Here is a 51,111-nt window from a genome sequence, read left to right on the forward strand (position 1 = left end):
ACCGTGAGTTTCCAGCGCCAATTCCGGCCACTTGCCATCCGAATTGAACTTGGCTGTAGTTGAATAAAATGCTCCACTCATCGAGTAGAACCTGTAGCCAGGAGGGTGGCTTGAAATTTTGAGATTTTCCGACGAACGATATTGCTTTGGACACCCACGCGCTGCAGACGTGTGTGGCGGCTCGTAGGCACTATTGAATTAGGGCATTCTGTCCTTGTAATCCTTGTGTTGTCACGAGCGCGTAGGTGTGCTCGGATTTCGATTCGGACGTAGTTTGACTATGGAACAGATTTCGCATATTGTGCGTTATCCAGGTTCGATGGGTTTTGACCGTTGGATTGTTTCCAAATTAAGATATGTTAATCTAGGCACTCTTAGGATCTTGTAGGATTTCACGGATCGTGAATCGGAGCGCCGGATGTTCCGATTCAATAATTCAAAGTTTGTGGTTTTCGATAACCGTCCAATTGTGAGCGATTCGACCGTCCTTTTCGGATCACATCTGCAAGACGTAATTCCTAACATGTAGCTGGACTTTAGGATATCTTGTCCTACGTATACGCACCGGGAACTTAGGGATTTAAGTATTTAATTTGTGATTTTCCTTTTCGAAATGATTTTATATTAATTAAGGGTGCGTATCTCGAAATAGGTTCTCCGATCGATCGTACACAGTAGGGGACCCTCTCAGGGTCGGGCAGCTTGGGAGTATTTGTGAGTGGACTTTGTTTTCAATCATGCTCATGGTTTTATTGATGAAAGATTTATGCTTATGTTTTAAATGGTATATGGGATATAATATATATTCGGTTGTTGAATTTGATGTTCTTATACGCTTTGGCAATATGTTTCAGGTTTTAACATATTTGAGTATCGTGAGTATGTTTATATGGATTTTGGGAAATTCTATCTATATTGTCTATGTATGGAGTATTTGGGTTGTTGATGTGAGATTGTGGCAGGATGTGAGTATGAGGGGTTGTTGAGAGATGTATGATTGCACTATGTAAGTACCATCCCCTTGTTACTAGGCTTCCCACACGTGGCGTTGGTAGTTCCGGCGTGTGAGACACTTCCCATACGTGGTGTTGGTAGTTCCGGCGTATGGGAAGAGTATGTATATTGCTCGAAATCATCACACATGGCGTTGGTAGTTCCGGTGTGTGATGATGTAGTCTGTGCACGTAGGACTTAGTATTGGAGCTACACGTGGCGTTGGTATTTCCAGCTTGTGAGCTATGGAGTTTCATCCCCTAGTTGGACCGCTCATCCCTAGACGCAGGATAGCACCTGGAAATCTTGCGAACTAGCTAAACAATCCCCAGGTTGGATTGTTTTCCCGGTACCTAGGTAGTGTGAGAGAAGTATATGATATATTCATATATATAGATATATATATATATGTGTGTGTGTGTGTGTGTGTGTGTGTGTGTGTGTGAGTGTAAAGCAATTAGAGTATATGTAGTGGATTGGTAAGAGCAGTATAAATATTGGGGATAAAGTTTATGGTTTGAGTGACTTTTGGGTTCTATGGGTTTCAAAGAATGATGTTTTTTAGTATTGATTATGAATTATGAACCTGCATGTCTTGAGCAATATTTTTACACTGTGGGGTTATTATGTTGTTTTAAATGCAAACTTTGTTTTTGTCCAATCACATGTTTTCTATTTTGCTCCCTCCCAGACAGTAGTCGCTCTAGGAAGGTTGCAAGCTGTGTTCGAGGCTGAACCATTTCCATCCGTAGATTAGGATTTGAGTAATTTCTTTCTATTCAACTGTTGTTGTAAACTAAATCTGTTAAATGCTCTGTTATTGCCCATGTTAGGTTTTACTTGAGGTCGGAGGCCATTTTATAATGTATTGTTATATGTTGAAAGCATGCTATTGGTTGGGATCATTTTTTGTATATTATGCAGGTTGAAGTTTTGTTGGGTTTGTGCATTTTACAGGAGAGACTTTGCCAAAATTTTGATAGAAAGTCTCAGTTTTTAGTAAGTGAGCCGGGCATCGGGGAGATGTCGGTAATAAGACGGGATCCGCCCCATTTTTCGAGGAATTTTGGGGTGGGTCCTGTCACAAAACCCCATAAGCATCATACTTCGAAATGAAGTATGCATCGTAATTGCAAACATTATGCATGACTTTATTGAACAAATGAGGTTGTATTCTATATCGCCCTCGAAAATCAACATTAGAGTATACATAATTTGGGATAAAGTAATCTTCCAAAAGATTTTTACCTCGAGAATGCCAATGTATGTCCACGTTCAGGCCATGGCCGACCTATGAACCACGGTGGCGGCCTTGCCTTGATAGATCCAGCATACCCACTCCCATGGCAACTTGTTCATCATCTTCTTACTGCACCCTTTTTTCTTCAACTCGTCTACACCTTCTTTCTTTAATTTTTCACTCTTGCCTCTCCAAGCATCTCCTCATATTTGACATTGAGAGTGGAGTATGAAATCTAAAATCTGATAAATTGAAAGATAGAGAAGATCTGGTGTGAAAGATATGAGTTGAGCATCTAGTTTTATAGAGAAATTTAGAAGATAGAGATGACACGTGGCGCAATTTTAAAGGATGAAAAATTTATTTGAAATATGATATTTGTATTTTATAATAAATATCGACAAGTGGCACCTAAGAATCTTATCCTAAAATCTTATCTGAAATTTGAGATTTGTTTTTTTTAATAAATATCGACACGTGGCAACCGAAAATCTTATCCAAAAAATTCATTCGAATTATAATATATGAATTTTATAATAAATATTGACATGTGAAAACCAAAATTTTATTCGAAAATCTTCTCAAAATTAATTGTTTAGGTATAAAAACTAAAAGTGAATAGTATTTGCCAACACAAGGTTGCAAGAGCAGCCTTGCTTCTCTTTGTCCTTTGCCGTGCCAAAAGAGTGGTGTCATCACGAGTTGATCCGAATTTGACCTGCAATTTTAATTGTGTTAATTGAGCAAATAAAAGCAGGATACGGACAAGAACCGTTAGCGCAAATTCCCCTATTTGGCCTAAGACCTTGTGGTTTACTATCGATGATTGGGTAGCGGCTGGACATGAGGAGGAGCAGAACCACTGGTTCGGGACAGAATGATACAGTTACAGTGGCAACTGTGGCATCCTCTACACCTTGCACCAAAAAAACCCATTGGAAATTTTAGCAGACCACTAATTTGCTTTCTATCTCCCCATACTCTTCTCAGTTGCACCAATTCCAAATCCAGCTTAAGCTCCAAAGTTTCTTTCAAGTGCTTTTGTCACAAAACTGAAAACACCCATGAAGCCTCTTCTCAGGTTCAACTCCGCTCATTTTTCTTTTTGAACTTCTCTTTTTTATGTATCTGATATTTTCTCAGAGGATTTTTATGCGTTAATGGTGAATTCATTGTTACAACTGGCCTGTCAACCATATTCTTTTGGGTTCTTTGGCTTTTTTTGTTCTTGAACCAAGCATGAAATGAAATGGGCTTTTTTGTGATTCTAAATTGTAGGGATTCTCGGTTTTGGCAGCAGATGCTTCATGGGACCATGGAAGTTTATGGAGCACTATGGCTTTCTATATGTTCAGTTTGCACATTCCTCTGAGTTTTGGAGGGTTGTCTGTGGTTGCTCATGTATTGCATGAACCTATTCTTGATCCACAGATAGAGGTGAGTTTGTTTCTTGATTTGTATTATCGACCTGGCCCAAAAATTTCTTTTTACACTATTCGATTCTCGGAAGAATGAAAAATGTGAGAGGATACTTACACAAAATGCTTTGCCGAGAAGGGCAATCTTACTTCCCTTTTCATCATTTAATATTTAACATTGACATGTAGGTGTCATTTTTCGGGGCTGAATATTGGATTTGTTTGTCTTCTGTCCTTGTGTATGGATTGGCATATGCCTTATGGAGGCTAATGAACCACCCTGTAATCAAGTAGCCCATCCAGTCCTCTCTTTACATCAAACTTAGGATTCAAAACTCAAAAAAGTGACAATGGTTACCAACGTACATGGTCCTGTAATGCAGAGATAGGAATCTCATCGGCATCTTCGAAGTACCAATTGAAATTTGAAACAAGCAACAATTAGCATCCCGTGGTATATCATTGTTCCCACGCCCATAAGATCGGTAGTTCAGTAGATAACTCTCTTAGTAATGGGATTTCATGGATTCTGTTCTGCACTGAGACCTAATTTGAACAAGTTCATATATGGACTGTCTAGCATTTGAACAAACTTTAGCCTTACATTAATAAAGTTGCGCACTTATAACAGATCTTGGTTTCCTTTTTTGGTTATTGCAGGCAATATCATTGCTTGGAGCTCAAATTTTAGAGCTCATTGCAGCTCTAGTTCTTCTGCAGAGCACTGCTAAGCCACAATATAAGTTTGTGGATTTCTTTAAAGGTAACAAAGTATCAAAAGAGAGGAGCTGGCTGTTGGCATCAGCTGTAGGATTTGGGTTTCTATTCATGTTGGTTTTCCTTACTTCCTTCCTTGCTGATAGTGTTGTTGGGCCCAAGGTTCGCTTGATAAACTTAACTGCTTATGGTTTTCTGCTCTTGTTATAATATTTCATGAACTTTCTCATCCAAGAAAAAATAGGCAATCGGAAACTGGGATAAGTACCTTTTCTACAATTGGGTATGCTAAGTATTTGAACAAAAGGAAGGCCAATATATGCCCTTGCTTTATTTTTCAGAACTGTACGTTATATTTTTCGTTTGCCTAGAGCATACATGTATAATGTCATACAAATGATAGAAGGTACAATGATTAAGGTATCCAAATATGGTAAATAAATGGTTTTTGAGAATAATACAACCTATCTGATGATGGATGAGATCTCATGGTAATTAATGATAAGTTGCAGGAAGGAGGTTGTATCCTCCATTTCACATGATTCATAGTCCATAGAGAATTTGAGATATGAGATTGTATAGGGGACTGATTCTCATTGACATGTTAACCCTAGGCTCACAATGTTTTCACTAGCCAAAACTGAACAAACTGACAACTACATGGTCTGATGACTCAGTTTGCTGTGATGATACAGCAGCTAATATAACATTGTTTAGTGCTTGATAAAATGTTTCTGATATTAATTTTAATTTGATTTCAATATCTATGAGTAAGTGGCTGTTGTTTGAATTTAACTAGTTTAGAATCATATAGTGCTTGGTAGAAGAGGCTTTACCAATTGGAATTAAGGATTTTCCTCCTAAGTTAAAATGATCTCACAACTGCATCAGACAAGAAGTAAAAGATGTTTTGAAAGGGCCCAAGAATAAATGAATAAGGGGATAAAAGTCTAATCTAACTCACTGGAAATTTCCCAAATCAATCATGCATTGAAATTAGAAAAGATTTCTTGATTTAGTATATCTCTTATTTCGTCTTTCTTGACCCTTTTCAATCTACATGTTTTCCAATGCAATTTAACCTTAACTCTAAGCAGTTGCTTCAACAATGTGTATCATCTGAGTCCTTAATGCAAGTAGAAAAAACATCCAAAGAAGTTGGCTCATTTTCTGGCTGTTGTAGAGTTTCCTATAAATTGTTTTTGCCTTTTCAAATTGTTCTCAAGTTCTTATTACAGCTCATTTATATTTCTCTAAATAAATATATCATTGATTTAGTAATTTTATGGAAACTCTGTTCCTCTTTCAAGTATTTATTTTGCACCATATCATTGCAGGCTATAAATAACCCTGTACTCAAAGAAATCCTGGTAAGCAGCAACATCTCAAAAGCTGCTTGCGTCCTTGTATATTGCATTGTCACTCCCGTGCTGGAAGAAACTGTTTACAGGGGATTTTTATTAGCGTCAATTTCGTCCGCTATGAAATGGCAGTCAGCAGTTTTGATAAGCTCAGCTATTTTTAGTGCAGCTCACTTGTCTGGTGAGAATTCCTTACAGTTGTTCATCATTGGATGTGTGCTTGGATGCTCTTATTGTTGGACTGGAAACTTGAGATCTCCCATTTTAATACATTCCCTGTACAACGCCATGACTCTAATGATAACATTCTTATCTTGAATTTCACATTTAAGTCTCCACACTTCTTTCCTGTTTCTTGAAAGTGAACCTACTTTCATTTCTTAGGAGTCAGGTAATTGATACTATGGCTTTGAATTAACAGTGCTCACTTGATTTTCTGATCAATGTTATTAAATCACACAATTGGTTTGAGCCTCACAATATGCAATCACATAGTTGAATCTGTCAGTTTTGATACTAGAAACAGGCATAAGACTCTTCTCCACTAGTGCATTTTCTAATAAATGAAAAACTAGGCTCACATAAAATATTACTGAATAAACATGAATTGCATATTTTCCTCCCTTTTTGATTCCTTCTTTGGTTATCCTTGAAAGCCAAGTCTTGAAGTTGGTTTTGCCACCCAATCAGAGATGGATGCCATAACATAGGATTGTCATGATTCTTCAGGTCAACTGAAGATCATCGCAAGTGATTTCATATTGTCTAGGATTCAACTAGCCCAAGAGTTTACTTTCCTTCTCTGTTTATTCTTCTCTTCAAGATTTCTATGGCATTTAGCATTCAACTCTCCGAATCCACATACGCAGTCATGTTCACCATAGAATGTCATGTATGCTAAAATTTCTAGCAGGATGAAAATACTGTGTTTTTTCTTTCTTGCTGTAGCTGTGCACTTGCAGGCCAGCTAAACTTGAATGTTGATAGATGACTAGACCGCTGGTAACAGTGATATTCATGGCATACTCATCTATGCTCTGCCTACCTTCATTCCTTATCCAAATCTTCCATAATCTGGGCATGTCCTGTTCATTCTAGAATTATGCATGCAAATAGGAGCCTTAATGTAGAACAGGCAGACGTTTAGCCCAGAAAGTTTTATTTGGTTGAAAGCCGACAAAGTTTAATAATGTACTAACATTATAAAATACAATGACCCACACCAAAAAAAAAACACACAATATATAGTTAATAATTCTTATTAATTCTTAATAACTTGGTGCTTCTCAACTTAGTGCTTCGACAGAGGAGATTCTTCTTCTTCTTCTAGGGCGTTGCTGTGACTTCCAGCAGCTAATAGCGCTACCAAATAAAAGGGATAATAGGTGATGTAACGAAAAGTAGGTGTTGTATTTGGAAAGAAGAGTGGGCTGAAAAGTATTAAGACACTGTAAAGAAAGCATATTCCGATGACCAACACCACAATGGAAAGCCAAAGAAGGTTGCTTACGACCACATAAACGCCAGCCATAAAGGCTAAGGACAGCATACCAAGCGCAATCCCCAGCAGAGGCATTACCAAACGAAGAGCTGTGAACACCAAAATTAGGTCTCCCACTTGTGCCCAAATGAGAGTAACTGCAACGAAGATGGAGCTATACATAGCTATGGTGTTACTGATCACAAACACTTGGAACATAACCTTGGTTAGCAAGGTTGCTTTGCCCTCATGAGGACCGGAGTTATGGTAGCCACCTGGCATTGTGAAACCGGCTGCAAATGTCACTGTAGCTACAAGTGTAGTTACCACCAATAGAGTGTTCACCCTGTCCTTGTAACTTTTCTTGTTAGGAAACTGTAACTCCATGCGGTCTGCGCTACAAGAATTTATAATTTCATCTCGGACATCTTGACTCATAGTTGTTACATGTCCATCGTTGTCTCCTACATCGTCTTGCTGTGGACTCTGCGCATTTGTCCGTGAGAGAACATGCAGAGGATGAGCTCGCTGCGCACCCCCAGATTTCAGTGCTACCCATGTTAGTCTCTGTATGGTGGGACAGAAAAATCATATTCATTGCCAACAAAAACGAAACAGATGATATAGAATAGAACTGGGCTACTTCCCCTAAAACAAATATAGCAGACTTACCCCATGAAATGAAGCAACAGCTTCCATAGTGCACTCTGCAATGTCAAGAGCTGTCATGCCTTCGTTGTTCAAAACCATTAAGTTGGTCTTTTTTTCCCATGTGAAATATTTCACAACTCTTGGATGCCGATAAATTGCTGCCAAATGTAAAGGGGTATTTCCCTTCTTATCCTGTTGGTTTATCAACATCTGAAACCCATTACCTTCTCTTAGAAAATAGTTAACAAGGGCATGTTTTCCAAATTTTGCTGCAAGATGGAGTATATTTTGGCCATCTGAGTTTGGCAATTCCTTCGAAGCTGGAAAATGTCGAAGCAGCTCTTCAACAATCTTGTCATAACCTTTGCTTGATGCAGAATGGATCGGGAGGAAGCCACTAGTATCTGGTTGCTTTGAGTCAGAGGGACATTTGTCCAAGAAGAAGCGAACCCCTTCGAGATAACCAGTTGATGCTGCATAATGAAGTGGGGTCCTTCCTTTCCCATCTTTTACGTTGATGGTAAATTCCATGGTTGATATTATCTCTAGGAGCTCTATCATCAATAATTGAATCAAGTATACATATTCAGAATGATATAAATTAGAGTGCATTGAAAATAGTTTTTAATTCATCGTCCTTATCTTTTTTTGTCTCTTCAATTGATGTTCTCCCAGTACGCATGTCGTTTAGAGGATCTACAATCATGCTCTCTATTTTTTAATTAAAATTTAGCTAAAAACACAGAAAAATTATTTTAGGAGCTCTCTATCAAATTTCAATTTCAACCTTACAATCTAGTTTAGGAAATCATAAATGCTTTAATTCCTTTTTAATTCAACATAAATGGTTCATCTTCTCTATATATTAAAAAAATATAAAAAATAGGCAATAGTTTAAAATATTTATTAAATAAGGCATCAATAAATTATAGGGAGCCACTAGGAGTTCATTCTTTCTCTTCATATTTAGGAGTTCCTAGATGTCTCCTTATTTTAAGTGCTGGATAGGGAGTATAATTGGAGGTGGGTTTTCTCACTTACCCCCTAAATTTTATTTAAAGAGGTGGTTTAGGGAGTCCATTACAGATGCTCTTGGACCCTGCCACTTAATTCTTGTGTTCGGTCATGGACAAAGTCCAAGCCTTGAGACTCCAAATCCAAAATTCACCGAAACATACTATGTACGGTCTCTTTGTAACATGCACTTTTATTATGTGATCTCATAAACAATTTGACCCCAAAAAATTTCATTTCCAAATTCTAATAAAATTGAAAAATGAAAACTAAAATCAAGTACACAACAGCTTTTGTTCAAATTTCACTTTTCATTTGTTTTGAAAACTAAAATTAGTTACCAAACACATTTTCAGTTCTTAGTTTTTGAAAAATAGAAACTGAAAACTGAAATGGTTATCAAACAGACCCTTAATTACATATTGTATTGTTTTAAAATTGGGTCATAGCTGATTTGATTTAAGGAATTAAGCATAGCTATTTACGAAACTAAAATATGAACCTAACACAAATTTTGGGCATCAAGAGCCAATTCAATTGCATCTACCAAGACACAAACAACCTAGCACTTGTCATTCTTCAAACCCATCAAAACTCCATATTCCAATGATATAATTGTTGGTGTAGTGGCTCGATATAAGCGATGATGTGTAAGTCCCACATCGGAGAATACAACAATAATCTGCAGTTCAAATATAGGTACTCCAATCCTGATGGCACCAAGGTCTTTTAAGTTAAAACCACACACCTAGTGTTAGGCCTAACCCAACCCAAGTATTGTGCCTAGGTGGTTAAGGCGTGGACAATCTCGATGCATGGTTTGTGGAGATCTTCGTCTTCATTTAATTATTTGGTAAACTTAAAAGCTAAACATTCTTCGATTTGAATGAATTTTTGCAGGGATGATTTTTGATTGTGAGATAGATTGTAAAGTGGGAAAACTTAACATTCTTCGATTTGAATGAATTTTTATGGGGATTATCTTTCACTAATGATCTAAAAGTATACAGTTTGGATTGTGAGATAGATTGTGAAGTAGGGAAAAATGAGTAGTTTAGCAAAATTTTGGGTCCCATATTTGCCACATTAGCAGACTTGACGGTGAGGGGCAAAATAAGACACAAAACATTAGTCAATGGGACAAAATAGGTCACTTAACTTTAAGGGGGTTTAGTGGGAATTGACAAATGTTTTAGGGGGCACTGTAGCACTTAAGTGTAAAAAACAAAATTAAATCTTCGTGTTTTTTTTTTTTACTGAACCCGAAAATAACTTCATAAAAATAATTAAAAAAGCATGGAGACTTGATGGAACAATTAAACTTGGCTGATTCCATGTGGTCAGTAACTGAAATTTCAAAAGAAAATACCTTTGTTCTTGTCCAGAATTGCACCATGCAATGGGGACTTCCCTTCCACCGCCAAGTTCCCAGGCGACTGGTACCGTTGACTTATACACTCCACAGTTAGAATATCCCCTGCTCGAATGGCCAGATACAAAGGTGATTTGCCTTCCTTATTTGCAGAAAATGAAACCGAATGGTCATGATCAGGATCGGCCACAATCAAATATGCTGCCACTTCTTTGTGGCCATTAATCAGTGCTTCATGCAAAGCCATGTTGTCCTCATCATTTTTCATCCTCAGCAACCCCATGCGGTCGTTTTCAATATCTGTGGCATTGCTTTCACCTGAACCTGGATTCCTTGATGACATATCATTTTCAATATCTGTTGCTTCTCCTTCACCTGAGCAGAGATATTTTACCATATCTAGATTCCCATCTCTGGCCGCAATATGGAGCGCAGTGTCTCCTTGAAAGTTTTTCTTTAACAAAAGGGGCTTGTGAAGTTTTACGATCTCAGATGCTAGAATTTCATGGCCGAAGCTCACAGCTATGTGAAGAAATGTGTTTTTCAAGGGGCTTAGTTCGCAGAGTAGCTGGATGTCAACATTTGCATCATTTGTACTCTCACGCTTGCCCACAGTCACTAGAAATTGATCTAGCCTGCCCTCAGTTGCACATTTGTACAGCTTCTGGTACGGGTCTGCTATTTCGTCAAGGTTCTGGAGTTTAAGTGCTTCTTTCTTCAATACTCCTGTCCACAGCCTAGCAAATCCGTCCGCCAACAGTATCCATAAGTGTTCGTGATCCAAGAGGAGCGGTGACCCCAAACCCCAGTAGATTTTGCGAACAGCATTACGTACAAAAGTCCACCCGAGTTCGACCAAAATGGAGGGGATGGGGGCGTAAATGACGGCCTCCATGAATGCCTTTTTAAATATAATTCTTACCTGATGAGCGAGAGCGACACTCCTTAAGTATATAGCTAGAGAGCCCTTCAACCTTTGCACGGAGAGGGAGACGGAGAGACAGAGAGAGTGTCTAACTACTACTAGGGGTGTTTTGGGGCCAGAGGAGTTATTAGAGACCACGTGGGTAACTGGATTGGTGGGTTTGCTGCAACTTGGGGAAAGGACAAATCCTTGAAGGTCAGCCGTGGCGCTTATTTTTTGGTCTAAAATTAGCTATTAAGAAAGAAATGTGTTTTTCAAGGGGCATAGTTCGCAGAGTAGCTGGATGTCCTTAGCTATCACATGTGAACTTCTAGGTATCACATGCGCCCCTCTTCCCCCCCTCCCCCACGAAGACCAATTTTTTTATAAAAAAAAATTTGTGGTTAGAACAACTCCAGCGGTAGGACCAAGCCTCGGGCTGGGGGAAAAAAAAGTCAAAATCCGTTTCCAGCGAGGAGCACAAGTCCAGGCTGGGAGTGAGTCCCATGAAGACGGGCTGGCCCGAAGGCCAGTTTAGCCCGAGCTCGAGCCCGAGGGTTGATGGCGTCAGCGCAACGTCATCGTGCGGTTTAATTTTTTTACCGTGTCAAAATTTAAACCAGCGTAAGCTGACGTCAGCCCTGCCTAAGCTCGAACGGGTAGAAGACAGGTGTCACGCCCCACTCTGATCTGCTTCTCCTCCTCCAATCCAACGGTGGCATTTTTTAATAAAATTATGAAAAAAAAAATTGAATTTTTTTAAAAAAATACTAAAAAATTCTAATTTTTTTTCTTCTATAAATACCTATCAATACCCTTCACTTCCAACACAATCCTCATACATTTTATTCTACTTCTACTATTATTCACTCTTTACTCAACATTTTCCTCTCTTTCACCTTGTATTTTTATTTTTTTATCTTTATGGCTTCTTCTATCAAAACCGGAGGGGCGTGGAGCACCATGGAAGATGTTTCCTTGTCTGAGACTTGGCTCCAAGTTTGTCATTGTCCCGTGTCAGGCAATGAGATAAATTTTTTTCATATGTGGAAAAAATTCATGCCGAATTTTGTGAAAAAATTCTGGGGTCGACTCATACGGAAATGGCATTGTCTAGTAGGTGGAAAATTCATAATAAAGAGTTGGGAAAATGGAGAGATGCCTTGACAAAAGCGATGGACAACTATAGAAGCAGGGAAAATCGTAGTAATGAGGTAAGTATTTTGTAATTTTCGTTATATTAAGTTTAATGTCCTAATATATATATTTTGTTAATATTTATTGCATTTTCAATATTTTGTTAATATTTCTTGCATTTTAAATATTTTGTTAATATTTCTTGCATTTTCGATATTTTGTTAATATTTCTTGCATTTTAAATATCTCCTTAATATTTCTTGCATTTTCAATATTTTGTTAATATTTCTTGCATTTCCAAATGTTTCTTAATATTTCTTGCACTTCCAATTTATTTGTAAGTTTAATTGCATTTCCAATTTTTTATTTTTGTTACTTGCATATCCAATATATTTTAAATATTTCTTGCATTTCCAATTTTTTTTTTAAATAGATGATTCAAGCACAGATGTGGTTTGGTGCAACTGGGCAAGGCAAAAAAAGTTTCAACCATCATGAATGTTGGGAGGTTGTGAAAAATTGCAAACGTTTCAGAATTATTCCCACAGGTCCCACCGTTATGTTAAACGAGACGACCACTCCGTGATTCAATGAAATTGGATTCACCTATCGATTTCCCTATGAGTCAAGACTCACCCATCGAAAAGGAGCCAAGGCCCATTGGCCGAAAGGCTGTGAAGGCAAAGAAAGAGGGTAATTTGAGCAATAATACATCAAAAAATTTGGGGGAAATTGCAAGGCGAACCAAACGAGAATTGAAATGGAGCAGAAACGCAAGAGAACGAGATGGCAATTCGAGCCGAGTATGCACAAGAAAGGAAGTATTTGAGCAAAAAATAGATATATAAGACGGATCGGGAAACCATAGTGATAGATACAAGCCATATGTCGCCTGAAACAAAACAATTTTGGAACTTAGAACGAAGGGATGTTATGAGAAGAAGACTTTTACAGGATGATAGGCCTAGCAACACGGATTGGTTAAATGATGAAAACCATTAAATTAGTTGTCATACCTTTTATGTATTTGTATTTTTCATGTTTTCATTAAAGTTGTTGTAATTCATGTATTTTATTTTAGTAGTAGTAATTCTTGATGACTTGTATTGGGTTTCTTTATTTAATAAACAAAGCATTCAATAAAATACATTTTTATTCAACATATTCCATACATCAAACAAAACATAATTAAAATATATAAAAAACTACAAACAATGCACAACAATAATAACAAACCACAACCAAACCATAATAAATAAAAAATAACACAACCAAACCATAACTAAATAAAACATAACCAAAGCATCTATGCTCTGTCATTCATCTTCATTGCTTTTCACCGCCCATAGATGCTCCATCAAGTCAAGTTGACGCCTTTCATGAATATACGAATATTGCATCTTTGTATATCGATCTATCATCCGGGTCATGAAACGACCATCCCTCACCAACGGTTCCGGCTCAAACGGTTCTTCACTTTGCCCCATGGGCCTTTCATAAATTCGTGTCAAGGCCGTGTTCATGAGATCTGGTTCGTAGACCTCTACAGCATCATAATCATACTCATCCTCCACAATCATATTATGGAGGATGATGCAAGTCATCATAATGCTTCTGAGGATCTCCTTATCAAACATACGGGCCCCACTGAGCTTGAAGGATGCCAAAACACATTTCGATATCTTTCATGTATCATTCTTAATAGGTAGCAAATAATTTTTGCTTCTAGGATCAGGGATTCAGAATGGATTTGACAAATGTGGTCCACATCGGGTAGATGCCGTCAGCTAGATAATACCCCATCTGGTATACTATATTGTTGACTTGATAGGTGATATTGGGGCCTTGGCCTCTCAAAACATCGTTGAAGACCGGGGATTGACCCAGCACGTTGAGGTCATTTTGGGATCCGGCAACTCCGAAGAAGGCATGTCAAACCCATGTGTCGAAGCCAGTAACGGCTTCAAGGATGATACTTTTTTGGCCTTTTCTATTTTCGTAATCACCTTGCAAGGCAGTTGGGCAATTCTTCCATTGTCAGTGCATGCAGTCGATGCTACCAATCATTCCTGGAAATCCTCGAGCTTGGCTTTTTTTAGAAGCCGTTGGAGGTCCCTGAGAGTAGGTCTATGCAGGTAGTCCCTAGTGTACAAAGTTTCAACTGCATCACAAAATCTTACTAAAGCCTCTAGCGTAGTGCACTTCCTCATCTGGGCAATCTCATCAACATGATCAGCAGATGCTCCATAACCCAACATTCGTATAACAACTGTAAGCTTTTACTCCAGAAGAAGTCCCAAAACCCCAGCAACATCACACTTTTGAACAAAGTATGCATTATAATTGCAAATATCATGCATGACTTTATTGAACAAATGGGGTTGCATTCGCCTTCGAAAATCAACATCAGAGTACAAAGAAGTTGGGATAAAATAATCTTCCAAAAGATTCTTACCCCGAGAATGCCTATGTCTGTCCACATTCCGGCGACGGCCGACTTGTGAACCATGGCAACGACCTTGGTTCTCTTCATCTTGCAAAGCCACTGCCATGACAACTTGTTCATCGACTTCTCTCTGCAACATATTTATTTCATCTGCTCTACGGTTTCTCTCATTTGTTTCTCGCTCTTGCCACTCCAAGAACATCTCCTAAATTCTTCCATTGAGAATGAATGGAGTATGAATTCTAAACTCTGAGAAATGGAAATATAGAAAGATGTAGTGTGAGAGGTATGAGCTGAGCCTCTGGTTTTATAGAAAATTTTGGCAAGATAGAGATGCCACGTGGCTTGATTTGATTGGATGAAAATCTTATCTGAAATTTGAAATTCATCCAAAATTTGAACCAAAATTTATCTGAAATTTGAATTTTGAAATTCATCCGAAATTTGAATCCAAAAATCTTATTCGGAAATTTTATCTGATTATGAATAGTCTTGACACGTAAGAACCCGGAAATCTTATCCGAAAATATTATCCAAATTAATTATTGGGGTAAAAAATTTTGCGAAAAAAAACAAAAAAATGAATAGTAATTGCCCTTTGCCATAACAACGGGTGTAAACACACAATACTATTTGCAAGGGCAACCACTGTTCACGTGAATAGTGCCTGCCCTAGCTCCCCCTTTGCCATGGCAAAGGGCAAATTGGTGGAGTTGCTCTTAAGTAATTTAATAATATTATATTTAATGTGTTGAATTTTATTTATATTTAGGAATATAAGTCATCCGGATAATAATGCAAGTACTAATGTTAATCATACTACTGAGAATAATGAAATCAAGGTAGATGATCATGCTCCATTGCGGTTTAACCCTAAACTACCCTTGCGGTTCAACCACACAGCCGTACTAACTACGGTTCAAGTTATCGTTTGGATCAATACTCAATTCAGCTTTCTTTTCTTTTTTATGTATTTATTTATTCAATACTCGATGCGATTAATGCACTAAACTATAAGGGAGACTTTAAAACCATGTATGTTTACCGAATAGTTCTATATACAACTCCAACCTTGAACTTTAGGTAGGATCAATAAGCCAATTATAATAATAGTGAAGTTAAGAGTGAGACATGTAAGCCAATTATAATAACAGTGAAGTTAAGAGTGAGACATCTACTAACTGAGCTTTCATTTTAAAACACTATATAATATACTAATTTAGAATATAGGAATACAATTTCACCGAATTAGTATAAGGCAAAAGACTAAAAAGTAGCACCTAATTTTACAATAATGTAATTAAAAACATTAAAATTACACACAATGTCACTCCTTCTAAGTCGAGCACACTATGCCACATGTCCACCTCTGGCCAGCCGCCATTATCCGCCACCGCCTTCAAAGGAGAGGAGCTGGCTGTTGGCAACAGCCGTAGGATTTGGGTTTCTATTCATATTGGTTTTCCTTACTTCCTTGCTAACAGTATTCTTGGGCCCAAGGTTCACATGATAAACTTAACTGATTTTGGTTTTCTGCTTTTGTTATAATGTTTAAAGAACTTTCTCATCCAAGGAAAAAAAAAAGTAATAAAAAACTGGGATAAGTAGCTTTTTTACAATTTGGGCTTATTTATGTACATGCCTCCTGTGCTTTTAAACTTCTCTCAAATTACCACATGGGCTTTGAATCGTCTCAAAATACCCCCCACACTTTTAAAATCGGTCTCACATTACCCATTCCGTCATCATTATAGACATTTCGTTACGTGTTTTGGGCCCCACTTCATTTTAACCCTTAACATTGGAGAATAATGGTTTTTTCAGCTTCAGAAAAAAGGAAAGGGGATGTTTGGGTGAGAAGGGGAAATCTGGAGAAGAGGGCTATGGCTTATCAAAATCTAAGGTGGGGTTCGAATTTTGGGAGAATCTGGAGAAGAAATCACTTTGGGCTGGGTTGCTGCTACAGTGGAATGAGAAACCATTGACATAGAATAAGTTGACCAAATTTCAGTTGTGGATTGGACCAGTAGGGTTAAGTTTCCATTTTGGAAGAGTTGCAATGTTGAGGACGATGTATCAGAAACAGGTTGGTTTCTGTTTGCCATCCAAACTACTGTTTTCGAGGGTAGTTCTTTGTACCATATCCCAATATAATAGTTTTGAGAGTTACCTGGTGTGAAGAAACCCAGACTCAAAAATGCCACTTAGAGAGGTAATTGTCTGCAGTTCCCAGAAAGAGATTGGCTGCGTAGATAACATGAGACGCCATGGAGATACGAGCATCGAAGGTTAAACATAGCAGAAGCAGAGGAGACTTATAAATAAAGTTCTTCCTGCAAGTGAATTTCATCTCCTTACAAACTTGCAAAAAAAAGCTGTTTTATCTATAATTCTCCTTCTATGAGCTAGCATTAGCTGTAAGATATTTCATTCTATTAGTGTTGTACTATATCATCAAACAACCAAAACCTAAAAAGAAAAGTAATCTCAGAAAGATAAAAGTCAACAAACTGAAAATTCTACACTTTAGTACCATCTATCATTCAGAACTTGGTAAATCAGACAGTTGAATTGAAATTTCAAGACTTCATATTTCAGAGAAAGAATGGGGATGTATTTAAGCATCACTTTTGACTTTTGAGTATCTTCCCCTTGACCCCAACTATAAGTTTATGATCCATTTAAGAGTCCTACGAGATAATTCAGGTACGCTTCCACAAATCAAAACATATTAGTTCAAGCAAATCATCAGACTTAAAACAAAGAGTTAAGTTGTTGCTTCCTCTGTTTTTAACTCTTATTAGTATTAATAGTCTCTGGTTTTCCAGGTTACAAAGTCGTTGAAAAATCTTATGCTGTTAAGATAAAATTATAGGCCCATCATCTATCAATCATAACTTGGTAAATTAGGGCTGCATTAGCTTAATACATCTCTCATTCAGAACCCAATTACTTGTAAAATTGATTCAAAAAGGGTAAAAATGTAGGCAATTTGGGGTCCAAAATGGTCACTTTCCACCCAAATTATAATTACTTGATTTAGCTTCAAATTCATTAACTAGGTTTAGAGTACTTCTGTGTTCTTCAATATGGAAACACGAGTTTTCAGTGGAAGCAGAAAATCTAGGAACTTTGAAGCAGAGAAATAACATCAAACTACAAATACACCATTATAGTCCGTGATTGCTTAAAAATAAATGTAATTAACAGACCATTGTATTTATTTGTATTTAACCAATTTTTGCAAAAACCAGTTTAAAGATTCAACATTAAAGCTCAAATTTCCCCTTCTCACCCAACCCTTTCTCCCTTTTCTGAAGCTGAAAAAACCCTTATTCTCCAATGTTAAGCATTAAAACGAAGTAAGGCCCAAAGCACGTAATGGAACGTCTATAATACCGACGGAATGGGTAACGTGAGACCGATTTTAAAAGTGTAGGGATTATTTTGAGACGTTCAAAGTTCATGTGGTAATCTGAGATAAATTTGAAAGCACATGTACGTAAATAAGCCTTTTATTTGAACAAAAGGAAGACCGATATATGAACTGTGGATTATATCATTTCTTTTGCCTAGAACGTACTTCATTTCATTTCACCACTTACGAGTAAGTCGATGTGATTTGATTTTAACTAGTTTAGAATCATATAGGGCTTTTACAATTGGAATTAAGGATTTACTAGCTGTTCTAGATAAAATTTCACTATAGACGACAAGTCACTAGGTTTTTGCCTTTTCAAATTCTTCTCCAAATATTACAGCTCATTTATGTTTCTCTAAATACATAGATCAGTTGGTTTAACAATTTTATGGAAACTCTAGAGCTGCTTGCAATCGGTTCCTCATTGCAGGCTATAAACAACCCTGTACTCAAAGAAATCCTGGTAAGCAGCAACATCTCAAAAGCTGCTTGCGTTCTTGTATATTGCATTGTCACTCCCGTGCTGGAAGAAACTGTTTACAGGGGATTTTTATTAGCGTCGATTTCGTCCACTACGAAATGGCAGTCAGCAGTTTTGATAAGCTCACTTGTCTGGTGAGAATTCCTTACAGTTGTTCATCATTGGATGTGTGCTTGGATGCTCTTATTGTTGGACTGGAAACTTGAGATCTCCCATTTTAATACATTCCCTGTACAACGCCATGACTCTAATGATAACATTCTTATCTTGAATTTCACATTTAAGTCTCCACACTTCTTTCCTGTTTCCTTGAAAGTGAACCTACTTTCGTTTATTAGGAGTCAGGTAATTGATGATACTATGGCTTTAAACCACACGATGGCTTTGAGCCTCACAATATGCAATCACATAGTTGAATCTGTCAGTTTTTATACCAGAAACTGACAAAAAAACTCTTCTCCACTAGTGCATTTTCTAATAAATGAAAGACTAGGCTTACATAAAATATTACTGAATGAACATGATTTGCATATTTTCCTCCCTGGATTCTTCCTTTGTTATCCTTGAAAGCTAAGTCTTGAATTTGGTTTTGCCATCCAATTAGAGATGGATGCCATAACATAGGATTGTCATGATTCTTCAGGTCAACTGAAGATCATCGGGAGTGATTTTCATAGCGTCTAGGATTCAACTAGCCCAAGATTTTAGTTTCCTTCTCTGTTTATTATTCTCTTCAAGATTTCTATGGCATTTAACATTCAACTCTCCGAATCCACATACGCAGTCCTGTTCACCATAGAATGTCATGTATGTTAAAATTTCAAGCAGGTGAAAATACTGTGTCTTTTTTCTTTCTTTCTGTAGCTGTTCACCATAGAATATTACTTTCATAATCTGGACATGTCCTGTTCATTCCAGAATTATGCATGAAAATAGGAGTATTCTTAATGTAGAACAGGCAGACATTTAGCCAAGATTTTTTTTTTTTTTCGGTGGTCGAAAGCCGAGAAAGTTAAGATAGGAGAGAATAGAAAGAGAGAAGAAGATTTGGATGAGGGAATTAAGGAAGCAGAAGTTTTGTTCATCAGTCATCAAGTCGTCTAACCAAGAATGAAAACATGATGACCTACCTATAGAGGCAAATACATTAGACAAAACCCTAGAAATGATCCAAGATAGTCACAAATAGCAAGAAATCATAATCAAGAAAAGCATAGAAAAATACATCAAAATCCTAAAGTGATACCAAAGTGACATCCCAAAGGAAATCTGTTCCCTTTAATTTGAAGCTGGTATGATGAAGTTTCGATGGGGCCATGGTGATTTCAATAAGACACAATTATGTTCTGCAACAGAAACGAGATTTGGAAGGAATCATCATTCTTCTTTTCTGTTTTTGCCCACCTGTTCCCTTTGGTGTAAAGTCATTGTCCCACACACACCCACATATAATAATACGTATCGAAGTGACGCCGTTTTAAGATCAGTTTAGGGTTTACGGTTTAAGGTTTTCTATTAGAGGTATAAAAATGTTCTCAAGTTAGCTTTGCCAATGTCAAATTTGTTATTTAAAAAAAGAACAAATTGGACTTATAATGGATCAGTTTGAAGTCATTTTCTAACACAATATTATAGTAATGCTTTTGAAATGTAACAGCAAGTCCAGTCGACCCAACGCACAAGTTTCATATAAATTCCAAAAGTTTGTGGCCCCAGATATATTAAAATAAAAAAAATTTCAATTGGTCCGACCCGAATTTTATTATATAAACCTTGATATTTCCTTAAAATTCAAAGTTTGAAATTGGGTAGGCCTATTTTTTCAATTTTTGCCCTACGAATCTTATGATTATTTTATGGACTTCAAAGTATAAAAAGACTCAGAGTCACACATTTCCTTGTTTATGCTTATCCAGCTGGTTCTTTATGCACCAGCTAGCTGTGCTTTGCTCATTTAGCAAGAATATGGAATGAGGAAATTTTTTGTGTCATCGATTCTTTTTGGTCCCAAAAAAAAAAAAAGGAATTGATTCATCAATTCAAAACAATGGTCTAAGGTCCAATAATTAACCCAATTAAGGAAAGGTCCCTTACCTTTTCAGTGCGTACTAAGTCTTCCTAAAAACTTATTAATCGGATCTCCCACTTTTAGTTTGAATATAAATTTTTGTGCAATTTCAATCACTAATTTGGTTATCAAATTAGCCCGTGAAATAATGTGACGGTATTTCATTTGTTTAACTATGTTATTTTGATTATTTAACTAACGAAATGAAACGCATTCTCATTTTGGGTTTTTAATTTTCTAACAAGTACTATACTGTTATTTGTACATACACAATATGGGGAGAACAATATTAGTGGAAACTATTTTTGGTGAAAATTTTGCTAACATGCGTTATTCTTTTTTCATTCCTTTTAAATTTCTTATCTGACCTTTTTTTCCCTCACAAGAAAAAGAAGTTTGTATCTTTTTCCAAAAAAGAATACGATAAATAACTTTATTGATTGTGTCATTCTCACAAATAAAATGACTTGCAAGTGACAGAAAAGGACATAACATATTTGTCACACTCTATTATGAGAATTGTGCTTTTTTCCAAAAAAAATCGATAAAAATTTTCTTTTAAAAATAAAATAAATGATATATTTTCTATAAATTCGTTGAATATATCGGTGAAGAAATAATAAAATTATCAATGGTATCTATCTGCCCATCATAAAAATGGCAATATTGTAAATATGATATGTTTGCATGGGACAAAAATTATAAAATGGTTAGAATTAGAATAAGATAAGGATTGATAATATAAAATGCATGTCAAAAAATAAAAATAATAAAAATAATAAAAATAAAAATAAAAACCTAAAGAATATGATTCTGGAAAGGAAAAATCTGCTAATTTGTCAGGAATTTGTTATTGGCCTGTCCACCCTGTCATGATAATAATTTACAGCCCAGATTTATATGCCCAAGGAGTGGTCCCAGCAAAATTGGGTGGGCCCCAAACACTGATGCCACAGGCTCAGTTGGGTTCAATTTTAAAATTTTCAATTAAAAGCCACACATGTCACATGCCACCTCAGCCTTATGCTTATCCCGCAATCAACGTCGGCTAATCACGCAAGACACGATCAAACCATTCCACCGTTGGATCTCCGCCACGTGTGCCCTATGAGTTGGATCCACCATACAATAGCCCAGCCCACAGCACCGCCAAGAAATAAATAAGCCCTTAAGAACCCCAAAACCCTCAAAACCCAAACATCTCTCTCTTGTTTACTCTCTCTCTCTCTCTAGAACTTTGCGTCTGTGTTTCTCTCTCTAAGGAGCGAAGAGCAGAAGGAAGAGAATGGCTGGGTTTGAGCATAAGGTGAAGGAGAGGGCCAGGGAGCTCACGATCTTGGTGAAGAAGGGAGTGAAGGTTGTGGGAGATTCGTGCAAGAAAGGGTGGTACAAGGTCAAGCACATCAGACGCTGATTTCTGATCCAAGTATGGCTGATTTCAGTCTTCAATTTCAGAACAACCTTTTCTTTTCTACTTCTATCATCATAGGGCTTGATTTTGATGTAAAGATCTGAATCTTTTTTCCCTTTTTTTTTTTTTGGGTTGTTTTCTTGAACTTTGTAGTTTTTTTTTGGTTTCGGATTGATTTTTAATATATGAATTACATCTTTGAATGATTTAATCTCGTCACAGATATATTTTTTTTTCCTTGGTTCCTTGTTGATGGCAAAAAAATTAAAATGAAAAAAAATAATAATAAAGTTATTCTTAGCAAGTTGGGATATGCGGATTCGAATTCGTTCCCTTTCATCCGCAAAACGATACGTTTAATTGAGATTGAGAGGAGTGTTTGTTTGGGATGCTGATGCCATTATTCAGTAAGAAGAAAACTAATTTGAATTATAAAAATAAAAAAGGGTAGTTATAGGGTGGCTTTCTGATTGAATAGAAAAACGCGATGGGTGATGCGTGTGAAGCTGTCAAAGAGACGAGGCGACGCCAGTTTTTCTGATTGAATAGAAAAACGTGATTGATGGGTGATGGGTGATGGGTGATGGGTGATGGGTGTAAAGCTGTAAACAGGATAGCTTTCTGGATCTGGTACATGTTTATGCTTATGAACGAAGCATTTTTGCCAAAGCCCATTTGGTGACACATTGTTTTCTTTTGATGGGTCCCTTTTATTTGTAAAAGTTTGTGTTAGATACCATTTAGAAATATTTAGTCATATACCCATTTTAGCATCAAAATTATAAATAAATCCTATACTATTTAATTTCTATAAACAAATTCAAAACATGACAAGCCCTATTAAATTTAATTTTAATTATTAAATTACTTTGATGTCCTATTGAGGGTTTTGGATAAACAAATTCAAAACATGACAAGTCCTATTAAATTTAATTTTAATTATTAAATTACTTTGATGTCCTATTGAGGGTTTTGGATAAACAAATTCAAAACATGACAAGCCCTATTAAATTTAATTTTAATTATTAAATTACTTTGATGTCCTATTGAGGGTTTTGGATTTTTTTTTATGAGGTTTTTGGGTTGGGTTTGTTTTAAGAAATCAATAGCAATTTTGTAATTTAAAAGAAGTTAAAAGTCTTTTTGTTATGTTGTAAATGGGTTTCGGGTGTGTTTCCAAAGCTCATTTCATATAGTTTCTTATTATATAATTTAGGTTCTTATATTGGGTATAATAGTGAATCTCTCTTCAAAAAATGGTTGCACGTTGATCTTAAATTACATTTTCTCTTAAATTTTGGGGCAAAATGGTCATTACAAGTCCAACACCATCACTCCCACCAGTTCTGACACTGTCACCATCACTTAGTACTCAAACGAGTCCGCAACAGTCACAAGCCTTACGACTGACTTCGTTCTTCCTTCCCTCTACTCACTCAGCCTCAACTCCTCCACCACCACCCATCCCCATAATCCTTCAAATTCCGACACGACCCCCACTCCCTCAGGCCATCTCCAACCTAATGTGTGGAAACTCAAAATTTGAGTTTTGAGCCCAAAACTCATCTCTAACCCCTGTATTTTGAGGGTGAAATTTGAGATAGAATACCAGTCCAAGTTTTGCCTAGACTGATAATTTGTGTAGAGCCCAAATCCTTGCTCAGCAGCCCATGTGAAAGAAGAAAAATAGGCGGGCCCCATGTGGCAGCAAGCTATCTACTTGCACTTTGGCTGCGCAACAAGTGGCAGCATTTGGAGAAAGAGACGTTGCAATCAAATGGCCCAATTTGAAAGCTGAGTTTGTTTTTTTTTTTTTTTTAAACAATACAACTGCTATATCCACATCAACGATTAGGATTAATTTTAGGCCATTTGAACCGTAAGATTTCACATCCATTTCCTCAAATTTAAATCCAACGATCAAAATAATATTTATAATTAATCTAAATCAAATCCAACCCCAAAACTTATTTCAAACTCTATAAATAGCCATTCATTTGGTAAATAATCAACCAAAAATCAATTTTTTTCCTTTCTCCCTTTGGTAAATAAAATGTTGTTATACTTTTTTTTAATTATTTTTAAGTGAAATTCTATTATGCTTTGGAATTTTAATTTTTTTAGGTTAAAATGTTTAGAAAATTAAATCATGAATGTTGAGACAAAAATAATGTTAAAAAAGTTAACAAGAAAAAAAAATTAGGGTTTAATCATTCTTAAACAATTTAATAAAGTTGCGAACTCAAATTATGAGTCTGCAAGGATGGAGGAAAAAAAAATTTGAGTCCTAAAATTACATGAATAGTTATATTTTGGAGGGTGGAAATTTGAGTTTAGCCCCAACATGGTTGGAGATGGTCTTAAGACCATTGACTATGGCTCCGTTTGGGATTGCTTTTTTTCCCCAAAAACCAGATTCACTTTAAAGTGAAGCAATTTAAGGTATTTGATAAAAATAAAATATCCAGATTATTTTAAAAACAGTGACTTTTTGACAACAACTTTTAAAAGCGAGTTTTGAGTTCTTTTAAAACTGCTTTTAAAAGAAGTAAAGATGAGCCTTTAATGAATTTTTTTAATTACTAAAATATCATCATTCATTTTAAAAAATGACACCACCTCCACTTCCACATCCAACTCCACTACCACATTCACCACCTATACAACCACCACAAACATCACCACCACCACCATCACATCCTCCTCCTCCTCCTCATTCTCCTCATCCTTTGCGCCACCACCACCACCACCACCACCATCTGCCATCACCACCACCAGCTCCACCTCCACAACCGCCATCCCTACCACCTCCACTACCACAACCACTAGCTCCACCTTCAACACCACCATCACCTTCACCTCTATCTCTTTCACCCCCACCCCCACCCCACCACCACCATCACCACCACATGATTAGCACATAACACTTTCAACATCATGTATATTTTAGTTATTATTCACAGTTACAACAGTTTTATATTAAAATTTACCAAACGATTTTGACACTACTTTTTATATTAATAGCATTTTTAAAAATATTATTTACCAAATATAGAGCTACTTTACTTTACAACTAATTATTTTTAAAGCACAGTAAAAGCAACTTTTTTAAAAGTGACAGAATTCCAAAATGGGCCTAAAACCCATACCCAACTTTCGAATCCAATACAAGTGGAGGTCGGGGAAAGACGGAGTGGGTATTGGGGGTGGGTATGTTGGTGTGTGGGGGATTTTGGTGGCTATTGACCTCCCATGTGCAGCTTAGGGATTCAAGTTCAACGTGAACAGTCCTCGACCCTTGAATTCCCTCAAATGCTATGAATTCCTTATGGAGCTTTTACTTCCTCTACCGAAATAATGCCCTGAGAAAAAAAAATCAAACCATTATATGATTCTTGACGGAAAAGAAAATCAATTAAAAGCATCACAAAAATTATAAGTAATGGGAATTACCAAATGGTGTTTTGTGGTTTTCATGTTTGTAAATCTTTGTTTTACTTCCTTGAGATATTTAGTCATATACCTATTCTTAGCATTAAAACTATAAATAAACCCTACATCATTTCATTTCTATAAACAAAGCCAAAAAAAATCCAAAAAATGACAGCTGATCCTATTAAATTTAATTTTAATTATTAAATTACTTTAATGCTCTATTGACTGTTTTGGGCTTTTTTTAAATGAAATTTTGGGGTTGAGTTTGTTTTAAGAAATCAATGACAGTTTTGTAATTTAAAAGAAGTTAAAAGCTTTTTTGTTATGTTGTAAATAAGTTTTAGATGTGTTTCTAAAGTCCATTTCATATAGAGTTTTTTTTTATAATTTGGGCTCCTATATTGGATATAATAGTGAATCTCCTTATTTCCTTTGTGACCTGCATCTTTGCGAAAGACATAAATAGAAAGAGGAAATTCTTATAGCAAATAAAAATTAATCAAATAAATGAATGAGCGTGCAGCAAAAGGAGTAAGTTTCTCAAAATTCTCATACCCACTGTAATTTACTGTTCCATTTGGACGTGGGTCTGATATGAAGGCAGCCATGAGAACCATTCAACCAACATACACGATACAGAACTATGCTAAATCCTTCTATGTTGATCACACATCATGAGAAATATGTGATATATTCTACTAAGGCGTTCTCTTTATTTGCACTTTACTAGGATGTTGGCTTGGCTTTATAAGAGTAGAGATTTGTAAACTGGGGTCGTTTGTTACACCTATCTAACTTGGACAAAAAAATTATTCTATATTTGTTGTCACATGATTCTAGTTTTAAATGGGATTAGTAATCTGGGGCTCACTAAAAACACCTTCTTAGCTAGGCTTCCCCCGTGTGTGAAGGGGGGGGACAAATAATCGCCTCCTCATCGCTCACGACTTCCTCCCCTCTCCACGCTCCACGCCTTTGTTTCGGCCATCACCTCCCACCCAACCACACACCTCGTAGCAACCATCACCTCCCACCTAAGCACACACCTCATCCCTGTCAGCTGCTCTCTCTCTCTCTCTCTCTCTCTCTCTCTCTCTCTAAATGTTTGCTACAAAACCCAAATGGAGGAAATAGATCAATTAATTCAAATGGCTTTTTCTTTTTCTGAAATTGGGGGAAAAACCTCAGAAAAAAATAGCTAACCATCAAGCAATTCACCATCAAAGAGCCCACCCAGACATGAGCCTCCTCAAAGAAGCAAATTCCCAAATTTAGATTGTGGGGTTTGGGTATGTGGCTATTGAAGAGAGAGAGGAGGGTGAAGAGAGAAATAGTGAAATAGGAAAATGACATAATATAACATTTTAAAAATTAAGAAGTAGAGAGACAAATAGATTGAGAAGAAGAGGAGAAGAAGAAGATGAAAAAGCAAAGAAAGAAAGAAGAAAAGAAAAAACAAATAAACAAATAAATCCACTTGACTTCTTTTTTGAAATTAAGAATTAAAAAAATAAAAAAAAATTAGTCCTAATCCAATCCTACACCAAATGCAATACAAGTCTCATCCAACTTATGCCAGGCTAAGCCAATCCAATACAATTCCGGTATTTAGTCCAATCCATGACAGTCCGGCGTACCAAATGATCCTGCAGAATGTGGAACTAGGGGTGGATGCATGTTGGGACAAGAGGGGTCACACGACCCCTTGGGATGCTAGAAATCCAGTTGTGGACTCCATGAGTGACCCCTTGGATAGCAGCAGAACGACCCTTTGTGTGCACACAAGATACTCGATGAAAGTCCCATGTGGGTATGCCTTGCGCAGCACCCAACTACTACGTGAGCACAAGGTCCAATTTTTTATTTTTATTTTTTAATAAAAAGGTCTAGCCATAACGACGTCGTTTAATCCAGGGCTCTTTCAATTTTTTTTAATTGACTTGGCCTCAAAACTACGTCGTTTTGAGCCAAACTTTTAAAAATAAAAAAACAAAACAAAAGATCATCTTCCTCTCCTCCCATTTATCCGACTCCACATCACATCCCCAAACCCTTTCATTCCCAAATTAATATCCCACAACCCTAGGAGCCCCAACCTCCCAACCTCCACCACTACCTCTCCGCCGGCGTTGAGCACCACTGCCTTGTGCTGCCATAGTCTTTCTATGTTTTTAGTGTTATTTTCTTCTTAGGAAATTTTTTGATACTTTTACACTAAGACCCTTTGGCCCAAGAATTCTGGATCCACTACTACAAAAAATGAAATAAATGATGGATATTCACCATCATGGTGATGGTTTTCAAACCGCCGTGAAATTGACTGTCATCTTTTGAGTGCAAACCCACGACAATAATTCATTGTCGTTGTTCATGAACAACATGACGGTTCTTAAACAAATACCGTCGTTCTAGTGCAGTTCAGTGTTCACATATTGCAAAAAACCAACAACTTACATCAACTTACATGTTGGTTTCTGAAAAAAAAAAATCATCTTAAAAAAGTTAAATGATGTTTTTTAGGTGACAAGAGTTGTCTTTCTTTGATACCATGTCGTTGTTTTATAATTAGACGTGGTTTCACATAACCACGGTGGTTCTTAGAATTACGACATAACATTAAATGCATTTATTTAATTTCATATGGGTATAATTGAAAAATTAAACAAACTTTGTTTTACATTCCTACGCGAACCAAACATGGGAAATGAAATAAAGTGATATTTTATTGTTACTTTCCCAGCATTACCAAACATGGGAAATGAATCTTCCATTTCTCATCCCTTGAAAAATAAACATGAGAAATTATTTCTCACCAAATCTTTTTCACAAACTAAACAGGCCCTAATTAATTAGGCACCTCACATTTCAAACCTATTTGGTTTGGCTCGCTGTGTCTCCAACAGAACAACTAGGTGATGAAGAAGACATGAAAAAGGCACTACAAGAAAAATGTCCTTCTATGACAGAATTTTACGTAATGCTGAACATGTCGTCACATTTATGTCAAATAAGTTCTATAAATATTATTAAATCAAATCAATATAGCGATGTTCAATATAACAGTTAAATCAATAGAAAATATTGACTTAGATAAGTGATAAGGTTCTGCATAGTTGTAATGTCCTTTAAATAGTATTTCTCCTCTACCCATTGTGCTTGTAGTTCAATACGAGTCTGCCACCAAGATTTATCACAAATCAAAGCCTAAGCATTATGACTTTGATTTTTGACGAACAATGATATGCTTTCTCTCAAGAAGTGTTTATGTGTCGAGAATGATAATTCAATTCTAAAAGTTCTATATTTGACTAGTTTTATATTCTCAATAGATAGATGTCTGATACCTCTTCATCTAACAATTTTAATAATTATTCAAACAAATTTTGAATTTTAGATAATGATATTATCTAAAAAATGAATTTCTAATTAATAAAAATAATATTAATTAAACTAGGGCTGTGCGGTTGGACCTCAAACACTGAAAATCGCCAATTACTAACCGGCTTTTGCAGTCGGCAAACCGTGGTTGACCAAAAAGTTAACGTTGTTGGGGTTGGACAATCGGGACAGACAATGATGGTACCGATTGCGATACACGGATACCAATTCCATTGGCAACAGCAACCGACTGAGTATATTAAAAATAAATAAATAAAATTGAAAACTCCATAGAAGATGTTGAGGCAAGGTTTTGCTAAAAAATGAGAGAGAGAGAGAGAGAGAGAGAGAGGAAGAAAACATGGGGAGAGAGGGGAAGAAGAAAGAGTTGAAGAAAATAAGATATTGGGCCCAAAACTGATGTTAAGCTCAATCTCTCTCTCTCTCTCTCTCTCTCTCTCTCTTGTGGTGTGCGGTAACTACACTAAAAACATGTCTAAATTAAACCTTTACTAGGCTCATATCTTATTTAATGTTTAAAGGTGTTGATGCTTATAAACCATAAAAAGAAAGCACTCCCTTTCAATGTGGGACTAAGAGTATCTACAATGATGCTCTCTATTTTTTAGCTAAATTTTGATTAAGAATATAAGAGCATCCACAATGGGCTTCCTAAACCATTTCCTTAGACAAATTTTAGGGAGGAATCGTAAAAATGCAACTTCAACCAAGCTCTCTATCCACCTCCTAAAATAGGAAGTCCTCTAGGAGCTCCTAAATCCGAGGAGAGAGAAATGACTCCTAGTGGCTCCCTATAATTTAATGCTGCTTTATTTAATGAATATCTATTTTTTTATTTATTTTTTAATAGAGATGGACGAATCAAAAAAGAGTTATAGCATTTATGACTCTCCAAATTAAGGAGTATGGTTGGAGTTGAAATTTTTTAGAGAGCTCATAAAATAGTTTTCTTATATTTTTAGCTAAATTTTAGTTAAGAAATAGAGAGCCATCATTGTGAATGCTCTAAGAAAGCTATTTTAGGAGCTCTCTACAAAATTTCAACTTCAACCATACTCCATAATTTGGAAAGTCATAAATGCTATAACTCTTTTTTTATTGGTCCATCTCTATTAAAAAATAAAATAAAAAATAGTTAGCATTAAATAAAGGTTTGAAATACTCATTAAATAAAGCAGTATTAAATTATAAGGAGCCACTAGGAGTCCTTTCTCTCTCATCAGATTTAGGAGCTCCTGAGAACTCCCAATTTTAGGAGGTGGATAGAGCGTGGTTGAGTTGCATTTTTACGATTCCTCCCTAAAATTTGTCTAAGGAGGTGGTTTAGACAGCCCATTGTGAATGCTCTAAGTGAAAGTAAATTTTCCTATACAAACTCTAACATAAGTGAGGCAAATTTGAAAGTTGTCACCTAAACATCTTTAGCAGATGAAACAAAATTTTTGATGCATGTTCATCACATTATATTTTTAGACTTGTCACGGATTGAATTGCTGGAAATCTTGGCGCCCAAGTTTTTCATTGACGAGAGCATCTCCAAGGGAGATGTCAAATACCAAACATCAAATTTAAATTTGATGACTGATGTGGCAATTTAACATTTACACAGTTTTTTACTCCACCCAATATATCAAATAAATAATTATTATAACAGTCAAATCATTTAAGATAAAGAAGAAAAAAAATAAAAAATAAAAATAATAAATGAAAATTATAATCAGCTGTCTTTAAAAAATAATAAAATATCTATTTAACATCTTGCTTTTAGAATGTCAAAAATAACAGCTGAACCTCTAGCCTTCATTCCACATCATCTTTGACAATTCGGTTTGAGTGATGTGACATGTTATTTCTAACTGTTAAATGTCATGTGACACTTTTGACATATTGGTTGGAGATACTCTAAGAGCATCTCCAAGGAGATGTCAAATACCAAACATCAAATTTAAATTTGATGGTGATGTGACAATTTGACATTTACATACTTTTACACTCCACCCGATATGTCAAATAAATAATTATCAGTCAAATCATTTAAGATAAAGAATAAAAATAAATAAAAAGAAAAATAATAAATGAAAGTAATAGTCAGCTGTCTTTAAAAAATAATAAAATATTCATTTGACATCTGCTTTTGAGATGTCAAAATAATATCTCAACCTCTAGCCTTCATTCCACATCACTTTGACATATCGGTTGGAATGATGTGAGATGTTATTTCTAATTAAATATTTATGTGCGCGTTGTGCATCATTGGAGATGCTCTAATGTACATACATCATATAAGACGAACGTCAGGCCCGAAAATGTTTTGGCCCATAAAAAAAAAAAAAAAAAAAAAACCTTCCCCATCCCCGCTAAACCATCGCCTCTTTTAGATCAAAAAAATTCCACCGCTTTCCTTCATCCTCCTCTCCCTCTACAGCAGCTGCGACGACAACCACTCCTCCTCCTCCTCTCTCTCTCTCTCTCTCAGTCGCTCAACCCTTCTCGTGACCCCATTGTCTCCCGCTTTCAATCACCAACATTTTCTCTTCTCAATCCTATTCCCCCCCATCAATAACCACCACTAATTAAGTCCACCTTCCACTGGTAAACACCATTGACCCCCACCCTAAAGAAACCCACAGGCTGTAGTGTTTTTTATATTCTAAAATCTCTGTTCTGGTTAAGGTAAGTTCTTTTACTTTCTGGCTTGTGTTGTTCTAATTTCTCCCTCAATTTGTAATCTGAACAATGTAGCAATGACTAGAAGTTTTGCCTTTTGTATTGTTACAATTATACTCTTCAATGAAACTGGTGTAGTTGATTTTGGTTTGTGTTCCAACTTTTTTTTCATTTTGTTTTATAGATGGCAACTCCTGGGCAGCGAGGAAAGAGGGTTAAGAGGATGAGGGATCCTGCTTCGCCAGCACCTAGGTTAGAGGGTGGAGGGAGGTCGCTCTCCGAACAAAAGCAGAGGGTTCTTCGTTGTCGTTTGGAGACCTTCAAGCACCTGCGATCCTCCTCTCTAGACGAAATCGTCCACCAACTTCGCAATAATTACCGAGACTACCACCGCATCAAGCTCCAGTCTTTCAACAAGTTCGTCCAGCAAACCCTAGACTCGCCTTCCTTTAAGCAATCGAAAACCCTAATCCATGTCAGTGACTTAGAAGAAGATGAAGAAGAAGAAGAAGAAGAAGAAGAAGAAGAAGACGGCCAAAGCAATTCCCAGAGAAGGAAGAAGCGTGCTGCCAGTAAGAGCGAGGATAAATTGCAGCGAATGGAGTCTGCCCACCTTAGAAGGATTCGTGTAAGGAATGGTGACCGACCATCTACATCTTCTTCTTCGTCTTCTTCTGATGATGATGATGCTGATGAAGATGGGTCTGTGTCGATGTCGGAGGACGCAATATACAGCGAGAAAGTGGAGCCGGAGTTTGATGTGATGAAATCGAGTCTCCGAGCATCGTATATGGAATCGAACAGCGCCATGAAGCCCAAGGCAGCCGAGGATCAGAAGGAGAAGAATGTAGAAATGGAGCTTCCTGGTCGCGACGAAGTTGAGTTAATGGGCGGAAATGGAGGGCCAAGGCGGCCAAAGACATTGCAAGCAGCTGAAGCCAAGGGCTCGGTTACAGGGGTTGAGGTGAAGGGAAGTGAGGGGCCGAGGTTTAGTGACTTAGGTGGGATGGAGAAGGTGATAGAGGAGCTGAAGATGGAGGTGATTGTGCCGCTTCGCCATCCGGAGCTGCCTCAGTGGCTCGGAGTTAGGCCAATGTCTGGGATTTTGTTGTACGGCCCTCCCGGGTGTGGCAAGACCAAATTGGCTCATGCCATTGCCAATGAAACCGGCATTCCCTTTTATAAAATTTCTGCCACTGAAGTTGTCTCTGGTGTCTCAGGTATTAGCATTAGTCACTAAAAAAGTTTGAATAAGTTGAATTAGAAGCTGAAAAACCCTGTTATTGTTAAGGTTCTTATCTTTTATTTATGTTGATGAAAATTGTAATTGTTGTCATTTCATAAATTTTAGGTGCATCTGAAGAAAATATAAGAGAGCTTTTTTCTAAAGCTTATAGAACTGCCCCTTCAATTGTATTTATTGATGAAATTGATGCAATTGCTTCAAAAAGAGAAAGTTTGCAACGAGAAATGGAGAGGCGAATTGTGACACAACTAATGACTTGCATGGATGAATCTCATAGGCTTGTACAACCGGCTGATGCAAATTCGGATTCGCAAAGTTCCAATAACAAGTCTGGCTATGTTCTTGTTATTGGAGCTACCAATAGGCCTGATGCTGTTGACCATGCTCTGAGAAGGCCGGGGAGATTTGACCGTGAGATTGTTTTAGGTGTTCCAGATGAAAATGCGAGGATTCAGATACTTTCTGTGCTTACACGCAATCTGAGACTCGAAGGTTCTTTTGATCTTCTTAAAATAGCCAGGTCTGCACCAGGGTTTGTGGGGGCTGATTTGGCAGCCCTGGCTGACAGGGCTGGTAACATTGCCATGAAAAGGATTATACACAAGAGGAAGACTTATATGTCCATAGATTCTATGAATGAGGAGTGCAATGAAGATTGGTGGAGGCAACCATGGACACCTGAAGAAATGGAAAAGCTTACTATCAGTATGGCTGATTTTGAGGTGTCCTGAAATTAACTACTTCTACCTTTTCTCCCCATTCTTTGAATTACATTGCTACATATTGAAATGAAAAACAGTTAGTATGCTGTCTTCATGAAATTTCTCGAGTTGACAGTGTTATCATGTGAGTTCCTGCAGGAAGCAGTTCAAGTGGTTCAGCCTTCATCAAAAAGAGAAGGCTTCTCTGCAATTCCTAATGTAAAATGGGACGATGTTGGCGGGTTAGATCTTTTAAGACAGGAATTTGATCGTTATATAGTTAGGCGTGTTAAATATCCTGAGAACTATGAGGTAATTGTTACTTCCTTTCTTTTTATCTTCTTAATCTCTCTCTCTCTCTCTCTCTCTCTCTCTGAACCCCATCTGTGTGTGCGCGCGTTTGTAGAAGAAAGGTTTGGAATGGCCGATATGGTGAGTGTGTGTGTGTTTGAAGAAGAAAGTCGTTTTTGTTTTTGTTTAAAACATTGTGCCTTTGGTATGGTATGATCTAAAAGATATAGAACATAATCCCTGATGATGAACTTATGTCATCTTCTTTTTATCCATTTCTGCCCCTCGTAATAATGATGGCTGAATCTCCACATTTCATCAGCTCAGTGATTAAGGTTCATACATTAGTAGCAATTTTTTGTCATCTATAGACAGTACCGTTTACCACCAATTTCATTTTGAACATATTTTCTGTGGCATTTATGGTTAGAGGAAAACGATAATCGACTGGACAATGTTACATACCTAAGAAATCCATTGTCGTCCACTTTTGCAAGTGAAGTGAGCCTAGCATATGTCTTTAATCAGATCTCAATTGGTAAAATGGGTTGCTTGGGTGGGGTTGGGATAAGTCTTTTGTTCAGAACTTACTAATCCATGTACAACAGCGCAATCACCAAAAACTTTTAAATAAATTTGATATAATGTTGTGTCAACTGTATTGTAAAATAATGGAAACTTAAATCAAGACATAACTGTCAGTGGTGACTTATTATTTATTACATTGCATATTATGCATGAATATTTTTAGTTTCTATAGTATCATGTTGTTCTATCACTGCTTCATACTTTCTGATGCCTGTACCTTATTCTATTTAATTGTTTTATTTGTCTGCAATCAAATGGCTAATTATAATTTTGAAATGACTTGTGGTTTCAGGAATTTGGAGTAGATTTAGAGACAGGATTTTTGCTCTATGGGCCTCCAGGATGTGGTAAAACACTGATAGCGAAGGCCGTTGCTAATGAAGCAGGAGCCAATTTCATTCACATTAAGGTCAGTCATTTACTTTTTCTATTAGATACTTTTTATTTGTTATGTTACTTTCTTTATCTGTGACAATAGATATTTCAGTGAATGTTTTTGCATAAGTTGAGAGGATCTATTTGATTGACATGGCTTTTCTTAACTTGTTAGGGCCCTGAACTTCTGAATAAATATGTTGGAGAAAGTGAGTTGGCAGTTAGGACATTGTTCAGTCGCGCAAGGACATGCTCACCGTGCATACTTTTCTTTGATGAGGTTTGTAGTTCTCTCTTCCTGCCAATTGTTATTGCTACTATCAGCTTCTTTAGAATTTTATCATTTGATTTGAACATTCAAGGATATATAGTGGCATAGATGACTGGCTTGTCGTGATCAAGTTGGATTGACTTGTATGTATGTAGGGTAGATTGGATTGGGTCTTGTGATCAAGTTGGTTTGAATTGTTTGTACGTAGGGTAGGATTGGTTTGCTTATTCCTCCAATGAACCTCAATTATGCTCATCATGGCATAATTTTTGGAGGCATGTGGTGTCTTTCCCTTTCCACTTCCTGAAAATGTGCAGCCATCTTGTTTTTTGGGATAGTTAACCTTTCTAATATTACAGGACCTTACAAAAAAACTTGTCTTTTGAATATATGATATAGCTGTGTTTCTCCATTTTTTTTTCTTGCTGGCCTCCAAAAGCACTGGGTGAGAAGTCAACCAAATTGTCTTGATTACTTTACCCTTCCAACAATTTGTCGTTCTTCTTGCACCATTCACCAGCTTGTTTATAGCTGTTGTAAAAGCTAATAGGGGTCTATTTGGAAAGAAGAAAGTACCTATACACTTAAGAATACACTGATGCTGGTTCCTGTTCATTGTGTAGTCGCAGGAGTCATCTTAATCACACATATTTAGCTGAACTCTCTACCTACATTTTGTGAGCATGGGCATCAGTGCTGGGTGCTGACACTGATATGTGATGTCCAACATGTCAACTTACAAAAGCCTAGACATGAGGACACTACAAATGTGGGTGTTTTATAAGGATAGAGATCTACGTATGTTTGAACATAAATTTGCCTCAGAAAACAACCATATATAAAATCAAAGTAATTAGAAATTAGAAATGATGTCTAATTTTCTCGAAAAGAAAAGAATAATATCTCAATCATTAAGCACCCTCTCTGACTGCATAAAGTTGAATTCCTTTCAAGTATCCAAAGGAGTGTTGGAAACTGGAAGGACATGGGTTTCATTTCCTCAGGTGCCCTGACATGGAAAAAATTTCATGGAAAAAGTGTCCTACAAATCATAGCATTTTAAAGTTTTTCCCCACTTACTGACAGGTGGATGCTTTAACAACTAAGCGGGGGAAAGAAGGAGGATGGGTTGTTGAACGGCTATTGAACCAGGTAAAAAATTTGCGAAGGCAGTGTTGAACTGACTGCTTATAAACTCACTCGTTTTCATTCATATATGGATACAATGAACTGACTTCTTACAACTGCAGTTACTTATAGAGTTAGATGGTGCTGAGCAGCGGCGGGGTGTATTTGTTATTGGTGCCACTAATAGGTAAGACCCATTGTTCATTCTTCAGTTTTGGCGGTGATGATTATCATTATGCATTTCTTACATGCTGTTATACCTTTTGTCAGACCCGACGTCATGGACCGTGCTGTTTTGCGGCCCGGAAGGTTTGGTAAACTTATCTATGTCGCCCCACCCACTAAAGACGAGCGTGGTTTAATATTAAAAGCTCTTGCAAGGAAGAAGCCTATGGATGCCAGCGTAGATCTGAGTGAGATTGGACAAAGGGGAACTTGTGAAAATTTTAGTGGAGCTGATCTTGCTGCACTGGTTTGTCTATATTCTTAATTATATAAACTTTCTTTTGCTTTGTAATATGTAGTTTAATATTTGATTTTAGAGTTGATTTTTCCTTCCTCTCTGTTTGCCCGTACCTTTGTTTGATTGGTGGGGGAAGAAGAAAGGTGATTGGAATTCTCTCTAACGTATTGATCCATGCAGATGAATGAAGCTGCTATGGCTGCTCTTGAAGAGAAACTGACATCACCTGAGAGGAGTTCAGATGCATCTCCATGGACTATCAAAGACACTCACTTTGAGCAAGCATTGGCTAAAATTGCACCATCTGTAACAGACAAGGTATGGATTTGATTTTCATATGCCCAACACCTCTCAACAGACAATTCCTTCTCTTTTTTCTCTTTTCTTATTCTTTTGCTCCGTAACACAAATTTTAAATTTCCATTTTCCATTGCTTTTTCCATATGGTGGAACAGCAAATGCAATACTACCAGAAATTTGGGGAGAGCCTCAAAGCACCAAGAAACAAAGCCTAAGCTACAAGCGCCCCATTGAAGAGTGTACGTTGTAAATGTCTGTAGAGCAAACAACAGAAGAAAGAATGTGAGAGGGAAGCAGATCCGTTGTCTTGTATTTATTTTTATTATTATATTGGTTTGGTGCCTCGTAAATTTACTTGGCACTTCAATTGGGAAAATAAATTTTGATGAGTTTAAGGCCTGAGATTCTACCGTGAAGAATATTAGAGCAGGGGTTTGCGGGAGTAGACGTTTTCTTTTGGCCTGAAGGTGGTGTAGACATTAGTGCATATTGCACTGCCAATTTTGATAAAATATAGTTTGTCAATTTATATTCAAAATCTGTTTAACTAAAACAATAATATAACATTTCAAAAAAGGCTTCAATTGTCAATTATTCCATTAGGGTTCGTTTGGGTGGTAATATATTCAAGGGAAATAAGCTGGTGTAATCAGGTTTCAGAAATAGTGTGCTGAAATGATCAGGCTACAAATTGTGTTTTGATATAATCACTTGGGGACGTGAAATGACCAAAGTGCCCTCCATATAAAAGCATATCTATTGTGGAGCTATTGGCCATTGATTGCTGACCGAAAACTTTTGACCTCGCTCTCTGCGTTCTCTCTTCCTCTCTCAGCATTTTGTCTCTCCACCGGCGCTCCATGACCACCACCACTCTATTTCTCCCACTCTCGCGAAACCCATCCCTATGTCAATTTCTCAACAAAAAAACTCAATCTTTATCCCCTATCTAGGGTTATCTAGTCTTACAAGTCCAACCCAGAAAAATAAAAGCTTAGCCAAAGCCTTGAATACATGTCCTTTAAGTTTTAATCCTTTATATTTTCTTTTCTAAGAAGAAATAATGGACACAATGGACAAATCAGAGTCGATTTGCTGCCTTCTGATAGCATTTACTTCATTGTGGGAATCTTTAACAAGAAGCTCGATCTGAATCAGTTCCAAAATGTCCATTCTTGCAGCAGTGGGCTATCGGATTCTTGTCTCGGATCGTTGAAACGGGGCATCCAGGTATTTATTTATAACCTTTATGTTCTGATTACATTTGGACCTTTGCGTTTCTGTTTTTATTGAAATCGTTTTGTGAGCTTTTCAATATGTGTGTTTCTTTTGGGATTCTTTCAATTGTCTGTTTCTGGGTTGTTGTTCTATTGGTCCTGCTCTCACGTAGATGAGCAATTGCATATGGATTTATAGTGTTGGAGCTAAATAAGATATATTAAAGTATATTTTAAATCTCGGAGTGGTCTTCTTTATTAAAAAAAGGATCAGTTTTCTTTGTAAAGATTCCCCCTTTGTTTATGTGTATGTATGTGCATACATACAGCTCTTGATATTTATCAAAGGTTTATTTCATAGGTGATTTACTTAGACAGACTCTGCTTTTGAATACTTATCTAATATAGTAGTAGAGTGCTCATTTGTGTGGTGATTGCAGGACTAGTTCCCTGTGCAGTGACCATTTGTGTGGTGATTGTAGGACTAGTTCCCTGTGCAGCACAAGGGATTGAAAGGTTTTCTGAAGATACGAGAAACAAGGTTTGTTTGCCAAAGATTGGGGCACAAAGTTCGGATCTTGGCCGAGTTTCGGCCAGATTTTTGGTTGCTATTTCTCCTATTTGGTCAAAGACACTACTTGTGCGGAGACTTTTGCATTTATACGGAAGAGCTTATTTTATTTGGGCTTGATATATTATGCTTGAGGATTAAAAGAAGAATTTTTTTGGATATGCTTCAAAATCCCGCGTTTAGAGCATTAATGAATCATAAGAAAGGCTTCAACTTTAGATGTTAATAAGGGATTGAATATGTATTAAGCAGAGTCTAGTGTATGGATCCCTGGTGGTGCTTTCCACTTAGTCATTTACTTGTCAAATTCTGTGACTCATCTTTGATGTTCCCTGGAAAAAAATCTTTCTTCTTTCATTGTTCTTTTGAGTTATTCCCATCTGTAACTTATCCTTGATGGATGCTTCTTCTTTCAGTTAACTTCATAGCTGTAATAACATACCACATTTTGCCTGACAGTAGGATTTTCGGGTTGCTTATTGCCTAAGTTTTGTGCAAAAGACCTATTTTCTTTTTCTTTTTTAATTCAAAAAGGGCTTTAATTTCTTTTCTTGGTTACTCAAAAAGAGTGTTTGTTTCTTCGTCCTTCTCATTCATCTTACTCCTTTTAAATTTTGGAATGCAGTGATCTCAACACCCTGATAGTGAAATGGCGAAATCACAAGGCATCACAGTTTCTCCTCTTGCGCAACAGCAAGGAAGCAAAAATGTTCAGACTGGACGTCCCCATAATATACTCACATTAAGCTTGACTAAAGGAAATACAACATATGATGAATTTAAACATGGATTCCCATCTGATGGCTTATCCACTGCATCCAATAAATGGTGGGGAAGCAATAGCCCTGATGGTTATGAGAGCATCCATGGAGAAGGAGCTGAGACTGATGAAGACAAGAAACATCAGTCGGAAAAATTGGTAGGTGATGGTGCAAGTTCAACTGTAGTGGACAAAGAGAAATGTGAAAGTGGGAAAGAAGAGAACATTAGTTCCCAAGGAACAGATTTACTGATGGCTGTGAGAAAAAGAAGTCTGGAAGAAGGGCAAAAAGCACTTATGCTTGGTGTTTTACGGGGTTATGGTGCAAAGAAGCTAGGCAGAAGGGAGAGGGCATTGCTTCTCCGAATATTCTCTCTTCAATCGTAGTTCGACTGCTCTGGACATTATAGATTATATATAATTCATGTTAGGTTACACAGTTTTTTCTTTCGACATGATTGACAATCATATTGAATTCTCAATCTGAATGGCATTTTCTTTTTTTATTTGACCTCAGTCTGAATGGTATTGTTTTGTTTTTCTTTATGATGACTATGAGTTTCATAGACCCCATTGGTTGATGGAATCTTGAGAGAGGTTTCCAAACCACAAAAATATTGTATTGCTACTGTTTACCCCACAAAATCATTGTCCCTACTTCCTTTTCATTTGTTGCAATGACTGTTTGGCATTGATTGGTTTATTTATTTTGCTTTTGTTTTTGCCTCTGGTATTGTATTCATGTCCTTGCTTGTTGATTCCCTTTTTGGGGTTTTCAAAGGTGTAGCTTTGGTGGTTTTCAATGCCACTGCTATTGCATCTTCTTCTTATTTCTTGTCAAAGTTGATAGGGAGGCACATGACATTGTCTTCTCTATTAGGCCTGACAAGCTGCAGTTTTTCCAAAACCAGGTAAATTCAAATGTCTCAATATCTCTCATTGATAGGGCTCTCTCTCTCTCACAAACGAGCTACTTAAGTAGCTATCAAACGGTCAACAGCGAACGTTAAATACTGCACCATCATCACCCTCTTCACCAACCCACTTTGCTCGCTGCATTTTTTGTACAAGAGCTCCACGGTTCGTGTAAGTTCTAATTGCTTCTTTGATCAATTTGCTTCAAGTTAGCTCAAAAAACTTAAATTGCAATGCTTCTAATTCTACTTTGAAAGATTGGAATGAAATGAGCAAGTTTCTTGGCGGTTGGCCCCCAATTCTGGAACTAATTATCTGGGATTAGTTCACTGCTAAAAAACAATATGGTAGTAATAAACGAGCAATAAAGTGCAATAGACGAGCAATAAACATGCAATACAAAAACAATACCGTAGCAATAAACGAGCAATAAAGTGACAATAGACGAGCAATAAACATGCAATACAAAAACAATACGGTAGCAATAAACGAGCAATAAAATGACAATAGACGAGCAATAAAAAAGCAATAAAAATACAATAAACAAATTGTGGGCTTTTCTTTTTCTTGTGCAATTTGAAAAGAAAAGGGGAAAGAAACAGAAACTGTCAAGATAAAACTGCAGAAAGAAACAGAAAGTGATTATATCAGATATTTCCCCTTACAAAATTCTATACTGATAATGATAGCCACCCCAAGCTAAGGACGGCTCGGCATAAATTAATACAACTTCAGTCAGACTATGGCATTATACATATCCCTTGAAATACAATATACAAATTGCTGGCTCAAATAAGAGTAACAAAATTTTGATTCCAAATCCAGCATTTCAGTACAAATTGATGACTATAATGTCTGCGTCCATCTTGAAGATGAAATTCTTTCCACCATCTTGGAGGCCTGACATAATTCTCTTTGATAGTCACCCACCCTTCTTTAAAAAAGTTAGTCTTTCCTTTGCAGGAAAAAAAGAAAACAGAAAAACCAAGATCAAGATCAATTGTCCTCCAAAAATATAGCTTAATTCTGCAGAAGATACTAGAGATGATTTGAGGCCATTAATACTCGAGGGCTGTCCTTCAAGCTTAAGTAATTCATCATGCATCTGATCCATAATGAAGCTAAGGGAGCTCCTGAGCATCTTCTTGTCTGAAAAAACAAAAATAGTTTCAATAGGCAAAAATAGTATCAAATTTTGGACAAGCTAGGTAAATACATCTCAGATATTAAAGATTGTAAGAATAAAAGAATCCTGTACACATACACCCATACCTTGAATTAACAATGCTGGACTTCCATCCCTTGGATTTGAGGTTTTATCTACAATGACAAAAGTGGCCCCATTTTGGATCTATCCAAATTAACAATGAAGAAGAGTGAAATGCAAAACATGATATGATTCATCAAACTCTCAAAACTAGGTCAAAACATAATCAGGGTAAACGCCATAAGAAAGGTCATGAGTGAAAAGGCACTGACCCAATATCCTTTTTCTTTTTTCTTGATGTACCAATAGTACTTTTAGAAGGAAATAAATCAAACATATTCTTCCACTAACATATATATACATGCCCACTAATTTTTATTTGGCCAAGGAATCCAGGTTCTTACACCCTACAAATGGCTTAGGTAAAGATCAACCTATTTATTAAATGTCCACAGCCTCAAATTCACTGAGCTTCACATGGATATACAATGCCTCTTCTATAGATTACTATTTTTCAATGACTTAACAACTTTTGCTCATCTTGGATCTTCTTTAATTACGAGGAAACTAAACCAAAAAAAGGTGAGAAAATATCATGAAAAGAAAGTTATTAGATGCTCAGAAACCATTAAAGATTCTACTCAAATATAAAATCTTTATAACACGTTTATCCGAAAATCTCTATGACTCTTGTTTAATTCAATTGCAAGACCAAGCAGATTGTTATTACTCTTAACCACCACAGGAAAAAATGAAAAAAGGAAAGGTAAAATATAAACATTCACAAATTACCTCATCAACTGCATTGTCAAGTAGATATGCTATGGCTGAAAACAAGAATAAAAAAAGGAATGTACTGTCCTTGTCAAAAAGGAAAAAAGCACAACATACATAAAGTTGAATTCATTAACATATACATAAAGAAGAATGAAGATTGAATTTACCACAAAAGGCCCATTTATGTGAAGTGGCATTTGAATGAAGGAACATTGGGTGGACATGTAGATAGTTTTTGCCATCTGTGATCTAGAAAGAGGAATGTCATAGAACATACCATGCATAAACAATATTAGATACAGAAGATTGCAAATATTGCATTGTATATGAAAAACTGTACCATCGAAACAAAAGTCATCACCAGAAAAAACATGAAAACTCGTGAAAGAGCCTCAACAGAATTAGTTGGCCTACTAATCTGACAATATATGCTTTAACCACCAATATTAGTAAAATTCCAGATGCACTACACTCAAGTACAAAATATAACAGTAGATAGTAGAATACTTTGAATTGTGACTTTAGAACCAATGCCATCATTGTAGTTCCTAGCTTTCCAAAATTGCTGACAAAGTGGTGCTGGAGATAAAGGCGATGTATAAGAAAGGCCAGTATCATCCACTGGTGACTGCCCTTGGTCTAATATACTAGAGCTACTGTGACCAGTACTTAGAGCATTTGAGCTCCTATTTTCTTCAGGTTCTCGTATTGCACATGGGGTTTTTTACTTTTGATGCTTTGCAACTAGAGCCTTATTGTTCTCATTCTGTTGCAATTTTCTTGCAACGAGGCCTGACTCCAACTTAACAGGTTTCACATTAACCTCTCCAAGTTCATCATCGCTAGATAAATCTACAATGTCTGTTAAGGTCATCCTGCACACTACAACAGAAATTAAACATGCATGCAACCAGGTAAGCATTTTAAATAAACAATGGGCACAACTCCTACAACACCATAACATCAAAAAGCAAGCAGGACATGAAAATTCAAATTCAAAAACCCAAGACATTGACAGATCAACAAAGACTAAATGAAGTCTTTTTCATAAGGTGTTTTACTCAATAGAGAAGCAACAAGTCAAAATTACACCAAACTCAATCATGTAACCTGATCTTCTTTTGGTAAGAAAATGAAAATTTATTAAAGAAAGAAAAAAAAAACGATTACAAAAACAAATGGACAATAGATCCTTCGGAAACAAATTTAAGCTAATAACATCCCAAGAGAAACAAGAAAACAGGCACAAGAAGCCTACAAGGCCAAACATAACCACACCCTTAAATACCACTTTATACAATGTGAATTTGCTATTAAGCAATTTAAGCGAATAAAAGGTTAGAGAATTTTTGTTGAAAAGAAAAAGACTGTTTCATGAAATCAGCTACACAAAGGTCCTACGAAAATAATCAGACAAATTCATAGGTCTCACTAGATTAGGTTTTCGCGACAGAAGGAGAAAGAGAGTGGTGGTGGTCGATGGAGAGAAAGCGCTGAAAGAGGAAGAGAGAACCGTGAGAGAGAGAGAGAGAGAGAGAGAGAGAGTCAGAAGTGTTAGGGTTGATACATCTGCTTTTATATGGAGGGCACTTTGGTCATTTCACGTCCCCAAGTGATTATATTAGAACACAATTTGTAGCCTGATCATTTCCGCACACTATTTCTGAAACCTGATTACACCAGCTTATTTCCCTATATTCAAATCCAAATGCTTCAACCTAGATGTGGACACGGTCCAGCTTGGTCCACTTCACCCCCAAAATCTGACTAAATAAAATTACTGGGCTGTTTCGGTTTGGGTTCATTGCGATCCCTTACTTGGTTTGAGCTAGAATCAGTTTTTTTTTTTTTGGGGGTTATTGCTTGTCCATTATCACTTGAAGCTTAAGTCTAATACTTAACTCCTCTTTAGGGATTCATCAACGAACGCAAAGAGAAACAACAAAAAGACAGTGGTTGACAACATTTGAGATGTGAATGGAGGTTGTAAGATTGTGATGAAGATGAGTGACGTTGAGATCGTGATGGAGATGAGAGAAGTTGAGATTGTGAGGACGATGAAGGAGCCCAAGAGAGATGAGGTGGCTAGGATTTTCGCATTAGATTCATAAGAAAAATGAGTTGTATATCAATATATAGGCCGACATTATATAATTGGTTTGGTTCAGTTTTTAAGTGACAAAAACCAAGAATTGAACCGGTCCAAGCCAAATTCGATTCTTTTGGTTTTTTTTCCAACTCAATTCGGTGTTCAAATGCTCAAGCCTAGTGTATTGGGATGGGAGTGGTCCATCATCATAGTCTTCTCCTCATTCGCCTCTCTATTAGGGGTGGGCATCTTAAACCGAAATACCGAAACCGTACCCTAATCGTACCGTACCATACCATACCAATTGCATACCGTTTTGTTTGGTATGGGGAGATATTCGGTACCGTACCAATAGAGTATGGTATGGTATCGGTATCAAGATTTTGATACCGGTCAATACCGTACCGTACCGTACCAAATAGTACTAAAATATAATTTTTGATTCATTTGATAATTAAAAGCTGTTTCATGTATATGGCTTCTTTCATTGACTGTATTAGCATAAATTTCCATGTATGCATCATAAAAATTGACTGAGCTTTGTTATTGGGTATGGAGCTGCATAGGACTCGAAAATTCTCCTTCACCATTTGGGATTTAACTATTTTGGTTTGTAAGCCATAAGGCATGAGTTTTAACCATTTGGATTTGATGAATATGTTGATGGATAAATATTGATTTGGTTGATTTGGATATTGAATATGTTGATTAGGATTTGGATATTGAATATGCTGAATATTTGAATTTGTTACTTAGACATCACTTATTTTGGTGAATGAATATGTTGAATATTGAATTGGTTCATTTTTTCGTTGTGTCATTTTGGTACCAAAATGGTACTGATACCGATTTGGCATGGTACGGTACGATACCAATTTTGGCAAACCGTAATCCCATACAGATACCATACCGATTTAAATTTCCGGTATCAGTAGCGGTATGAGCTCAATACTGTACCATACCGTACCGTGCCTACCCCTAATATATGCTAGTGGTGAATTGAAAATTTTTTGTTGTTGTTGGAGTGGTGAATTGATTTTATAAATTATATCAGCACCTTCCCTTTTTTCTTTTTTCTTTTCAATGAAAAGAAAAATTAAAGAAATAGTGATAGGATTATTAGCAAATCTGTTAAGAGGCATACATATAAACGGTATTATAATTTGAGATTATACTTGTGAACTTTTTATAATGTCAATTTCTTGAGTAGCCAAGATATGAAACCAATCTATTCGGGTTTGGGGGGATCGCGGTGGATTCCTAGACCAATTAATTTTCGTATTGCCTCTCCCATGCAACAAGGGCAAGAAGATTTAAAGGTCAGTGAGCTTAGTATTGAGAATGGTACACCATGCTGGAATGTCTCATAATTCCATTTTTTGGCAATGGATGTGGATGAAATTTTGAAAATCCCGTTGAGCGTTTGTCTCCCGGCAGATCTCGTTTGGCATTATGATAAGAGGTCATCTCACAGCTAGAGAAGTGCTTACTATGTTGCAATGGACTTGGAATTGGAGGAGGGGCAAGGATTGGCAACAACTTCAGTGAGTGAAGATGCTTCAGTTTGGAAGGTGTGTGGGGCGGGCTTATTCCGGCTAAAGCTAAATTATTTTTGTGGAGAATGCTGCATAATATATTACCAAGTCCCATTGCTGCTGCTAAGTTAAGAAGATGAAGGGCCCCATGGTTGGGATTGCAGGCATACACCGTGAGACTACTGGCGTGTAGTAGACGAAGCTCCTTCGGCCATAGATTTCGTCAAATTAGGATGTGGTTGAATGATATATATATTGTAAAGCACTACCATAGGGTTTAAGTTATAGATTTCGTCAATTTTATACATAATTCAGTCTCTAGAAATTCTTTTTGCCGTATGTCAATTCTTGATACAAAATCCGAAAATTAACAGAGGTTTTGCAGTCATCTTTTCTGGTTAATGGTAATTCAAGCCGTATCTTCCACTAAAGACAGACCAATGATGGCTTCAAAGGATTTCTTTTCCTCAGGTAATACATAACATTATTCAGTATAGAACAAACAGAAACCACATGATCAAGATCCCAAACCTTCTAAAACCAATAACCAATATATATTGCCTGTACTGGAAACGAAATTGAACTCTACATTCATCAGTTTGTGCAAGCAACAAACTGAACCATGATAATTATATATAGTAAACAAGCAACATTAATTCCTCTGGTTGTTAAACATTGTGTAACAAAAACCAAAAATAGCAATATCAACTATGAGCTAAAGATAACAGCCAATAAGGGCCTAGATGGCAGTAAAATGTCTCTGCTTGTGATCATCAATGGCTCTGCTCCTCAGGTACTTACATTACAGCTTATTTTCTACTACCTGTAATCCCTCCTTCCAAAAGATTTTTCTTTTTTGTCTTTTTTGTCTGGTTGGCTTTTTCCTGTTGAATGGAGGCTTTTTCTGGCTGTCTAGCAGTTATTTCCTGCTTGGCTTCTTCCTACAAAATCCAATTACATATATTATGATAAATTAGACCCAAAGGTTAATAAAAACACTTATAGACATGCAAACAATTGAGTCTCTTGATTCATGATCATTAAATAAATAAAAAGTTTTCATGTAAACGCATTCCTTTTACCTCCCACATAAAAGAACTCTCATCCAAAGTGATTTCATCTTCTTGTTTTGGCTGCTTCATGCTAGTTGCACTCTCCCTTTCTACGGGTTCATAATCCTCGCACTCTCTGAGAGTCATAATCATCATATATAAACAACAAAATCCAATGTACAAATTAATGTTATTGACGAAAACACGAGTAATGTGAAGAAAACTTACGGAGTAAAGCCGAACGTAAGCATGAACCAATTACCGGCCTCGATATCCACAGGAAGAACAATTGAATGTAAGGTCTCGATCATATGTCTTGTTCCTTCCTGGATAATTTGAAACGTGGTGATACAAAGATGTTGAACCTCATCACATTCTTCGTTAGTGCCAGTCTTAACATGAACTAAGTCTTGATTCCCCAGATGAACCAAATAGTCAGTCACAAATTCACCAAATTGCAATGGGGGATCAGCAATCTCAAGGCCGTTCAATCTATACAGTTGCACTAGTGAATATGCAATATCACCGTCATCATTTACCTTCCTCTCCAAGGAGTATGCTATAATCTCATCCACCTCAAGCATATTTAAGGCATAGATAGTCTCGCCTACAACCACGGCCCTCCCTCGGAAAGGAATATAAGTGTTAGTTTGCACTCGTTTCCAATTCTTTGTCCCCACGTGAAAAGCAACAACATCCAATTTTCGGTGTCTGTCACACAATGTATACAAAATAAGGCCGTAACAAACGGCATAACCAGTTACCTTCATAATGTATTCATAAGAAAATGGAAACAAAGGCAGTCGCACCCAATCCTTCTTATCAGGATTGTATTTCCCAAAACCTAGACTCCGACTTCGTCCCTTGGCTTCAAGAAAATAAAGTGTGCCATATGCCGACACAACTGTTCCACGCGGCTTAAACTGTACGGTAGAAGGTGTGAAGGAATCTAATTTCCTAGTTTTCGTATTAAAGATAGACCCTCTGAATGAACTAAGGTCAGGTTTATCCCAATCCTCGTCTGTAAATACATATAGTTCGGAGCGGTCAAAAATCCTTGCACCCCGAACGTTAAAATCACTGAATGTGGCTACAGGTTTAGGTGCTCCTCCTCCGCCCATATCATCCACTTCTCCTCCGAATTTGAATTTAACTTCATATATGGCACCGGTGTATTTGCCCCCATCGAAAGTTACCATTAAAAACACAGATCTATCTTGGCCCCCCTGATTTACCGTCATCCCCTCCATGGGCAAGCTGGACAGAGAAGAGAGAGATATATAAAACAATTCAAGTTAATCTTTTCAAACAACTACCTATACCTAGAGAGAATTAATGAATGAAGCAATGTCAAAGCTACACAATTATATATATATATATATACACACACACAAACAAACAACAATGCGAATGAGAAAAAAAAAAATTAAGGAGATGAAATCCACTAGTAAGTAAGGCATGCACTGACCTTGGGTAAGGATGAACGGTCCCATGTTTGCAACTGCCAGCCCTACTGAAGCAAAGCTCGTCCCATATTAATTTCTTCAAATGGACCAGTTGGCTTTGCTGGGACAAAAGCGCGGCTAGAGATTGCTCCATCTCTGATATCTTGCCCGGTTCGCCATGAGAATTCTCCATCTCCCATATCTCGCCCAGTTCGCGCAGAGATTTATCCATCTCCGATACCTTGCACAGAGATTTCTCGATCTTTGATGTATTGTGGCGTGAAGCCATCGTCAAGGTATGGTCTTGACCCGACGTGAGCTCAATGGCAGCGACCATGATATTGGAATACTAAACTGAGGCAAAAGGGAATTTAAGGTTTGGGGATACTGCGGCAGAAGGGAGTTTTATTATGGTTGGTTGTGGGTATGAAATATAGTATGCTGAGGCTTGGAATTTATTCAAGAGATCAATATGCTTTCATTCATGGGTATAGTACGAATTGCAAAGCATGTATTTATATAATGACCTAATTAGTCTTGCTAGAAACAGGAAACATTTAAAAAATATATATTTGAGAGAAAACAGGAAACTTATAAGAAGAAGAAACTTATAATTGTTTTTTAATATATATATGTACGTATTCCCTATTGGGTTTCCCGGTTTAAAATCCCAGCGTTACCTGTTTGTTTATTTTATTGGGTTTTATGATTTTTTTTGGGTTTTAGGGCCAATTGAGGAAGATGTTTAGTTCAAAGCCCTATATAATTGACCTTCTTCTTTGATTTTATTGCTTCACTCTCGTTAATCAAAGGTGCTGGTGGACTGGATCTCTCTTTGACACCATCGTTTTTGCTTCATTGTCCAAGATAATCAAAGGTTAGCTCATCATCTCATGCTTTCTCAGTTATATTTTAGTTTTTGTTTTGTTTTCTTTTGAACATTGTAGTAGTATTCTTTCTATTTGGTTAGAGTTGTGCATCTCAGTTTTCTTAGGATGTACACTGCTGTTTTTTTTACCTTACTCTTCTTTTTGAGCTCAAGTGTTTTCTAAGGATACTGTGTGTTCTTACAAGTATACTGTATATTTTGGACGATTTTGTTCTCTTCGTTCTTTATCAGCATACTTATAATGAAGTGGAATTTTTAAAGTCTCTCTTTTTGGGGTTCTTATTTTAATCTCTCAGTGACAGTGTTGGTCTTTTCAAATTATTTTTGCATGGTGTTGATGTTTGTTTGGTGTCATGTAATTGACTCTTTCTGCACAAATATTTACTTTTTAGAAAAATAAGACTAACCCTGAAAGTAATTTTTGTGTAAAATTTCTTTTCATAGGACTAAATCCAAAATTAATTGTGATTGTTGCCAGTGGCGAAAAACCAAATAAACTCGTAGTTGAAGGAAAGCCCGAGAAGAAAACGTCTAATTCCTCTGGTTGTTAAATGTTTGTTTGTTTCTATCTTTTCTTGCAGTTTACTTACATTGCTAAGAATTCTTTACAGTAAATGGAGGACCAGAGAACGAAGTTTGAGTTTGTTGAAACGTTGCATCGTGAAAATAAGAAACAAAACCAGGTCATTGGTTCTGCGGTTTGTTTTTACAGTTTCACGTTTAATTATAAAATTTCTCAAAAATTGTATCAGGGATATTTATATTTTGATCCTTACAAGCCACCTATAAATGCGATGTTTGTAAAAGTTGCTGGACAAAATGCAAAAACAGTATTTGAAAGGAATTGTGCAGTTACTGATGGTGTTGTTTTACGGCCGTGGACATATTTGTTCTCCCAACAAAAGGACTTTCCCAACTTGCCTCAAGATACAGAGTTGAGGAAGGGAATTTGGTGTCTATGTTATGATCGCTTCGAACACGATCTTAAAGAGTGGACGACTCTAGTGAACAATGGTTATTATGATGAGCTTAAACTACCTATCAAGATTTGCGATGGTTGTCTTAACGACTTTTGGCTTAATTCTATAAGGTAGTTGGTTAGATTTTTATTTATTATTAATTTTTTTGTTTGGTTAAAATTGATTATAGTTTAGTTTAGTTTTAATTTAATTGTATTTGACATAAATTCTTTGTATTAATTGTTTGTAGGGATTTGATTTCTTGTGTACGTCGCATCCTTTCTAAGGGGTTATATCATGGTGGATTGCGTGACCGGACTATGTATTTGTTGACAAATGTCTGAAGATAATCAACATTAATGGATCTTTGGATGAGTTTGACAGTTATGAAAAACGTGAGAAGGAGAAGAAAAAAGATATTACAGGCCTTTTATGGATGTTGGACAACTGGTTCGAATCGATAGTAAGGGGAGGCAAACGTAATTGGCCGGAATGTGACGCGTTCTTTAAGCATGCCAAATATGTTGACACTTTGGGTTTGGGGTGAGATCTCCATCTCTTTTATTTTATTTTTTCTTGCTCTTTCTTTTTTATTTCATTTCTTTCTTATATGATGGATGTTCTTTTTGTCTTTTCAGCTATAAAGATTTTGTCGATAAAGTGGAGGGTCATCCGTTTTTGTTAAGCCCTGACGACAGGATGCATCTCTTTGATGTT

At 36.7% G+C, this 51,111-nt stretch overlaps 5 protein-coding genes across 5 annotated transcripts; 3 read left to right on the forward strand and 2 right to left on the reverse strand.

Moving 5' to 3' along the window:
- Positions 1-2,881: 2,881 nt before the first annotated feature.
- On the forward strand, positions 2,882-6,053 carry LOC103343368 (uncharacterized). Its single transcript, XM_008247030.3, has 4 exons — positions 2,882-3,314; positions 3,512-3,670; positions 4,312-4,530; positions 5,706-6,053. The coding sequence occupies exons 1-4, from the start codon at positions 3,111-3,113 to the stop codon at positions 6,045-6,047; spliced, it is 924 nt and encodes a 307-aa protein (XP_008245252.2). The 5' UTR covers positions 2,882-3,110; the 3' UTR covers positions 6,048-6,053.
- Positions 6,054-6,850: 797 nt separating this feature from the next.
- LOC103343370 (protein ACCELERATED CELL DEATH 6-like) lies at positions 6,851-11,156 on the reverse strand. The gene is made up of 3 exons (XM_089051040.1): positions 10,244-11,156; positions 7,882-8,414; positions 6,851-7,776 (listed from the first exon to the last, which is right to left on the reverse strand). The coding sequence occupies exons 1-3, from the start codon at positions 11,139-11,141 to the stop codon at positions 7,021-7,023; spliced, it is 2,187 nt and encodes a 728-aa protein (XP_088907166.1). The 5' UTR covers positions 11,142-11,156; the 3' UTR covers positions 6,851-7,020.
- Positions 11,157-31,325: 20,169 nt separating this feature from the next.
- LOC103343965 (cell division control protein 48 homolog C-like) lies at positions 31,326-37,516 on the forward strand. The gene is made up of 11 exons (XM_089050694.1): positions 31,326-31,621; positions 31,800-32,835; positions 32,967-33,583; positions 33,722-33,874; positions 34,734-34,850; positions 34,992-35,096; positions 36,174-36,239; positions 36,338-36,402; positions 36,486-36,687; positions 36,859-36,996; positions 37,134-37,516. The coding sequence occupies exons 2-11, from the start codon at positions 31,800-31,802 to the stop codon at positions 37,191-37,193; spliced, it is 2,559 nt and encodes an 852-aa protein (XP_088906820.1). The 5' UTR covers positions 31,326-31,621; the 3' UTR covers positions 37,194-37,516.
- A 1,874-nt stretch (positions 37,517-39,390) lies between these two features.
- Positions 39,391-40,030, forward strand: LOC148917650 (uncharacterized). The gene has a single exon (XM_089050915.1). The coding sequence runs from the start codon at positions 39,416-39,418 to the stop codon at positions 39,911-39,913; it is 498 nt and encodes a 165-aa protein (XP_088907041.1). The 5' UTR covers positions 39,391-39,415; the 3' UTR covers positions 39,914-40,030.
- Positions 40,031-46,581: 6,551 nt separating this feature from the next.
- LOC107882024 (uncharacterized) lies at positions 46,582-49,131 on the reverse strand. The gene is made up of 4 exons (XM_089049744.1): positions 48,570-49,131; positions 47,330-48,358; positions 47,132-47,237; positions 46,582-46,990 (listed from the first exon to the last, which is right to left on the reverse strand). The coding sequence occupies exons 1-4, from the start codon at positions 48,881-48,883 to the stop codon at positions 46,859-46,861; spliced, it is 1,581 nt and encodes a 526-aa protein (XP_088905870.1). The 5' UTR covers positions 48,884-49,131; the 3' UTR covers positions 46,582-46,858.
- Positions 49,132-51,111: the final 1,980 nt, after the last annotated feature.

Source organism: Prunus mume, linkage group LG4, assembly GCF_029339155.1.
Source record: "Prunus mume cultivar Tortuosa linkage group LG4, ASM2933915v1, whole genome shotgun sequence".
NCBI classification, from domain to species: domain Eukaryota; kingdom Viridiplantae; phylum Streptophyta; class Magnoliopsida; order Rosales; family Rosaceae; genus Prunus; species Prunus mume.

Coding starts and splice junctions, on each gene's coding strand:
- LOC103343368 (XM_008247030.3), top strand. CDS start 3,111: ATGATACAGTTACAGTGGCAACTGTGGCATCCTCTACACCTTGCACCA. Junction 3,671..4,311: donor TTCTTGATCCACAGATAGAG/GTGAGTTTGTTT, acceptor TGGTTATTGCAG/GCAATATCATTGCTTGGAGC. Junction 4,531..5,705: donor ATAGTGTTGTTGGGCCCAAG/GTTCGCTTGATA, acceptor ATATCATTGCAG/GCTATAAATAACCCTGTACT.
- LOC103343370 (XM_089051040.1), bottom strand. CDS start 11,141: ATGGAGGCCGTCATTTACGCCCCCATCCCCTCCATTTTGGTCGAACTC. Junction 8,415..10,243: donor AATTCTGGACAAGAACAAAG/GTATTTTCTTTT, acceptor TATTGATGATAG/AGCTCCTAGAGATAATATCA. Junction 7,777..7,881: donor CTGTTGCTTCATTTCATGGG/GTAAGTCTGCTA, acceptor CCCACCATACAG/AGACTAACATGGGTAGCACT.
- LOC103343965 (XM_089050694.1), top strand. CDS start 31,800: ATGGCAACTCCTGGGCAGCGAGGAAAGAGGGTTAAGAGGATGAGGGAT. Junction 32,836..32,966: donor AGTTGTCTCTGGTGTCTCAG/GTATTAGCATTA, acceptor CATAAATTTTAG/GTGCATCTGAAGAAAATATA. Junction 33,584..33,721: donor TCAGTATGGCTGATTTTGAG/GTGTCCTGAAAT, acceptor GAGTTCCTGCAG/GAAGCAGTTCAAGTGGTTCA.
- LOC148917650 (XM_089050915.1), top strand. CDS start 39,416: ATGGCGAAATCACAAGGCATCACAGTTTCTCCTCTTGCGCAACAGCAA.
- LOC107882024 (XM_089049744.1), bottom strand. CDS start 48,883: ATGGTCGCTGCCATTGAGCTCACGTCGGGTCAAGACCATACCTTGACG. Junction 48,359..48,569: donor ACCGTTCATCCTTACCCAAG/GTCAGTGCATGC, acceptor TTCTCTGTCCAG/CTTGCCCATGGAGGGGATGA. Junction 46,991..47,131: donor AGAGTTCTTTTATGTGGGAG/GTAAAAGGAATG, acceptor TGGATTTTGTAG/GAAGAAGCCAAGCAGGAAAT.